This window comes from Cibotium barometz, chromosome 34, assembly GCF_041138505.1.
Source record: "Cibotium barometz isolate CiBa-2024 chromosome 34, ASM4113850v1, whole genome shotgun sequence".
Taxonomy (NCBI): domain Eukaryota; kingdom Viridiplantae; phylum Streptophyta; class Polypodiopsida; order Cyatheales; family Cibotiaceae; genus Cibotium; species Cibotium barometz.
In genome coordinates this window covers 30884323-30956411 of record NC_141079.1, presented here as the reverse complement: position 1 = coordinate 30956411, position 72089 = coordinate 30884323, and the positions used below count along the sequence as shown (strand labels likewise).

Below are 72089 nucleotides of genomic sequence, written 5' to 3'. Positions count from 1 at the left end.
ATGCACCAAGGAGGTCATCAAGAATTTGATATCCAATACATAGACTTATTTATGATGGTTTTGGTCTATGCATTATGCATACATGTCATATGTTATACGTGAGGTTGAGCCCACTTATATGGAAGAAGCCCACTTTGTGTGGAAGAAGCTATGGGTCATAAACACTAGAAAAAGGCACTAGATGATGATATAAATACACTAGATAAGAATGGTACTTATGATCTAGTTGCATTGCCTAAGGATAAGAAAGCCACTGGGTGTAAATACATGTTTAAGATTAAACACAATTCAAATGGTTCCATAAGCACGTACAAAGCAAGGTTGGTTGCAAAAGGCTTTGCACAAACTTAAGGGATTAACTATGATGAAACATTTGATTGTGTTGCAAAGGTGGCAACACTAAGATGTGTGATTGCTTTGGTGACATCTAAAGGATGGACATTACACCAAATGGATGTCAAGAATGTGTTCTTGAGAATGGTGAATCACAAGAAGAAGTGTATATGGTATAACTACAAGGTTATCAGCATCCAAAACACCCAGATTATGTTTGCAGGTTGAAAAAAGGCTTTATATGGGTTAAAGTAGGCACCGTGTGCACATACAAGATTAGTCACTATCTTGTGTCTATTAGGTTTACCATTGCCATTGCGGACCATTCTCTATATGTGAGGAAGACAGATTTTGAACTCATAGTCGTCGTGATTTATGTGGATGATTTGATTGTGACTAGAGGCACTGCTGATGTGGTTGCACATATAAAGCAATAGTTGATTTATGTGGATGATTTGATTGTGACTAGAGACATTGGTTGCACATGTAAAGCAATAGTTGATGGGAACGTTTAAAATGAAAGATTTGGAGGAGTTGGGATATTTTATTGAGATTGAAGTCTAAAAGATTGAGTCAGGTATCATGGTTGATGCAATTATAGTATAGCTTGGATATGTTATCCAATATGACAAGTTGCAAACATATTAGTACTCCCTTGGAACTGAATGTGAAGCTCAAAGTTGTGTGGGAGAGCTTCTTGAGGATCCTACCACGTATAGACAGATATGGTGGGAAGCTTGATTTACATGATATTACTCCCTTGGAATGGAATGTGAAGCTCAAAGTTGATGTGCAAGAGCTTCTTAAGGATCCTACCATGTATAGAAAAATGGTGGGAGAGCTTCTTGAGGATCCTACCAAGTATAGATAGATGGTGGGAGAGCTTCTTAAGGATCCTACCATGTATAGAAAAATGGTGGGAGAGCTTCTTAAGGATCCTACCAAGTATAGATAGATGGTGGGAGAGCTTCTTGAGAGGGATTCTTGAGGATCCTACCATGTAATGATAGATGGTGGGAAGCCTAATTTACTTGATGATTACAAGGCTAGACCTCAGTTATGTCGTGGGGCTCATAAAGGTATAGCACAAACCACACTTGTATGCACAAACTTAGATGCAGTGAGATGCATTATGAGATATATGAAGGGTACTTTGCATTTTATTTTGTTCTATGAAGGTGGCAAGCATGTTGAATGCATGGGTTTACCAATTAGGCTGGTAGTGCATTTGATAGAAGATCTACCAGTGGTCATGTGTTTAGTTTCGAAAGTGCAATAGTTTCATAGAGTTCAAAGAAGCAACCTAGAACTAATTTTCTAGCACTGAGGTAGAGTATAGAGGTGCTACTATGTGAGGTAGCTTGGTTGAGAAAGCTACTTGGTGATTTGGATCAGCCCATGCATGATGTGGTCACTATATAATGATTTATATAATGTGACAATATAGTATATAGCTTGGTGCTACTATGTGAGGTAGCTTATGTGTGACAATATAGTATATAGCTTGGTGCTACTATGTGAGGTACCTTGGTTGAGAAAGCTACTTGGTGATTTGGATCAGCCCATGCATGATGTGGTCACTATATATTGTAACAATATAGTATAAAGCTTGCTAGTAACCCGGTATTTCATGCTAGAACTAAGCACATATCATTACATTAGAGAGAGGTTCATTATCAGAATGCAGGCTTGTAGTCAAGTGTGCTTAGAGAAAAAATAGGATCTAGAAGATAGATGAAAATGTTTTTTTACTATAGAGCTGATTAGAAGAGATATACACACTAATTGAAGTGAAGAAAAGTTTTAGCCCACACCCATTTCTCCATATATTTGATAAGTGTTTGATAAAAAAAAAATAGAGTATAAGTGGATATTTACTAACACTGCTCAAGCTATCATGGAAGTTGCAATTTCCTCTCTCAAGTGCTTTAACTAGCTCCACGGAATAAGCTTTACCAATATGAAGAGAAGATGTGAATGCAATATACAATCATTGCACATAGAGGAGGCACAAACTTAAAGTCCTCAATAAAATTGTTACCAGAAAGGGGAGATATTCTAGCTAGTCACCTTTTATTTGAATATTTATGGTAGATTAGGGCTAACTAGCAAATCCATAACTATACTACTAAATTCATAATAAAGGTTATAACAAAATGCACTCATTATCATGAGTGCAATTATATTATCATGAAAGTATATTTATTTACATCAGAGCTAACCAATAAATTCATAATTAAATTCATGATAATATAACTACACTCAATTATCATGAGAAATTATATTATCATGAAAGTATATTTATTTGGATCAAAGCTAACCCGTCAAATTTATAATAAATACTATAACAAAATATCTAGCCATTTATATAATAGTGATGTGTGGACATAGGCTAATATTGGGTTGGGGCACATTTTCCGTCCTTAGGAGGTTTTTTCCCTCAAGCATGTGTGCACACTCTTATAAGTGTGTGTAAGTAACCTTATCATGTCACTTCACTTGTACTTCACTTGTACTTCATTCATCCTTGTCAATTTACTTTGAGTGTTGTGCTTCTCTCTATCTCTCCTTGCTTGTTAAGTATGTGTGCATATTGCTACCTTGTTCTCCACTTCAATAATTAGTATTAAAGAAGGTTCTCTTGGTCCTCATTCCCTTGTCATCACCTCCTCAATCTTCTCTTTTGATTATCTTAGATTGAGCTATCTCATATTGAGCTATCATCTTAGATGGAGAAGGTGTACCCTATAGTGTATTGTTAACTATATTAACATAAGTTTTTTATGTGTTTCAAGGTGTTTTGGGTGCATTTAGGGACTCATTTTCATGCTATAAGGTTTATGTAGACATCCCGGGGGAGTGTTAATTCAAATTATCTATGCCACATCTGATACACCATCTATCCAAAGGTGGTGGATTTGTTGTTAATGCTTCTAGGTTTTCCTTCATGTTGCATTCAGCCACTCTATGGGCTCCTTGACATCTAAATCAAGTATGAGGGGCTCTCCTCGGTCCATTAATATCCCATGTTTTGTAAGCTCTCAATGTTATTTGCATTAAGGTAGTTAATTGCATATCCCACAGGTGGTCCTGAATGATATTCACTTCTGAGTGGGCTTTGAAGGATTGAGTTTAGATAGTTAATGTAGAATTACGATGTGTTAGGGGTTCCTCTAGAACGTGTTCCATATCTATTAGCCTCATTAGCATGGTTCTTGCTGGTGGCATTGGCTATGGTGGTCACACGAGTACATTTGATGTTCTATATGGGTTTCTTGCCAATGTAGGGTTCATTGGCTATGATGGTAACACCAAAGGAAGTATATCCAATTTCTTGCCAATTTAGGGTTCATTTCTATGGTGGTAACATCGAAGGAAGTACATCCAATGTTTTATATAGGTTTCTTGCCAACATAGGGTTCATTTCTACATGAGTAGCATTCGGTCCAGCTTTGTAGGTGGGGCTGGTAAAGCTAATGCTGATGAGGAACTACCAATAATGTAGGAAATCTAGTCATTCTTTCCATTCGTTGTATGTGGTAGTAGTTAGATGATTTATGTGGTACTAGTGTGGAAAAACAGAAGAGCCCAAGGGCGCAGAAGATAGGCCATCCACATCTAAGAATAATGAGATTAGCCTAGTTTGGCCTGGTTTTAGGCATTTGTTGTTCAAGTTCTTAAGGTAGTTGTTGATACAATCTCTCACCAACTCATATTCAAGTTGCTTGAATTGATACAACCTTGTAACGGAGTTGTGCTTGACACCAGTCTTCGAGAAGCCTATGGATGCTAGCTCAAGATCCTCCATGGTCCCTTTTTGTGAATCTTCTAGCATTTGAAACCATAATAGCATTACCTCCTATCCAAAGACATCGATCCTAGTTTTGGATTAGTTACTCTCTCAGCTATGCGTAAATTTATCTAAATGCAGCTAGGTGGCTGTAGGGATCCCCTCCATTAAACTTTGACACTAGATTGGATATGTATGAGGCTCTAATCCTTGGATGGCCATGATTATATTTATCTTTCATTCCTCTCTGCAGTATGACCACCATGGGAATGGTATATAGCACTCTTCTCATTTCCTCAAGAGCATGAGCTCATGCTCTAAGTTCTATAGGCTCAACTATTGGTTCTGGAGCCATCAAGGCTGCATATCTTGGTTTGGCTTTGGAAGGTACTGGTGCATACAATGGTCCCACGTACCCATAGGCTCGTCTCTAGGTTGATGCTTCTAGTAATGGTTCTAGGAGCACATTGGCCATATGTGTCATAGGGTATCCCACTATTGATATTTCATTAACTAATAGTAGGCTCGTAGCTCTTTGTTTATAACTATATAGTTTCTCAGTTTCCCATGCTCCTTGAGCCGATACTCTGGGTTCTAAGGGAGTGGTTATCCTTACTTTTTTGAGAGGTGCTGCCTCTCTTTGGACAATAATATTTTCCCGCATTCTTTCTTCCCTGATTGGGTCTAATGAGAAAGGAATCTAAATGTTGGCATCTTGTCTATGGCTACAGAATGACAATTCTTGCTCCTCCACCACTGGCTTGCCTCTTCTTAAAGTGATTTTCTCTTGAGAGGTCCTCCCTTCTCTTCCTCCTATTGACCTTTTACCCTAGTAGGCTATGGGAGGTGCAACACTCCTTGCCTAGACCTCTTTATATTCCTTTCCTCCCTGAAAATGAATACATAGTGTATTCCTTACTGAGGAGGAATACAGAGAGGTCTTGGGGTGTGTGTGTTAACTTCGTTTCATCAATAAACACCATTTGATAATTGGCTTGTTGGTAACACTTGCTCACTAGAGGGTGCATTAGGGAATTGAGATTATCATTACATGTCCACATGAATAATTGTGATTGTGTAAAGGTTGTGTGAGGCATCCTCATCTAACATCATTCCTTGATTGTCAACTCAAAGCCTTCTTAAAAAGAATTTGTCAATTACATTAGGGAGTTGAGTCCTTACCGACTTTGTTCAGGATCTAATAGCTTCTTGTAATCTCCTGGGCCTTTTTTCCTTGACGGCCATGGCTATAGGTCTAACCTTCTTTATGTGTCTTATTGGGATATACATCATCCTGTTGGAGTCCAGATAGAACTCTTGGTTTCCACTAGTGAACAATACCACTCGTCTCGCAGGATGTCCGAGAGGTCTGGCTCAATTGTGCATAAGGACGGCATTGGCCATCTCTCCAAGAGTCTTTGCATGAGTATCCTATTTGTGTCAATGAATATTGGGAATTGGTTAGTTATATAGAAGTTGTAGCATTGTAAAACGTACGCTTCACTCATTCTTGTGTTACTAGTCAGGCCTCTAACATGTTCACTCATTCTTGTGTTACTAGTCGGGCCTCTAACATGTTCACTCATGGCCCTTCTCTTACCCCCATTGGTCTTCTGGCTTGGGGCCTTTCGGCTCCTTTCAATGCCTCCCCTATGAACACTCTATAGTCTCGTTCAACCATTTTTGTGTTTAGAACTTGAATTCGGCTAATGCCCCATAATACTACTTTGGTATATTGTTCATTTATCCTTTATTATGAAGGATTCATGGTCTACTCCTGAGCTATAATTGCTTATGATGCAAAGGTCCACATTGTATTGCAGAGTGTCCTCACAAAGACCAAATCCCTCGAGTGTTCCAAGCACTTCGAATCCCATGCCAAACCCCAACATAATTCCTTATGGAGGCACATGTTACAAGTGCAAATTTAACAATGCTTACAAGGATTGTCCCAATAGAGTGAAAATTGCCCTTGCGGTAGAAGCATCTACTACCCATTATTCACACGAGCGTTAGCTTGTTTGAGTAGACAAGGAGGAATTATTCCATAGTCCCCCTTAATGCCATCAATTTTGAAGCAATCAATAAAAGGGCTTGAGACACAAGCCTCAAACGCTATACAATAGCCCTTAAATAGACACAAGCCTCAAAGGCTACACATAAGCCCTTAAATAGGCTAATAGCCCAAAACCAAAGGTCCAAAAGAACAAGACATTAAAGAGCATGCAAAAACATAATACATGAATAGCCATCAAGGACGACGATGTTGCTCATAACCATTGAAAGTTGTTGGATGAGAGCTCCGAGGCTACCTCCTAGTGGAGACAGTATGAGATCTCTCGTATAAACCTACTCTTTCCAAGAAAAGAAACCCATAGATTACAAGAAGCTTCCAAAGAAACTTAACCATATATTGGAGAAAGAGACAATGAAACAAGTCCAAGAGCTTATGAGAAAGGTGTAGGATAATATAGAGCTAGTGCTAGAGCAAGTGTTTGAGCACAAACCACTAACCTCGATTGCGCATAGGATAAACTAGAGCCAGTGCTAGACCAATTTTTCGAGCACGAACCACTAACCTCGCGGTTGCGTGTATCCCATACCCTATTTGCATAGAGCTAATCATAGACCTAGTGAGGGAACATCAAAGTAAGGTCACAAATAGAACCAATTCTAGAGCCTATTCTTCTGAAACTAATCCAACTAGGCCCTACATTGCAAGGAAATCATTTTGAAGAGGCTCTAGAATTGGTTATGTTTGTGACCTCACTAAAAAGGAACTTAAGAGGAGCCCACTTTGAGTTTTGATGATAAGTTTACTTTTGCAAGGAAATTCCCAACTGTGAAGACTTATCTAAGATGAGTGGGAACTTAAGAGCCCACACAATTGAACCTAAACTAAAAAGAAACTTAAAAGGAGCCCACATAGTTGAAACTAAACTAAAAGGAGGAGGATGAGTCATGCCCCATTGAGCACCCCCCCTCCATAGCTAAAACCAAAGGATAGCCCAAGTAGAGAGAGAGGGCAACCAAGAAAATCTGCCTCCACCAAGCTCCCTCAAAAATCACACTCGCGATTGGGAGCACAAGAAGTTGTACTATGCTCTATGGCCCTACCGCATAAGTATACAAGGTGGTTGTTAATCACACAACTTTTAATGCAATCATTCCAATGGAACACTTGGTTCCATTCCTTCAAATTGTAGAAAGAACCTCAAGGGAAACCCTCTCACACACGGAGAGGTTAGTTGCGTTAAAGCAACTTAGCAAGAAAAGATTAGGATCCGCTTATGGGGATTGATGGTTGAAAAACTACAATGCAAGAGTAGTGGTTTGACGGCCAACTCAAGGATAGGTGCATGGATTATCTAAATGTTCTAGATAATCAAATCTTCTAAGCATGAATTATTGAAATTTTATAGATGATCAATTCTTCTAAGCATGAATTATTAAAATCTTCCAGCTCAATTCTTCTAAGCATGAATCATCTAATTTTTCTATCAATGATGCAGTGCAAAAATATGTAAATGTATACTAAAAAAACTAATTTTCTTTCCTTTATGTCTCCCAAGTATACACAAACCAAAACAAAAAATAACTACGCTTTCCTTGTTTTTTACTCCACACACTCTTTCCTTCCTTTTCACTAAACATACCTAACCTTATCTACTTCTCAACCTACCATAATACTGCTCACAAAACAATGGCCAAGGGAAAAGACACTTGCATTAGGGAGAGGAGCTTTAAAAAATAGTGGGAGGAAGAAAGATTGCCTCCCCAAAAGCGATGCCCCAAAAATGATATGGCTTGTTTTGGCTCTCTTTTAGAACTCTCCCTTTCATTCATAGAAAAAACTGAAAACAAGCAACGACTATCATGGGAAACTTACCTTGCCTCCAAGATCGAGTCACTTAAAGCCTTCCAAGCTTGCCTAGTGCTGCGCCCCTCTTTTAAGCTCTCACCTCTAAGCTATCACAAAGGAGCTGCTTCACTTCGTGCAAGGACTCACTCTCCTCTCACTATCTACTCTCTCACACAAAGAGTATTTTGGAACGTTCATGTACTATCTACTCTTTCTCACACAAAACATAGATAGGAACAATCATGTACTTTCTACATTCTCTCACACAAAGCATAGATAGTAACGTTTATCTACTCTATCTCTCACAAAGCATAGGTAGGAATATTCATGTACTAAAATTAACTAACCTCTACTCTCAATTCTCTCTCTCTCTCTCTCTCTCTCTCTCTCTCTCTCTCTCTCTCTCTCTCTCTCTCTCTAACACACACACACACACCCACACACCCACACACAAATAAGAGAAAAGTGAAACTAGATAACTTCGAGAACTTGATTAGCACAAAGAGGGAAATTGTGTCCATTAATTATGAGAGAATGCCTTATATACAACTGGCCCTTATTTGTTGATACTTATTACTACTCTTATGTACGGTGGAGAGTGTCCAGTTAACGCAAAATGGGTTTAACAAAATGGAGGAATCTCTTATTTATGATGGAGAGTGTCCAATTAGCCCAAAAATGGGGTTAACACATTGAAGGAATTTGTCATGTATGGTTGAGAGTATCCAATTAACCCAAAATGGGGTTAACACACTGGAGGAGGAAACTCACATATCACACTAGGATACAAATATACATATCCCATATTATCTCATGCAACTTCTCCAACAATACTACACTTAGCTTGTAAATAGACATTTGAGCAATAGGTTGCTCATTGGGAGGACTAGTGGATCGGATGCTTAGGTAGCTTTTAACATAAATGAAGAAGTTTTCACTTTTAAATGCTTTCCCTTCATTCAAGCTATAAACTCTCACATAATTTCATTTTCATTTTGATGAGTAGTATTACTGAGCTACATTGTTACACTCTATTTTGTGCCACTTTTGAGCTAATCCAACTACACTGTCTGTTGTTCCACTTTGAGCCTTTTGCATTGGTGTATTGTATTTTTCTCCACTTTAAGCAAACTCAACCATAAAGGCCCAACTATAAAGCTTTCTTTTTCAAAGGTAAATTTATCTTCAGCTTTTAGAGATCTATACCATTCAAAGGTAACTTTAAATTTAACTTTTAAGATTTCAAAGGTAACTTTATCTTTAGCTTTTAAGATTTCAAAGGTATCTTTATCTTTAGCTTTATCTTTCATCCAAAGTGAGATTGAATGCTATATCCTTATTCAAATCATCTAGATCATTGAATATATCAAAGACTTGGATCACTAAAATTTATCATTGAATATATTATGAACCTGAGAAAAGATTTCCAAATGCTATCTTGGATCCATATAACCTTGAAATTTTTGCATCAGTTTAACCACTAGTGCACAAATTTCATTTTACATCAATTTAATTGACTTTTTCATAGCTTTGGCATCTTCCCATTTTGTGCAATTGATGGCTATGATGTAGTGCACCTATGGTCCTTTAGGAGCAGGTCTGATAGGACCAATGAAGTCTTTGTCCCATTTCTCAAAAGTTTAGATAGATATGGATGGGGTCAAGGGCATTATGTTCTTTCATTGTACCTTGGACCAAGGAAAACCTTTGGCATTCAAACTCTAAGGCATATCCAAAGAACGTAGGCCACTAAAAGCGAAGATTACCAAAAAGGGAGCAATCAAAATTGATTAAGGCAAAAAAGCGTGCAGCATCCGCTAAAAACCATCTCAAAAAAACAAGCAAACCTAATTATGTGCCCACATTGAAAACCATCTCAAAGAATTCAAGCAAGCCTAATTACATGATTACCTAAACAAAGCTCCTTGGAATTATTTACCCGCATTTATGACTTGGAAAATACTCATGAATAAAAAGTGATATAGGTGAAATGTTGATTAAAAGGGAGCAAACCAAACATTCATATAGTGATTCTAAAGTCTTGCATTCCTTGCATAAAGCCCTTTGTGAACTACTATCTTTTTTGTAAAACACAAACACCATAATGATTATTATAGTCAAAGAAGTCATTCAATGAGGAGGAGGTTAGGTAAATTTTCCTAGTTTAGGTTGGCCTTAGCTACTCATTTTCCTTTGAACCTATGATTGTTTCTTCACATAATAGGAATATTTATAAATTAATTTATGGCTAATGAATTTTCCTAGTTTATGTTGGCCTTAGCTACTCATTTTCCTTTGAACCTAGGATTGTTTCTTCACATAATAAGAATATTCCTTTTGATTGCCAACTTCCAAACCACATCGCTTCCATCATGCAAACCTCGCGTATACATGAGAATCTACACTTCCAACATCCAATAGGTAAAAAATAGAGAGAATCCATGCAACAACATGTAGCTTATCTCCATTCCTTAGTAGTATGAGGTGAAATCTGGCATTGAAATGAAGGGGGTAGTTTAAAGATGTTTATCAATAATTAGATAAAGTAACTCAAAGACTCTTAATATGGTTCTCTACTAAAATAGCATGGCTTGGAAGCTAGAGGGGTACGAATTTTAGGGTCATAAAAGTTCTGAATTTGGATTGAGGACTTTGGTTTAACATATGTAAATCTTTACACCTATTGGATTCACATAAGATAATAAACCTTGGGAGACCAACATGGTACAACATTAGTTCCTTCTACATTAGTATGTGAACATGATAAAGTCTTGTCAAGGGGGGTGCTTCTAAAAGTATTATTGTAGTTGAGGCAACTAGACATTAAAAAGACTAAGAAATTTTACCAAATATTAGAGATGGTAGAAGACCCTCAAGGATAGCATCAAGATGATTTATATAAGTAAGCTCAATCTAGAGAGTTAGGTTACTATCATCTGAAGATATCAAGAATTGAGACTAGTGTAAGGGTGTGGAGTGTTGGCTTGTGCAGTTTTTACAAGGCATAAAGTTTCTTCATGCCATACTCTTCATAGTTATGACTCTAGAGGTTATGACTTTGTACAATATTTATGTATACTATGGCATGTGAGTGAGCTACATGTCTGGTGTAAAAATGGATAGCAAGTAGCTCTTGGGTTTGATGTGGATAGAGAGAGAATCGTTTGCCTTATTTTACTAAGGTTGCATGGACCCAAGGCCCAAAGTAGTTGAAATAGATTCTAGGATAGAGACTTAATAATTATATATCTTGGAAAGCTCTAATATATGCACCCACAACGGTTTTATGGGTGTAATTAATTAATTAATTAATTAGTGTGGTAAAAATTACTTGCGATCTTAGCTTATCTATAAGGTTTTAGTTATTTGATTTTTTTTTGGGGCGATCTTCTGTAAATAGTAAACCTACATTTGCTGCCCTTTTTTGGAACACTTGTCAAATTGCATGTTTTCTCTCTCTTTTTTGGCGTACTGCTTGTTTGCGGGCTTGCCCGCTTTCTCACTCTCTCGCACGACTGTCTCCCTGTCTCTCATGCTGTGGCTGAAGTTTGAGAGGTACTCAACCTACATGTCCTACGTGTCCCAGCCATTGCATGGCCATCTTCTGATGCCAAGGCCCGCCATAGGTGGCGAGCTGGACGGCCTAGGTTAGGGAGGGATGGATGCCTGCGGGGGCGATGGAGAAGAAGCGTAAGGAGAGGGGCGTGCTACAACAAGGCCGTTGAAGGAGCACAGGTGGAGGGCAGCAGAACAGGTGGAGCATAGGTGGAGGGCAGCAGATGGAAGAGAAGGAGAGAGGCGTTGAAGGAGTGTAGGTGAAGTGCGGGTGGAGGGCATGCGGAACATGGGGGCCGGGGGGGAGAGAGGGAGAGAGAACGGTGCGGGAGGAGAGAGAGAGAGAGAGAGGGAAAAATTAGCTACCGTACACTAAGGTTGCAAACCTTAATGAGCAGGGCTAATGTTTTTTTATGAAAAATTAAATATAAGCACCCTCAATAAAATAAATAAATATAAGCACCCTCAATAAAAAAATAATTAATTTGGAAGAGTGAATGAGCACCCTCAATAAAAATAATTCTTAGCATAGTGCCCAGTGCCTTGACTAAAATATATGTGAAAACACGTTCACGCACTGAGAGCAAAAGCGTGAGCTTACATGGTCAAAATGCAAGAAGGGAGAGAGAAGAAGAAATATGTGTTAACTTCACAGTCACTCATCCAAGCTCTACCAAAAGGCTTCTCCACCACGCGCTCTCTCTCTCTCTCTCTCTCTCTCTCCCCCTATATATATATATATATATATATATATATATATATATATATATATATAAGGGTTTGTTTGCTTTCTCGCACACACAATGTCGCAAGGCGTTGGCAGTTTGCCAGCTCCAAACACACCACCACCTACCTCCTCCAAGCTCTTTGGTGTTGGTGGGTTCTTCGTGTGACCCCCGTCTTCTTCTTCTTCTTTCTTGCTTACTGCAATGGTTGGGTGCTATCCTTCCTGAGCTTTTTGCCATTTACAGGGCTGCCCAATCAAGCCCATTTCCAAAACAGGCAATGACCCTTTTGGGAAGGGCCTCTCTCCCCCCTATCTAATGCCTCTCCGCCAACCGCCTACACCCGCGTTGCTATTCCTCCTCAACTTTGGATGATGATGCTCTTGAGCTGTGTCCATGGAGAGTTGCGCTAGGAAGGCTTTTGCTCTTCACTAAGCTCGCCGACATCTCTGACATAAGAAAAGCGTTCTTTTTAGAGATCAATCCATCGAAGGTGAGTCTGCCAAGTACTTTCTTCCAAGGCCATGCCATGCACAACAAGAAGATGATCCAGAAGCCTTCTTACGAAGTGAAGAGGATGGAGTTCCAGCTGGTGATTTGGCTGCAACAATCCAATCCTCATGGAGGACAGCCCACCTGATGTCGACCCTGCAGAGCCATACATAAATTCCTCTGAAGAGAAAGCTGCAGAGTTTCTCATAGCCATCGGTAAGGGAGATGATTTCATCTCAGTACCACCAAAGCTTGACCTCAGTGGTGGAGAAGCCTTTGTCTGAATCTTGCAGTTTACTTTCCTTGAAACATCCGCTGGATATACTGATGTACAGAAATAAAACTTCTAGTGGATCAATAAAATGAAGTTTGTGTTCATGTTCATGATTTTTGTTATTTAATTTTTGTTATTTCTTATAAAGTGTTATGTGCTCATTAATGCCCATGCCAGTGGGCATTAATGGGCACTAGTGGGCATTAATGAGAGCACTAGTGGGCATTAATGAGCACTAGTCACAAAATCTCAATATGCACTAGTCACAAAATCTCAATAGGTGTAGCATAGTATTTGTGTATATTGTAGATTAGTAAGTGGTGTAAAAATGGATGGTGAGTAGCTCCTTGGATTGAGGTTTATATAGAAAGAGAATCCTTTGCCTTGTTGGATGGTCCGAAAAGAGAATTTTTTGCCTTATTCTACTAAGGTCTTAGAGTATTTGTATCTTGGGCATAAAAATTTAAAAGCGTATAGAATATCTATTGAGTTGAAGACACGTGCAGCGCACGTGAAAGCAAAAGCGTGAGCGCGTCCAAATTTACATGGTCAAGAGAGGCTCTGAATATGTGTTAGCTTCACAGTCACTCATCCAAGCTCTGCAAAGAGTCTTCTCCACCACGCTTCCTCTCTCTCTCTCTCTCTCTCTCTCTCTCTCTCTATATATATATATATATATATATATATATATATATATTAATCCATCAGTGGGATTATACATTTTTTAATCCATCAGTGGGATTATACATATCGTCTCATCACATACTAATCATATGGGATTGACTTTGCAATCTCTATAGTACATTTACAAATGCATCTTTCTACAAGAATATTTACAAGTTAGCATGCATGTGAATTATGGTACCCACACTGGAAGGATGAACCATATGTACGTAATTTTTTATAAAGATCAAGGATTTGCTAGCTTGGCACAAAAATGTGAATGTGTAAGACACTTTATCTTCATAAAGGTCATTTTGTTTATACCACATTTTCTCTTCTATCAGTGTTTATATTGAATGCTTGGTTCTTGAACTATATCAAGTCATTGGCAAAGAGCGACTTACAATGAAAAAATTATTCGTATAGGATAGTCCTTTTTGTACTTGTGATTTATTGTACACTACCTTTGAAGACACTAGCCTTGTCAACCATGACTTGTAACATGTTCATGAGAGCAAAATGTTTATTGATGTATTTTGCTTTTTCTACATACCAAATGATTTTTTTTGTGCCAAGATTTGGATGACTAATTCATGTAAGATACTCGTCATTCTAGTCTTGGGCATTCTATTTGCACACAATGAAAGATCATGTGTATCATGAGAGTAAATTGGTATTCCACCACCTCATTACATAAACTTCTATCTGCAAATTCTCAAATTTAACTTAATCTCATTTTTTTAGTTTTCTACATACCGAATTGTTTTTGGGTGCGAAGATTTGGATGAGTCATTCATGTAAGATTTGGATGAACTTATGTCATAAGTCTTGGGTGTTTCTTGGGCATTCATGTAAATTAAAAGTACATGTGTATCAAAAGGGCATCAATAGGTTTTCCACCACCTCATTAAATAAATTTCTATATATGAATTCTCAAATATATTTTTTGTACGACTTAATCCCATGTATAAAATCACATCTCTAGTCTCTACTTCTAGCATGAGGTATACTATTATAAAATATTTTGAAAATTTCAAGAAGGTAACATTAGTCAACTTCAAGAGCCATTATTTTATTTTCACCACTTGTAATTTTTTTGTGAAATTTTTATTATAAACCTGGTTACCATTCCCATTAGGTTTTGCCACCACAAAGACATAACTTTGAGATAGTCTCTTATGCAAAGCCTTTCTTACAGTGGACCTAGTTGCCATGCCTTTACATTTCCTTGTTCTCCTCATTGTTTCTTCTCCTTCCTTTGAAACTCTACAATGTAGTACACTCGCAATTACTTGGTTCTCATTCACTACAAAACATCTTTTTCTCAACCTCTTAATAAGATCTTATCAACAAACCCTCTTTATACATCTACAAAAATCCACTGCCTAATATGATAGATTATCCCCTCATAGTAGTCTCAAGTAGTATAGTTTATGAATGATATGATTAGTTATCCCCTTATAGTACTCTCAAGTAGCAACAATAATAACATTCTCTTAGTAGTAGTGAAATATAGAATGGTAGAACCAATTGTAGAAGCTAACATCTTCTATGTGAATCCATAATTCAGGAGTGAAGAATCATTTCCTAGTATTATCTTTGCTATTGATTACTTAGGTAGAAGCTAACATCTTCTATGTGAATCCATAATTAAGAAGTGAAGAATCAATCCCTAGTATTATCTTTGCTATTGATTACTTAGGTAAAGTTTGATTATAGATAGACTAACTTATAGAGATTACTAAGTGAAGTGCTAGCTATGAGGTGTCAATCTTCTATGTGAATCAATCCCCAATATTATCTTTGTTATTGATTACTTAGGTAAATTTTGATTATAGATAGACTAAATTATAGAGATGACTAAGTGAGGGGCTAGCTATGGAGTGGCATACACTTAATCTCTATTTTATATACATTTTGGTATATGGCTTTTGGTTGTGTTTAGTCTTGTTATTTATTAAGTCAACTTCTCTATGGCTTTTGGTTGTGTTTAGTCTTGTTATTTATTGCTTAGGTAAATATATATTATAGATAGACTAAAGAGATTACTAAGTGAAGATCTAGCTGTGGAGTGTCCCACACTTAAGAGATTCCTAAGTGAAGGGGCTAGCTGTGAAGTCTCCTACACTTAATCCCTCTCCTTTATATACAAGTCATCTTCTCTACATTTTTGTGTGACTTTTGGTTGTATTTTCTCTAAGTTATTGTCTTCTCTCCACACTTTCTTGAAATTATTGCTTTCCCATGTCATATACTCTCTATATTCTTTTCAACTTATGCACAGTGCTAGTCTACTTTTCTATGTGCATGTGTGTAATGTTTTACAAGTCTTCATAATATTAGCACAAGCATATCATAGGGCATACCTTATGTGCGGTATAAAAATTAGCTTCTTAATTCACCAACTATTACCAACCATGAAATGAAGTGACACATAAATCATGGGTCATGCTTTTGAGTATTGTACCTTTTTTAGAGTAATAATTTACATATTACTAAGGAAACTACATAGCATGATGACCCTCTAAAAAACTATAAGATAAGCACTCCATCAAAGTTAGCAGCTCTCGCCACTAAGGTCTTGGGCAATACATACAACCATTTAGGGAGCTACCCCTAAAAAATAGTAACCTAAACAATTAAGGTAGCTACCCCTCCAAAACATAGCCTATACACAATTACTAAGGAAATAATTTACATATTTACTAAGGAAACTACCTACATAGCATGATGACCCTCTAAAAAACTATAAGATAAGCACTCCATCAAAGTTAGCAGCTCTCGCCACTAAGGTCTTGGGCAATACATACAACCATTTAGGGAGCTACCCCTAAAAAATAATAACCTAAACAATTAAGGTAGCTACCCCTCCAAAACATAGCCTATACACAATTAAGGAAGACACCCCCAAAAAGAGGAGTACCCAGATGCATCCTTAGACAACCTCCCTAGACATTAGGACTACCATGAGGCATTAAGCCTCATGTGATAATAGAAGGCCTTCAAAGAAAAATGGGACACAAATTTAGGGTTTAAGGGGGAACAATGTGACTAATGGTAGGACCCCTTATAGATATATCCACTTCCTATTTGGGGTTTAAGAGGGCCATTTCCCACATCAACACCCTCAATCTTGCCTAGTCAATGTCTCTAACATGTGAGCCACACAAAGTAAGATTTTCACAAAAGTACTCATGGCCTACTCAACATAATATTAAAATAATTAGAAGACCAATTATTAACTTAAGCAAGAGATTGAATTGGCCTTATAGAGAGCCTTGAGTTCTACTATCATGATCCCCATACATGAAAGCATTCTTGGACTCCCAAAGTCCCCAAAGACATATAAATATGGTCATGCCAAGAAAATTATTGATCTCCTTAGCATTCTTGGACTCCCAAAGTCCCCAAAGACATCTGAATATGGTCATGCCAAACAAAGTATTGATCTCCTTAGCAAGGGCCAAGGCCTTGCCAAACAAGTAGCCAATGAGACCAAGTTACTTCATCTATGGTCCGTCTATTCATTATAGTCCACATGCTTCTTCTTAAGAGTAGGGAAGCCCCAAAATGAATGCCTAAGACCTTTATTCCTAGTTCTATGTCTAGGACATTGTGGATGACTCCGCCGGTCCTTGCTAGGGAGCTCGAGGACTATCGACCCAAACACTAGGATTGGGGAAAAGGGAGTGTGGATCCTCTCAGGGAAGTATACCCGCCGGTAAGGATGAGTCAACCTCACCAGTTAGACATGCAAGACCTATGCTCTACACTATCTACCATGCTCTCCGACCACCACCTAGAACCGCAGTATCCCTACAAACCTCTCACTCACACCACACCCCACCATTGACCACTCACTCACCGCACTCACACAAAGAGATGGACAAAACACCACAAGAGCACCACACCGTATAAAAAAATTATAGACAAGAATGATACAAGAGAGACTATGCTCCAACACAAAGAATGTCATACACCAGAGAATGTGCTACAATGAATGTCCTACACAAGAGAGTCTCTGTCCGCCGAGAGAGTGTGCTACAATGAAGGTGATACCAGAGAGAGAGTGTGTGTGTGTGTGTGTGTGTGTGTGTGTGTGTGTCTGAGAGATTTCTCCCCTTATCTCCTCCTTGGGTGTCCTCCTCCTCGGGCGTCCTCCTCCTCGAAGTCCCAACCCTCATCATGTAGTGTAGAGGGAAGATCTAGAGAGAAGATCTTCTGTCAGGAAAAGGAAGATGGTGCTCAAGAGGATCTCGCCATCCCTCAGGAAAGGAAGATGGGTGTTGCCTCCATGAGTGCCATCGAGGTTGGCCATACATGTCAGAGATGTTGGAGGGCACCGACAGTGATGACGGTTGGAGCAGTCGGAGAGGGCAGTGGTGGTCAGAGATGTCGAAGGGCACCGGCGGTGATGGCGGTCGGAGGCATCGGCGGTGACGGCGGTCCGAGCGGAAGACATCGACGATGACAGTCGGAATGCACTGGCAATGGCAGTCGGGGGCACTGACGGTGATGACGGTCGGAGCCGTCGGAGGACACAGGCGGTTGAAGCGATCGGAGCACACCAGCGTCGAAGTGGTCGGAGATGCCGAAGGTGATGGTGGGAAGCTCTTGGTGGAGGGTGGAGGACCTAGCTTCCCGTCCACAAACATCTTTGAGATACAATCCCTCTCTCTAATATTTTGAAGCCTAGAGGGAGGGCAATGCCCATAAGCACCCTCCAAAAAATGCATAAGCACCCTCCAAAGAAATGCATAATCTTATAAGGAAGAGAAGTTCCAACAAGGACTTGAACCTACTTTTCCAAACTTTCTCAAACCACTTAAGCTTCCACACCCTATTCAAATAATTCACATTGACACCCACTTTAACAAGTTTCATATACAATACTTAGCTTGGGGTTTGGCTAAAGAAGAACCATTCGACCAATGTCAATCCTTGTACTAACATACCCCTCTAAAGGAAGTATCGACAATCATTAATTGAATCTTCTCCAACCAAGAAATCTCATATCAAACCTAGAAACAATAAAAAACATAACCTTATGTTGCTAAGCATCATCAAGATGAGATAATAAGCTATTGTTGCACGACTCAACGATGATTAGATTAATGATGTTGTTAATCCTTCACCAAGTACAATGTTTTTTTAGGTCTTAAAACCTTATCTTATGACTCAATCACACAGTATTAATTAGTCTCATGATGATTATCTTGACATCTTCCAAGAGAGAACATTTGGGACCACCACCAAACATCTTGACTCATCAAAGAATTATCACGACCCTCTGGGAGCCACAACATTCAATTTAGATGTAGGACTCCTTTCTTTTGATCAAGAATATTTATAGAAGGGTAGTTAAGAGGAGCTAGAGTGAATACTTTGTCAATCTAAGATAATCCCTTTCATGTCACCTTTCAAGATAATCCCTTTAAGAACCACATCATAGAGCTCAACCATTTACTTCAGCATTAAATCCCAAGGTTGCCACAAACTTCCCCACTTGAGTAGCAATATCCTTGCCTTAGCATGAACTTGGATGTCTATAGAATTCAAAGCCCACCACCCTCCTTCTTTAGTGAAAAAAACTTTTCTCCACCCAAGCTAGTGAGAGGCCCTTGCATGACCTTTGTTCTTCCACATAAAACATTTAACATGAGTTAGCAATTTAAGGCAATGACTCTTCTTAAAAATTGATTATGGTCTAAATACCACAAATGATTTACAAGCTGTATGGACAATGACTTTGGTCAGTAGAGTTATGGCATAGTTATAGCATCAACTCATGCTGTCTGGTTCACACTATAGACCTGTATGTTTTAGTAGTAGAGAGTACTTTCCCTTATATTATGTACTCTTACCTTTATATTATGGTTGTAGATAAGTAAAAAAGGAAGAACAAAATTCAACCATCCATCTCTCTCGTGTACTTGCCTACTCTCGTGTGTGTGCATGTGTAAAGAAGCTTGCTTACAAAAAAGGAGCTCAAGCTCACCCTTTCCCATGCATTATTCTCATGGTATCAAAGCGCCAATTTACATAAGGATCTCAAGGAGCAAGAAAAGTAAGTGGTTCATAGGTAAGGGTAACTCTGTCTCTTTCCCTTTGATTCAGAAGAAAATCTCTATTGTTAGTTACTAGTCAAGGACTGTAGTAGTAGTAGGCACAACAAGAGGGGGCATTGTCATATCTTGGAGAGCCCTCTTCAATGAAGCAAAAGCACACAAAAAAGCACAGTGTATACTTTTTTTAAGCCAAGGGGGGTTTCTATTGTTATTTTGGCCATCCAAAGATCATTTTGTACCTCGTTTTAGCCCTGTAGACACTCTTCAAAAGTGTCAACAGTGATAGTTTTTAGTTGTGTATTGTTTCTATGCATGTTTCGCATAAATTATTACGCACATTGGTTTATTTGAAGTGCCAACATAGATTTTAAGATTTTCATATGTATAGATGTATGTTGATGTGGTTGGTTTACATAAAGTGGGCACATAACATGTTTATAGTACCACTGAAGTACCTACATAATTTTCGACATTCTCACATATGTATGGCAGATGTATGTTGATGTGATTGGTTTACATAAAGTGGCCACATATAGCATGTTTATAGTACCGTTGTTTAAGTGCCTACATAGATTTTGAGATTTTACATGTATGGCAGATGTATGTTGATGTGATTGGTTTATATACAATGGCAACATAACAAGTTTATAGTACTATTGGTAATAATGTATGTATCTGTTAGATAAATTATTGGGGATTACAAGATTGTTATGAGTGCAAAAGTTATTGCAAGTTTTTTTTGGCCTATAGAATACCATATTTGGTGCAATTAAAAGTTATTTCAAGTTCTCTTTAGCCTACACAATATCATATTTGGTGCAGATAAAATTTACTACAAGTTCTATTTGGCCTACATAAAACCATATTTGGTGCATGTGACAATTACTACAAGTTTTGTTTGGCCTACATAATACCATATTTGGTGCAATTGAAAGTTACTACATGTTCTCTTTGGCCTACATAATATCATGTTTGGTGTAGATGAAATTTAATGTAAGTTCTATTTGGCCTACATAATATCGTATTTGGTGTAGGTGACAGTTTCTATAAGTTCTGCTTAGCCTACATAATACCATATTTGGTGCAAGTGAAAGTTACTACAAGTAACAATGTCTGACAGTCTATCCCACTGTGAGCAAGAAGCTAAATGAGAATAAATTCCAAGCATGGAAGTTCATGATGATGATAAACTTCCTCGTGGTTGGGAAAAGGATATGAGGAGTATATAGCAGGTGACAAAAGGGAGGAGCTCGAGCTTTCAGAACTATACAACAAGTTTAAGGCATGGCATGAGAGCATCAGCAAGGTTATGTATTATCTTTCTTATTTTGGACATGTATCCAAACTCGAGAAATTTCCCAAACTTTTAAGACCTTGTATCCCTTTTGATCAGTTAATGAGGAGATGAACGTTAGGAATTAATCATCCTCTATAAATATTGATGAGCAAGAGGTAGAGGAAAATCTTTATAGAGAGGCCAAGGTGTAGGCCAATATGGAAACATGAATCAGGACAATAACAATAGGATTCCAATTCACAAACAAGTGGAAGAGGCCACTCTAGGGCCAGGGAGAGCCAGAGAGGCTGAGGTGGATGGAAAAGAAATCAGAGTTAAAATAGCATATAGTGCTATTACTAAGGAAAGCCAGGGATAAAAAGTAGGACATAAAAAAGTGGGAAGTTGTAATAGAGCTACAAGGGATAAAAAGTAGGACATAAAAAAGTGGGAAGTTGTAATAGAGCTACAAGGGAATCAGGCATTGTTAAAGCAAGCACCTGAAGATAGAAGTGATTAAATTTTTGTGATGTAGCATATGCTCAGTTCCATGATGACTACAAATGCAGCAAATTCAAGTGATGTATGGGATATTGATTTGGGATGTGCTATCATACAATTAAATTATATCGTACGATAGAATTTGGGTAAAATTATATGAGGAATAATTTTATAAAATGTCAAATTTTAACCTTAAATTCATTTTTTGCACTCAAATTAATGCAAGCTAGATAGAGGCTAAGTACACGAGTGCTACTATGGTGAGATGTGAGGTAGCTTGGTTTGCAAAAGCTACTTAGAAGTAGCAGCAATTGTTTTGTTCAGTATAGAGGCTAAGTGCAAGGGCACTTCTGGGGGGGGGGAGATGTGAGGTAGCTTGGTTGTAGAAGATACTTACAGATATGGGTGAGCCCATGCATATGGTAGTTGTTATTTATTGGGATAGTATAAGCAGCATATAGTAGGGGTTACTATGGAACTCGTATATTTTAGTAGTAGAGTACTTTCCCTTAAAGTATATATAATCTTATCTTTATGATATAGTTGTAAAGAAGTAAAGAAGAAAGAAGAAAATTCCATCCATCTCTCTCTTGTGCTTGTCTACTCGTGTGTGTGTGTGTGTGTGTGTGTGTGTGTGTGTGTGTGAAGAAGTTTGTTTGTAAAGAGCTTAAGCTCACCCTCTCCCCTACATTCTTCTCAAAAGGAAGGCCGCAAGTGCCTCCAATGGGTCAACACACACTATTTTCTACGAGGTAATTTGTGAGAAAATTTATTTCTTTCCCTTTAGAGGAAAATGCCTTCTCGGGAAGTTCACATTACCTATACAATTGCAGGTCCTAGGCAAGAAATAGTTCCTAGGAAAGAAACAATCCCTAGGGAAGAGCCAGGTCACATAACTATATAATTGTAGGTCCTAGCCACCTCCGAGTGAGTGCAAATACCACCCCTGACATAGCAGGCCTTATAATCCTCTTATCCTTGAAATATGAATCCTAATAAGATCTCTTTTACAAGGAAATTTTCAACTTGGAGAGATCTTTCCAATTAGATGAATGGGAATCTAAGAGCCATGCCACATTTAGTGCACGTCTTCTACTAAGACAAAAACAAAGCAAGGAGAAGCCATGCCACATTGAGTGCACTCCTTTTAAGCCAAAAACAAATCAAGGACTGCCTAGAGTACCCATGAACAAACTGGGTCACAATTTTAAAATGAATATCATGTTGTTTCTTGTCATTTACAAAGGGAAGTAGGTCATTGTATTTTTGGATGGTGGTGCTAGTGTCAACATATAATCACCAAGGTCTTTCTAGGAGGCCTAAGGAATCCCATCGCTTGTAGACACTAGTCTCATGGTCAAGCTTGCCAGTGAGAACACAACAAAACCTTTGGGCATCCATCAAGGTGAAAAATTCAAGACCTTTGGGTCCACCACTCATTCGTGTGGTGGTGATGGGTTTCCACAAAAGAGGATCTTACACCATGATCCTTGGAAGGCCATACATGAGAGATGCAAGGTTGGTTCGTGATTGGGAAACCATTTACATACACAAATGTGAACAGTCCTTAAAGATAGACTTAAAATTAGTAAAGACTTACCCAATGGGTCAAGGTATTCTCGTAAACCAATCTCACACAATCATTGAGACCGCTTTTCAATAGATATTTGTAGGAGCATGCAACATAGTAGCTTCAACTACTTTGATTGATATCTGTATAGCTTGTAACAAGCTATTGGATGGTGAAGATGAGGACCAGGAATATGAGCCCCTCTTGGAGCATGGTGACAATGATATATTATGTCAAGCATATCTTCTTTTTATATTATATATTAATAATATTATAATAAATATTATATAATTTTTAATAAACTATATCTTGATATTTTCCACTATAATTGCATGGCCCTTTTTTAACAAATATGATACTTCAAAGATCCTTTTCTCCTAGTTTTCCTTTAAACCTACGATTCTCCCTTCCAAAAATGAGAATATTTCTTTCACCTACCAACTCCCAAGCCACATAATTTCCATCATGTCTACATCTAATTAGAAAAAAATGGTGGGAATCCACATAATGGCATGTGGCTTCTCTCCATTGTCTTAGTTCTATGAGCTAAAGTCTAGCATTGGAATGAAGGGGATATAGTTTAAAGATATTTACCAATAATCATGATAACTACTAAGGAAATGGCTTATCTCCATTTTCTTAGTTGTATGAGATGAAGTCTAGTATTGGAATGAAGGGGGTGTAGTTTATGTAGTTTAGAGATGTTTCAATAATCGTGTGATTATTAAGATAAAGTAGCTAGAGAATATCATCCTCTACTAATGTATGGATTGGGGTCCAAATAGGTTATGGATAACGATTTTAGGGTCATAAAATTTTTAATGTTTTGGATTGATGACTTTGGTTTAGCATATGTTAAGCTTTACACCTGTTGGATTCACATATGAGAGTGACCCTTGGGAGAGTAACATGGCAATGTTAGTTGTTTCTACATTAATGGTTGAACATGATTAAGTCTTGTCAAGGGGGTGATTCTCAAATTATTATTGTAGTTGAGATAGGTAGACTTTGAATGTGATTCAAAACTTTTACCAAAGATTAGAAATGTAAGCTCCTCATTCATATGTCAAGGTGACTATTACTTTGAATTTTTTTTTCTACGTGCGAGGGTCCTTCAAATGATTGAATTTGAACTTAGGATATGTCTTTGTTCCAATAAAGGAAGGCATTTATAATAACTTAAATCAAAGAAGTTGAGAGTTATGTTCCAATCATATATAATCCTGAATAAGTATATAATTCTTATGGCTAGGCAAAGATGGAAAATAATTGATTTGGTATTTGAATCCAATGCACAAGGTAGAGGATAACAAACATCACTAGCCATGGATTCCTATGCAAACCAAGGAAGATGCTCAAATGGGAGTTACTTGCATGGTGAGAGTGTACAAATTACATGGGCAAGTAAACCCCTTTGTAAGGGTACAAAGGGGTTTACTTGCCCCCATGGTGAACACACTGCCTCCATGGCTATTGATGTTTGTTATCCTTGACCTTGTGCAATGGATTCAAATACCAAGGACTATGCTCAACTGCCTCCATGGCTAGTGATGTTTGTTATCTTGGACCTTGTGCAATGGATTCAAATACATGCATGGTGAGAGTGTACAAATTACACGGGGAAGAGGGAAGAAGGTCATGCGTCATACACATGTAAACCAAGGACTATGCTCAAATGGGAGTTACTTAATGGTGAGGGTGTAATTTGATTATTACATGGGGAAGAGAGAAGAAGCCCATGAGTCATGCATATGTAACGCTCTCCCTCCAAACCCCTTTATAAGGGTTTTTACTTGCCCACATGGGGAACACAGCACTCCAACAATTGAAGCCATTGTGTTGGTGGGTTCTGTGCGTCCCATTGTAGACCTTCTGATGGTCCCTTCTTCTTTCTTGCAATTGTTGGGTCTTCCTGAGCTTTTTGCCATATACAGGGCTGCCCAAACAAGCCCATTTCCAAAACAAGCACCCACCAATGACTATTTTCTGAAGATCTTCCCATTTCATGCCTCTCCCCCAACCGTCTCCCACCGTGGTCGCTCTTCCTCCTGAGCTTTGGTGGATGCTCTTGCAGTTTAGCTTCTGATTCTATATACCAATGGAAAAGGAGTCCTCACAAGTGACAAGCTTCCACCCACGCAGAAATATACATATGCTAAGAAGGCTTTTGTCCTTCAATGCAATGTCCATTTGGCAATTGAATGTCTCCTGCTTCGTGTAATTAATGGGAGCTATGGTAAGATGATTTTACATATAAAAAAAGATGTGCTAGTAACTTCAGATATGATTATTATTATTGACCACCCTTTGTTATTTGATTTGATTAAAATTAGATCAATATCAAACATGGATATTCTAAGGGCAAACAATGGAAAAGACTCAAATTAGTATGGATTGCACTTGTCATTATATGCTAGTCCCATGGGGGATTGATCCTCAGCAATCTATAGTACATTGACAAATGCATCAATCATGCATGTCAAATGCATATTTAGAAGGATTATAAATATGAAGGGTTTTTCAATAAAGAACATGGATTCACAAACGCATCAATTATGCATGTCAAATGCATATTTAGAAGGATTATAAATGTAAAGGGTTTTTCAATAAAGAACATGGATTTACACTCTTGTTTTAGTGCATGGAGAATGTAAGAGCATCTCATTGACACAATTATATTAAAAATATAACCCTGTTTACTATCCAATCATGCTTAGACTTGACCTATATAATGCAAAAATGAATTGTACAGGACAACTCTTGTGGTCCAGCATGCATGTTTTAGCCATGGACATTCATAAAAAAGCAGACCTTTATTTAAAATAATGCATTAGCCTTGTCAGGTATGACTTGTAACCCGTTTGTGAGAAAATGCTTAGTGATGTATTTTTCTTTTTCTACATAGTGACTACCTTTCCTTGTGTTGAGATTTGGATGTACACATGTCATCATTTTTTAAAAATTCATGTAAGCATGTTTGCACACAATGAAAGTCTATGCTAGTGTATCATGAGGGTAACAATAGGTGCCCCACCACCATATTAAATAAACTTCTAGATATAAATTCTCAAATTTGTTTGTATCACTTATTGCACAATGTGAATCCATAACCAAGGAGTAATAAAAATCTATATGTAAATTCTGGAATACGTTTGTATGCACACTAACTGCACAAGGTGAATCCATAACCAAGGAGTAATGAACCGATATGGAGGAACAAGAAAGACAATGGCTTAGATAAAACACAACCAAAAGTCACACCAAAATGTAGAGAACTTGATTTATATATACAAGAGAGACTTAGTGTAGGACACTTCACACCTAGCCCTTCACTTAGATAATATAATCTATCTACAATCTAGCCTTACCTCAGTGATTAATACATCATAATAGTGATTTAGGCACATTTTAGGGCATACATTGTGATATTAAAATTGGCTCCTATATTGATTTACCAACCTTGATGGGTCATACATGCATCAGCACACTTTCGAGTGTTTTGCCTTTATGCCATTTTTTGCTCCCTTTATTTTCCATGATGCAGGCACCTCAAGGAACTGTGACTCTTGAAGCAAACGAACTATTTGTTATTTCTAGATTGGTGTGTTTTCCATGTATATCTTGCCTTATATTGATGGGTGTTTCCATTTTATTAGTAATTATGAATTGTGGAATCAAGTGCTATTAGAGGAATGAAGTGTAGTGTTGATGAGGCTTATAACATTGAATTGTTTGACTTGAATAGCTTGTAGCGTTGTGGCAAGGATATTAAGGAGTGTAATAAGTCCAGTGTTTGGACCTCACTGATGGCACCCCATCGGTGCCTCATGACAGGTGGGAAAAAATTACTTACACAGGCCTTTTTTTGAGGGAATGAAAATTGGACAGCTTGCCATGATGATGTCTCCAATGCAGTAACTCCATATCCATGCTTGCTAGAGTGTTTCTCAAGTATCCAAGATTCTTTCTAGGTCATAATATGTGAAATCTCATCAAGTTTATGGTCCTAAGGTGCTTCCCATCACCACACCAAGTGTTATGGTTGCCATATTTACAATGTTAAAGGTTTTGAGCAAAGTGAAAGATAAGGAGGAGGTGGGAATGAGCAATGACTTCACTAGCTAGAGTAGAAACACCCATGTCTATTAATTGATGGCAGTGGAGGTCTTATAGTTATGCTTTCAAGATTCCAAAAATGCTGAGCTCTACATTAAAAATCATTATGTCAGTATTTTGCATTTGCACACTATTCTTAGCCATGATTCTTGTGTGTAGAGTTTGTTATGGCAAGAACAATGCCTATGCTTGTCATCGTATGGCCTCGTGGTTAGTCTAGTGTGGCATTGCCTGCTTTCATACTTATAAGAAAAATATATGCATTGGGAGGTTATAAGTCCTTGATAGAAATGATCGGACTGTTAAGACCACTGCCAACTATGTTAAGCATTTACCTCATCATGAATCAAATTAATAGCATTCGAAGCATGATGTGGTTTTTATTTCAAGTCAACTCTTACTCATATTAAATGCTTTTTAACGAGGAATCAAGCAGTCCCATCATCTTCCCAAGACATTTTTTTTGGAAGAAAACTTTTGAATTTGCTTTTCATAATGTATATGTCAATATGTTATACCGACCTAGAAAAGCTTACAAAAATGACATGCAGGTTCACAAATTCTGCTCACAGATTGAGGGAACAGACCTGAATCAAACATTTGTTAGTTCATGCATTGGATATACATTTGCAGGTGATTTAACTTCAAACTTAAGTACTTTCCATCGTACATAAATATTGCTTTTCTTAAATGTCCAAAAATCATATCAACAGCCAGAAAAAAAAACAGGCAATGTAAACAAGTAAAATATATCACTTAAGAGACCAAATAGGGACATCACCTTGACAAAACATGCACATTTTCTCCAAGCCCAACTCAACTACATCGCTCTGCTCAAACACCAGAAATGGCTAATAATAAACCCTTGCTGTACCTACCATAAGCCATTTTTGAGACCCTAAATAGTGGCTAGCAAAGAATCTTATGACTTGCAGCTATGAAGGTCCAGGATGAAAATCTGTGAGGAACTCAGATCCATAAAGAAAACATAGAAATTCATTCAAGCATTTTATGAAAAACTTGTTTCTCAAGTCACGGAGTACATTCGTATACTTGATGAAATTATTGTGGTCTCACAAAGGCTTTGGACAAGATAACAAGAGGATAGAGGCATCACACAACACTCGGATTTTGGCTCAGACACTTTCTGAAGCACATTCATAGAGAGAAGCATCTTAGGAGCTAGACTCCTTGTTAGGAGAAGATACCTGCCCGCTCCCTTCATCACCGATTGATGCAGACTCTTGCACGACTTTCATAGTTTGTTGAGCAATGCAAAGCTCTTCATCTGTTGGCACTATGATCACCTTAATCCTGGAATTCTCCGCCTGTATCTCCCGCAGGCTTCTCCCTTCAGCTTGGTTCTTGCTCTGGTCAACACTCAAACCCAGCATTTCAAGATCAGAACAGACCATTTCTCGCACGCTCGAGGACTTTTCCCCGATGCCAGCACTGAATATCACAACATCAACTTTGCCACCAAGATTCAGATAATAGGCTCCAAGGTACTTGCGAATACGGTGCACATAAACCTGCAGTGCTAGTTTGTGCTTTTCACTACCGGCCTCTGACAGTTCTATCACAGTCCTCATGTCTTTTTCTCCACAAAGTCCATATAATCCACTTTCTTTGTTTAGAATGTTGCTTATCTGACTTAATGTCAGACTCTTGGAGGCCTCCAAAATCTCATAGATGGCTGGGTCAATGTCACCAGATCTTGTTGCCATCACCAAACCCTCCAAAGGGGTGACACCCATTGTAGTGTCAATACACTTCCCATTTCTTATTGCTGCCATGCTGGCCCCAGCCCCAAGATGGCAAGCAATGATATTCAGCTCCTCCTTTGGCTTCCCAAGGTGTTCAGCTACTTGAACAACAAGATACTCATAACTTGTTCCATGGAATCCATATCTCCGTAAGCCAAGTTCTTCATAGTAGCTGTATGGAAGTGCATACAAGTAAGCATGAGGAGGGATTGTTGAATGGAATGCTGTATCAAACACAGCCACTTGAGGACATGCAAACAGCTGCTCTGCAACTCGAATACCCTGCATGAAAACCATGCTTCACAGCGTAAGGGAGCATGCATTACCACATGTATACAAAGTGCACCTTTACTTTCTATGCAATATAAAACAAGTAAATGAAAGGGCTCAAGTAAATCAGAAACTCCCATGTACCTCAAGGTTTGGAGGATTATGAAGAGGGGCAAGGGGAATAGCCCTTTCAATTGCTCTCTTAACATCATTCGTGACCAGAACAGGCTTTGTCAGCTGCTCTCCTCCATGTACAACCCTGTGACCAACAGCACATACACTGTCTGCATGGCTCTTGTCCAGATGAAGTAATTCCAGCACTCTCTTCAGACCAGTTGAATGATCAACAACAGCACTTCCCTGCAGTGTTTCTCACCCTTTACCCTGAGTAACATTAGTCTTTTTATGGTTAGAAGATAATACATTCTAGATTGTTCTTTCGCACAATCTAGAATGGTAAAACTTTAATTCTTTTAAGGTCAGCAAATCATATTAAAAACCGTAAACTACTCCCAGCAATGTCTCACCCCACACCTAACTAGCATCAATCTATTTGCATATCATTCTAGATTGTTCTCCAATATGATAGCTATTAGTAAGAAAGCTTCTAATTAGTTTATGAAATAAAAGCAATACATCAAGGTTTTTAAGATGTAACATGTGAACAATGAATTGATTATTCAAAAGTAATACGTGATAAACCACACGAGGTAAGGAATAAACAAATGGTGAAGGAAGGTGGGAGGTTATCAAAAATTGTATTTGGAGACCACAGCTAATTGTAATGTGACCTGACCAAGTTATTAAAGTGCTTTTGGACCGGGTTCAAGTTTTATTCATATGAATACCCTTTTTGCTAGGCGCTTGTTGGAAGAGTAGCCGATTGCTCTGCTTTGTCGTCAGAAGAGTTTGCTGTGCATCTTTCTTCTTCTCTTTTGCAATCCGCTTTCTACATTCCTTGATGTAGTGGCCAGGCTTATGGCAGTAGTAACATTTGCCCTTCTTTTAGGCTTATTTGCATCCCCTTTGTCAAATTTTTCACCACCAGAAGAGGGCTGTCCATGACCAACCTTACTAGACTTGTGTCCCCCATGCTTAAAGCTCTTTGCTTTATCCTTATCCTTGGCTAAATGCCTTGTCTCCACCATGGTTGCTAGATAGGTTTTCTCTTGTTTGCTCTTCCTACAAGAGTAAACCCACCAGCTCTTTAAAAGTGACGGGATTAGCACCTCCTCTCATAGAGAGGTTAAGAGAGGTGTGAAAGCCCAAATAGGAGGGTGGTAAAGAATTTAGAGCGTTGGTGAGACCAGCTGTCTGTCTAGGATAACCTCATCAATGTTCAGCAATTGTTCCTGCAAATCTTTCACTTTGGTGAGGTGATCTGACATGGAATCACCCTCATCCATAGAAAAAAGATCCAATTGCCTCTTTAAGTAGGCAACTCTTGCCTCGTTGCGTACTTGATACATTGCTTCCAAAGTGTCCCATGCAAGCTTCGATGTCTTGCAGGACCGAATGTATGGAATAATAGACCTTTTCACTGAAAGGGCTATCAAGAATATGGTATGTGCATCCCTGGAGTCCCATCTCTTCTGCTCTTGTGTGGGAGCAGGTTCTGCTTCAGGAGCTTTTTGAGCACCTCCCCTTTGAGGCGTTGCTGGTTGTATGGTAAGTGGGCACATCTCGTCACCACACACGATGCCCCAAAGCCCTTTGGCTACCAACAAGTTACAGATCATGAAACTCCATAGGGAGTAGTTTGATCCATCCAACTTGTCCTCCTGGGTGAGCACACCAAATACATCCGTTGCATTTTGAGCCATGTAGACAAAATACACCTGCAAGCAAACCAAGCACCAATGTGCACTGCTAGGCAACCAAATGTCATGTGCAAACTTTTGCCTGCAACCTCAAGCAAGTATAAACCTGCACCAAACTGTCCAAGTACACTTAATGTGTATACATATGTGACAAATCACTGCTATAATCTCCTATTACATGCTCCAACCTGAAAAGCCCCAATTTTTATGCACTGCAATTACTTAAATGTCCAGTTAATTGCCCAATTTTCACAAAAGCCCAAATTTCTGCAACTGAAGAGGCTCAATTGACTAATTTTGACCTCAATTTGAAAAACCCCCAAATTCCAAGCAACGCAACATGTTCGAATTTGCCAATTTTGCATCAAATTGGAAAATCCCCAAATTCTTCACACAACATTTCTCTTAATGTGCATCGAATTGCTCTAATATCAAAAAAGCCCAAAATTTATGTACCTACAAATTGAGCAAACTGTAACTTGTATGTTTTATAACTTTATACTTGCATTTCACTCTCGTTGAGAGGGAGTGGGAGCCATCGAGTGCAGGGGGTACACAGAACAAGTGAGGAAGCCAACTTCACATTTGGGAGATCTGCTATTGTTCACAGCAACAAGGTATTGCCGGGGGGCCACTGACGGGATTGCAGAGTAGCAGGGTATTGCCCGGGGCCATTGACGGGACTGCAGACGGTTTGGTCGGCTGGTGACATTGACGTTGACAACGAGATGCAAGTGAACAAACGACGACGGTAGTATGGCTGGATACGCCAATGGCCGCCAATGGCAACGAGTTGCAGGCTAGGTGACGTTAGTGGAGGCTGGAGACGGCATCGCTGGAGAGCAGCAGTTGACTGGAGATGGTGACGGCGGGGTGTAGGAGATGTGGCGTTGAGGTCGGAGCTGGCATGAACGGCCAACAGACGGTAGCGAGGGCGACCAGCAGTCAGATCGGAGCTAAACGGCCGACAAACAAAAGGGTCGACGACGGCAACGGCAAGCAGCTATTGGAACAAGGGACCCCCAAAAATGGCAAATTCCATCAGATGCCACATAAGCCATAGGTGTGGCGGAGTGCGGGGGCCACTCGCTGTGGTGATAGCACCGGCGGTTGGCCAAGCGGAGCACTTTGCACTAGTGCCGCCACATGCGGTGGTGCAAATGGATGGAGCCTGGCCGACAGGGCGGTGCACAGAAGGCAAGCAGAGTGTCGGAACACTGCGGACGAACGGAGTTGAACAGCAACGGACATAACGAGTCCCATATCGACGAATGGACGCACAAAAGGGCCGGAAGGGCACTATAGCTCTGATACCAAATGTTGGGACTCACACACAGTAGGGTTTCTTGCACATTAGTAGGGTTTCCTGCAAATTAGGGTTAGTTACAAAAACAGGAAGCTCACACAAAGTGAGAGGGGGAGAGAGAAAGAGACAAGTGTATGGTGATCACAAATGCAAGTCAACCCTTGCATGTGAGTCACATCCATATAATATCCAAGTACAAAAGTTATCTGGATAGAGTGTCATATCCAAGGGGAAAAACCACATGGGAAAAAGTGCCCTTGGTTAAGCCCTGTTCACATGTAGCACCTCCCTCAGGTTGGGTGTTTCCGGTGAGTTTTGGTGGACTGTTTTGCTGCTGTCCAGCATCTTTCTCTCTCAAATTTGAGAGGTCATGGTGCCTCACTTTGTTGGAAAGTATTTGAGAGGAGTCTTGGAGTGCTGAGATTTGTGTACTTTGTTGCTGTGGATATGGCTCCCTCCTGTACAAACAAGGATGACAAGTTGGACGGAACCAACTATACCCATTGGAAGCTGAATATGCGGATCTAGTTCATCCATAAGGGTTTATGGGGAGATTGTTCAGGGCAATGAGAAGAAGCTCGAGCGTCCTAAGAACTCGAGGAGGTGGACCCAAAATCAAGAGGATGAATTCCTTGCGGAATTACAAGACTGGGAGAATCATGATTCAAAGGCGCATTCAATGCTTGTGCGGACCATTACAAAGCAGGTCTCACCGGCCGTTCAAACTCTTACCAGTGCTCATCAAGTATGTCCAAGTTGGGGATCTCTTTGCTCAAGATTCGTTGATGAGGGCAGTTACTTTGCAAGGGCAACTCTATGGTTTGTTATTTCCAGCTGGCAGTTCTATGCAATCATTTCTCATGAAGGCCAAAGTTATCCATTACCAGTTAATTACTGGCAACAGGTGTTGCTTTGTCCTCTGCTCAGTTGGCTACACTTATCCTCACCAAGCTTCCCTCGGAGTATGATGTGGTTTCTCAAGCTTTGAGGTGCCAGGTCACAACCACATAGTTGGATTTTGATAACCTTAACTTTCTCTTGGAAGAAGAGTCCGTCCTCGTTTCTCAAGGTAAGATCAAGGTGTCTCTTAACAGTTCAAATTAGGCACACACTTCAGCTCAGAAGAAAGGTCGTAATCATTGCTTCTCATGTGGGAAGAGAGGACATCTGTCTAAGGATAGCTTGTCCAAGAAGAAGGACAAGACCAAGGGCAAGTCCTTATCTCAAAAAAAGGGTAAAGACACGGCACAGGACAGTGATACAGATACTTCTAACAATTCATTTAGGGCTCCCAGGGCGCTTCTGTCTTGGGAAGACCAAGATGGTGTACTTCTCTAGTATACATGCACTTTCTCCCATGTGCTTCCAACTAGAGAAGGCTTGTGGGCAAAAGAGGGAGCTAGTAGCAACTCCATTTGTTGGTGCATGGGAACCGTGAGTCAGAGTTCCAAGCATTAAAAATCTGGTAGGACATGGTCATCTTTGGTGTAGCAGAGATTATGGACTGGATCTATTCCGAGTTCATTGTTCGAGGCTTTTGGGACGTGATGTGTTCCCAATCTATTGTTGGGGATTATGGGCGCGGTGTGTCCAGCAGCTCATCATGTTATTCTTGGAGTTCACTGCACACTTGTGTGGGAATTCGGAGCCAAGCAAAGTTCCTTGCAGTTCATGGTGGCATTTTGTTTCAAGAAAACAGGTTGGCAAGTGCTCTCTCCGAGGTGATTCCGGTATCTACAGTACTCAAGGTCCATGGTTGCATCTTCATCAGCTTATCTTCTTCAGACTCTTACACACTATGAGCTACAAGGGGGGAGGGAGGGAGGGGGGGGAGGGGGGGGGGTTGTTTAGAATTATGCATCTCAGTGTATTTATGGGGTTTGTCTATTTTATGGGCTTTTATCATTTTCTCCTATTTTTAGTAGGTCGTGGGCAGTAGGCTTGTTTCTAGAGGCAACGGCCAATTCACATATGCACTATAAAAGGAGTCTTCTCATATTCACTTGATGTAGTTCATTCCAAGCACAGTTCAACACTACTTGTTGACTATTGCCATTGTAAACCTTCTTGCTATTATAAAAGGTGATCTTGTCCACAAGCTCTCTCTCCTTTGCTCCCTCTTCTCTCTCTTGTGTTGTCTACGCTTCCACCTGTGCATACTCCAACAGTTTGCCACGGACAATCACATCAGACAGGAATCCGAAATTCACCTCCCATTTTTGGAGAGCATTGTTTGACAACTTTGGAACTAAGTTACAACAGTCCAATGCATTCCATCCTCAAACAGATGGCCAAGCAGAAATATATAATCAATTGGCCTTCAACGTTCGCAAATCATACTGCCATGCAACAAATCCAAGAGAGATGTCAACTTTAAGGAAGGGAATTGGGTATATCTCCGGATCATGAAACAACAGCTAAAGCAAGTGGGCAAGCGTTGTCTTTGGAGCTTACATTGTAAGGTCCCCCGCTTCCTAAATAGGGGAAACCTTTAAGATAGTCTACTAAGTCTAACTTGGGGTAGTTTCCTACTCATCGACGCCTTAACCATGTAAGATACAAGGATATGATTAGTAGATATGACCTAGTTCTATCTCGCAAGGAAAGCATGGTCTTTTTAAAGGATTTCTAAAATCAAACCACTCATAGAGTGATCGACTTTAACTCACGCAACCTCTATTCTTGACTTCTAAAAAACAATGCTTTTTTCCTTATCTATGATGCAAAGCACAATCGCTGACCTAGTCCTCTAGAGTAGGGTTGCCCACGGATTTATTTATCTAACATAGCGCTTTATTTAATTTATTGAAAAGTTACCCGACTAATCAGGTCCACCCATCCATAGGATGTTGCCGTCAGAGCATTCCATCCTCCCACTTTCCACCCAACTCATGCGTCAATTTATTTTCTAATTAATCCTACCACACTGTTTGACATAAATAAGCAAATTCCTTAATTAAAAGCCTTACACATGGTTCGTTTAAACAGTCTTTATCAATGATACACAATGTTTACAAACAAAGTATTTAAAAAAAATACATACAATGTTCAAAATTATTCATAGCCAAATCCAAACTCTTTACTTTATTCTACCGATGATCTAGAGTTCGGTCTTCCAGCCTCTAAAGACAGAGCAATCCCTACGGAACCATACACCTCATCATCGGCAACTCACGAGGACTCAAGCCGACTTGTCACCCTCTCAAGCTCCATCGCTTGATCCTCTCGCTCCTCAGAGGGATGTCTACGCGCTAAGGAGGGCTTATTTCCCGCACTAGCCTGGGCCCGCAGAACGAGGTAGCATTACAATATTCGCCTCCATTGGCGAAATCTTATCCTCCCAATGGTATGACGGATAACCTGGGTCGACTCTGAGCCTCACTAACGTCGCCACCTAGCTACGCAAGCACGAAAACGGGATTAGTGTTGAGACCTGAAGAAGATATATATGTACTTCTTAACTCAATCAAGATAACACTTTACAAACTGAATTTTAGAGTATGACAGATTTCATCACTTTCCTTGAGATAACAATAATTTCACAAGGAATTTTGGTATAAAGAAAAATAGCACCTCTTTCTTAATGTCTTTAAAGTTAACATTAAAGATTAATAAATAAATAAATAACTTCTTTTAAACGATAACCAAACTAACCTGGTCATTATTTCTTTGTGGAACTCCCAAGGGGAGAGATGGAGCAACATCTAGAGCAACCTCTCGAGACTCGATGTGCGCATCTCTCGGGGCGATATTTTGCGCTTTCGTGAAGGAGCCATTCTGCCCGCCTTCTTGTAGTCCGCGGCATCACGAATCGAACGCTTCAATCGGATCTCAATTTAAAGCTCGATTACTCAAGTTATGAGCAGAAAACCTCTAGGTGTGAATCATCTCTAACAAGCTAAAATCCCTTACTAAAGTCACTGCTAATGGAGAGAGGGAGGAAAAAGATGTCCTTAAACTGGATTAGGAAGGAGAAGATTGCAGCTAGAGGAAGAGGAGAGTGAGTCCTCTCTTAAGTCTATTCACACGAGGGGGGGGGGGAGGGGGGAGAGGAGAGCAGCTAAGGACACTCTACCCTCAAGGGTGAGAGGAGGCAATAAATATTCTGTAGAGGGCTTCCTTGGAGATAGGCAAAAATGGCTTGCTGGAAGGTTGTCGGGTACAGTACGGTACAATACCGCACAGACTACCAGGTACGGGCGCTAGCAGAATGACAAGTACGGGTAGAGTAGGGTGTTGGGGTGTCTCGACCACAAGGTGCTCGGGAGTTTATATAGATGCTGGTACGAGTATGGGTTCAAGGAAAGGGAGAGCAAAGGATAGTGTACGGTGAAAGTACACCGACCTGTGGCTTGCATGGGCCTGGGGAAAGGAATGGTGCCTATGCATGGACAAAAGCTATGGTACGCATGTACTTTCCGGATCAGAGGCAGCATGGGCGTCCACGTGGCGGTCTGTGTGGACCATACACTAGGGCGATCGTCCTTTGGTCCTTGCGCGGACCTTGTACGAACACCCAAGTGTGTGTATAACATCTTTTTGGAACGGGACTCCTAATTTGGGACGTCGCCCTCAATATGCATGGCGGAGTAATTTGGTAACTCATCAGCAAAACAATCATTGTGCTCTTGCAAAAATTTCAGCCTTACATGTACATTATTTTCCTCAACATGATCTCGTACAAAAATCAAGTACGCAAAAACACTCTTTTTCATTACTTTCTTAATTTGTACATGAGATACAAGGGAAATGGTATCGCCCTCTTCACCGGCATCAATTACATGCTCTCGGCCTTTATGCATGAAGGTGATCCTGTTGGTCTTGTAAGCCTTGCACGGATCAATACATGTATGCCAAGGCTTTCCAAGCAATACATCACAGCCATTCAAAGGCGCCACAAGAAAATCCTCATGATCTACATAGCCTTCAATGTGTATGCACAACTTGCCAAAAATAGGCATGACCTGCACTTCTCTACCAACAAAGGCAGTCCTTGCTTCAATTTGAGGACCCATGTTCTCCAATTCAATACCCAAAGTAGTTGCCATCTGTGTGGATATGAAATTTTCAGATACACAATCATCAAACATGAACAAAGCGGGCTGATCCTTGAGCTGTCCCCAAGCTTTACATACAATCCTGTCTTTGCTATCATGTGAAGTGTTGTCCTACACATCCGGAACCACATGCACATTAGGCTTTGATGCATTTGCATTATCACGCTTCTTCTTGTTTGGGCATGCCTTTGCAATATGCTCGGTGCTACCACAAGTAAAGCATTTCCCCTCGCTCATATATTGCTTTTTCTGCTCCGGAGTGAGACCATAGTCTCTCAGTTTGAAGGGACGCTTCTTAGTAGTGTTATTTTCAGCCTTTGGACCATTTTTATCTTGGTTTTAGTCCTTTTAGGTGGCTATCCATCATTTTGCAGATTTTGGACAGCCCTCTCTTTGCCTTGAAATGAGGGTTTAGCCTTATTGGATCGACTCAATTTGAGTTTCAATTGCTCGGTGGCGGTGGCGGTGGCGGCTGCGATTAATTGGTGTAAGGTATGACCAGGATACATTTGTAGTCCCGCTTTGTACACAGGTTGCAATCCCGATTGAAACCTTCGCTTCCTTTCTGCCTCGGTGACATGCATAAATGGAGACACCTCCAAAAGCACTTTCCAAAACTTTTGTACATATGCATTTATCGATTCCCCCTCATTTTGCTACACCCAATCCCACTTCATTGTTATCTCATTCAATGCATTGGGAGGCAAGAATTGAGCATAGAACCTCTCCTTGAACCCTTCCCATGATCTAACAGGATTCAGTGAGAGCTTCTCCGTGAGCCACCAATGGGCAGCAGTGCCTTTCATGAACATGCTTACATCCCGGATCATGGATTTCTGAGTGAAATTCTCATCACTGAAAGTAATATCAAATTGGGCAATAAAAGCAAGTGTCTTTGATGCATCATCTTCCCCATGATATGTGTCAAACTTCACAGATTTGTCTCCGACTTTAAAGTCACGAGACTTCGATGCATGTGCCTACATCTCAACATGTTTTCCCCCATGTTTGCCAATTGGGACAGCCCCTGACTGGCATCATTTTAGGACCAAAAGATGATGCATAAAGCATAGATACATGTGCCCTGTAAGCATGAGGCATGGCTGGCACCTCAACATGCATTGATACATTTTCAGCCATAGCTTCTCCCTCACGAGCACACTCGAGAGCATGAGTGGCATGAGAGATACGCAGAATACCTACACCAACAGAAAATTGCAGCCCATGTTGCATGTGTTGTGCATGCACATTTTCAACCGGCAATGGCATTTGACATAAATTTTGACCACTGCCATAAACATTGTATCCTTCACGGGCTACATAAGGTATTCCTGCATGGCATGAAGTCACTAATTGTTCCTCTCCCATAGCATGGAGATCCATCCTCTTAGACATAAGTTCTTGTTCGGGCACCTGTGGGGATTCCAAGACATGTGGGATGGTTGCCTTTTCTGCATAGGCATCCTCGGTACGAGCCAAGTATGCACGTGCTGCATCCCTCGGTTGCATGTGCAACTCTTGAGCAATCATTGCCATTGCATGATCCATATAAGATTCAGCTTTCTTGGCCTTCAAACGGTTATGTACCAATGGATCCTCGTGGCGGTAGAAGTTTAATTCTTCTTGTTGTGCATGGAGAAGAGCCTGCATACGAGTAAGTTCAGCCCTCAAGACTATGGACTCTTCTTCCTACATCTTCTCTTTGCCACAAACGGCTGTCCCACATATTCATGTTCCCTATTGTGCACCACATGAGTTTACTCATCCTATAAAGCATTGGAAGCATGCATTTCATTGTCCCTGCCTCTTGTGTTAGCATCTCCAACATTCATTGTATAGCTATCCATAATGTTCTAAGTGTAGAGATAGCTAGTGTTCACAGTGATCGTCTCTTACGATAGAAGTGAAAGAGAACCGTATGCTCTGATACCAATGAAACTTGGTTGAACACAATGCTAATCAATACACTTAAATATACTAAGATTTTATGGACACTTGCTCAAATACAAGAAGTAAATTGCTGGATTGACAAGAGACACACAATGAGCCGGAACGGTCGGCCCCTCCCTAAAATAAAGTATATTGATCTTGGGAGAATCAAGTACATAGTGTCATAGGCATTTCTGACCAGATTTCCATACCAATGCATATGAATACAGTATTGCAAACAAGTGGTTGTCGTTAAAGACTTGCAATCCACATTACCCTCTCAAGCGCCCATGTTCCCTACCATCTGCTCTCTATTGTTCCACCAACACATGGTAGCAACAATCTCCAAGAGAGCACGTAGGACAAGAGAACACTACACAGGGTATATGATCTTGTAATTCGGTTCCTCCCTCCTGCTACTTGCTCCCATATTTAAGCATAAAAGCTTACCAATAGCAAGTAGAGTCGATGACAACGGAAGTCTTCGCGATGGAAGTCCTTGGAGTGTTGAGATCTTCGATTTGTCACCTTTCTTCTCGACAAAAGTCTTCAAGAGGATGAAGGGAACCTTGGGAAAGCTTCCCCTATGGTTCAACTTCAGAAAGGAGGACTGAAATTAGGGTTTTCAGCAAAAAAACCAAAAATTACAGCAATAAAGAGAACTATTTTGCTGAATTTCAATCATTGGGAGTGTGTAGGAGAGTGATTAGCATCCGGAAACACTCTTGGAAGCTTGAGAAACACCTTAGTAAACTTGGAAATGGAGTTGGGAAGGAGAAAAAGTGCAGAAAATCCAGCCCAACAGCCCTCATGAAGGAGGCGCCCCTCTCAAGAGAGAGAAGGAAGAGTGAGGTGGTGAGTTGTCCAGTGTTTTGTGGAGCAAGCTAGAGTGGACACATGGCTGATTACTCCCTTTGTACAAAGGGGATAAGGTCTGAGCAGTGGACATTGGATTATGTCCACCTCAGGACAGCAATGTGTGTGAACACCGGGCTGGTCATAATTTACAAGTGAGTTTTGGTCACCCAAAACTTAATGAAGTGTGTACACACTCACTTATAAATTAGTGCTAACTCCTAAGGCTAGGTTTATGACCAATACTTACCACCTGTCACATGCCACATAACCATGTCAGCAAATAGTTTCACACGCACGGTTCGCGGGCGGGAGTCCGAAACTACACATTGGTCAAGCAAGCATAAAAACAACATGCAATTTCAATTGCAAGCAAGCACCATTGAGAGACAAATACATGAGTGACAAATACATAGGTGACATATCAATGGCATGATACAATCACATAGATTCCACAATTTCATCATCAAGTAGATCCTCAATACATGCTTCTAAAGCATCCTCCTCCAATACATTCCACTGTTGGCATGGCCCTGATGTCGGAATATGCAACGCAATATGAGACACAGAAGTGAGAGCAAACACGTGCAGGACTCCACGCTGAACAGAGGCCCACGTAGAAGACAAACGCCAGCCTGCAACAAACTGAACTGGGAGCAGAAGGAGAAAAAAATGCAGACAAGAGAGTGGCTGTGTATGAACTCTGTATATACACAAGAATCCCGAAAATAAAGATACAAAAGGCATGGGGCAATGGGGCCATTTTATATGGCCCCAAGAAGGCAGTCGGCCTGCATGAAGGATAGCCGACAAGAGACCAAAAGAGCCCACGACTACACACAGCAGTCGGCCTGCATAAAAAAAGGTCCACGACCTGTCCAAAACAGGCGGCCACCTCTAGAATGTACACTGATGCAATCGGCCAACAACAAGGTCCTCCTGCCACCACAGGGCAACCACCCAAGCCATAGAAAAATAGAGAAAAATGGAAAAAAAATATGGAAAGTGGAAAAAAATGAGAAAACACCTAATAAGGGCGGGCACACCCACAACAGAGGCCCTGGTGTATATGTATAGACAGGAGATGACTTTTAACACCCCCTCTCAGCTCCTGGCTGTGAAACTAACTCCAAGGAGCTGGAGTGCTGCCGGAGCAACGCCTGAGATAGCGACTTCGTGAAGAGATCCACCGCACTGTCCTCCGTCAAACAGAACTCTAGCAAGATGTCATCAGCAACGATCTTTTCACGAACAAAGTGCCTCTGGATGACCAAGGATTCCACCAATGGAAACCCAATCTTGCCAAGTAACCTCTGCAACCTCACCACCTCGCAAGCAGCACCACAAGCAGCCCGGTACTTTGCCTCTGTTGACAAGGCAAGAGATAGCTATCTCTTACTGCTCCTGAGCCGAGGGTAAAACTGTCACCTGAAGTAGATCTCCTCATGTCTGGATCTCCTCCCCAATCTGAGTCACTCCAACCTTGGAGTCGGACTCCATCCATCAATCCCCCCTCCTATGTAAAAGAGTCCAAGATCCTTCGCACGTTGCAGAAGCCACAAGATACGCAATCCTGCCTCCCAAAGAGTCATCTGCAACCATGAGCTCAACAGCCTCATCAGGAAGCTCCCGTCCAATCTGGTATACATCAATCAAATCAATGAACCATTCTGCTTTCCGAGTCAGAGAGGCATCATACTGCTCACAAGGATCAACACCTGTTACGGTGGGATGCCAAGTCCTGGAAACCTGCTGAAGACCACTCAAGGCCTTCGGAAACCTGTAACCAACCCCCTCTGAATCCGAAACCACAAAGCCTAGGTGAGGAAAACATTGTTGGAGTCACCTAAATGCAAGGGCTCTTCTTGTTTGAGGTGGGTTTTTTCGCTTAGACTCAAGAGTCTTGGTGCAGTGCAACCAGCACAAGCTCAATGCATTTGCAATTTAGGGCTCTTTTTCGAATAGCATCAGGTAGTGAGAGAGTTTTTGAGGTCAAGGGGTCACCTGCAAGATGAGAAAAGCACAGTTCTCGGGGCACAATGCAAGCACAAGCACAAGAGAGGTTTGGTTAGGTTTGTTGAACCAATCTTCTCTTCCTGCATGAACCTATAGGCGTGCAGGTGCGCACGGGAGAGTGCACGAGTGCAGGTGCGCTACAAAGCAAAAAAACATAGCTGAGTCCCCCCCCCCCCCAAAAAAAAAAATCGCTGCCACATGGTCAATTTTTGGCTGTTTTTTTAAGGTAAGGTAGGATTTTTTAAGGGGGGGCGGACCTTCGAAAAAAACACCGTTTCCCTCACATTTACAAGGTGGGAAGCGTGCACACCCGCCAAGAAACAGGGAAATGCCTCCAACCCACGTTTCCTGCAACCAAGGTATGCTCCTCAACAAGCTTCTATTCATTTTACTGATATTGAATAGCCTGCTTGCTCTCAGCCTCTGCTCACAGATCTTCAAGCTAGATCTACTACACGAAGCCCACCTGTTGAGTTGAAAATAGCTAAAGACAGATTGTTGTCTATTGATGACTTGCTTTTTGTAGTTGAGCACTTGACAAATCTCACTCCATCTTCCTTTAGCAAGCAATGGGGGCAATGTGGAGGAGAGGAAAAGTAGTTCCCATGCCTAGATCTACCTAATCTAGGAACACGAGGGGAAAAGATGTTGAACACTAATCCTACCCCAAATTCTCTAGCTTAGAGCTACCCCTAGGGGCTCTACTACCATGTTAAAAGCATGGGAGCTAGGGAGGATCAAAACAAGTGCTAGAATCCATTGTAAATGATCAACTAATTAATAAGTGCATTATGCAAGGAAGGCAAGACAATGAACTTTAAAGACACCAAATCTAGTCATGAGAATCTCACAGTTAAGTGACACCAAGTACAACATATGTAGCCACAAAGGCTCAACTCCAAATCATTGCTTACATCACACATTGACCTCATCCCTTTCATCACTCAACCTTATCTATCCTAGTCACACTCATTACTAAAGGTATTATTTATATGCTAGCCCCCACTCTCCAGGCTTCTAGTTCTAACAAATCCAATGATCGGCGGAGGCTGTCAGAGCTTGGACAGGGAGTACTCCCCAATCCATCAACCTCACTGTGCATTCATCATTTAGTGGTGTTTAAACACCGTAAGTCCACCCAACAGCTACAAAAAAAGTAACTGCAGTCACTTACAGGTGTCAAACACAAACACTCTCGGTGAAAACTCAGTAAAATAGTACCACCAAAAGTCTGTAACAAGGTATGGCTTTCATACAAGAACATCCAAGATTTTCTTTCATATCAACCATTAATTATAATCACAACTGTTCTCTCTTAACTAAGTAGGATTTAAACTGGAGAAAACCCACCTGCATCTTGACATTCTGCCCAACTTGGAAGTTTTTATGGGAGATAGAGCATTTTGGTGTGCCAATGCCTTCAATAACCCCCTTGGATATGCAAATAGCCGTTTGTTTGATATTGTAAAGAGCATATCTGTACCACAAAAATTCAAGCCATCAGCAGCGACAGGACATACACAATTCATCAGGCCTAGCAATTGAAACTTTACACACGGGTTACCATATTAAATTCCATCGCTTCCTTGGAAGTATAAAGCAGACTCGGCTATGCTAAGGGTTAGCACTAAAGGGCAAAGCAATCAAGTTATATACATATATACCTAGATGAATCCAAGAACATGCCCAAATTCACCTTTTAGGAACGTGCATGTTATATACTCATGGTAGTCAACCCACAAGACTATATAACTATCAACTCCATTATGCATAGTATGGACTAGATACTACGACATCCCCACTAACGTCATCAGTGCCCAATAGTGGGTGTAGAACTCTGTATCATATACATTTGAGACACATTTTTTGTGATTTTTTTAATAAAAAATGCACCTGTACTTACTCTGCACCTACATGTGCCTAGCATACTGCATGAGCTGCTGCATGCTGCTCCCGGCTCCTGCTCACTTCCCAATACCAAAATAGTGACCAAGTGTGCTAATCAAGGTGTGAATCGCTGAAAGCGTGCTGAGTTTTTCTGTATGGCATAATCTAGGCTTGAAACCCTATGAAGCCTGTAAGAGATTTCCATATTTTTACGAACAAATGAAGCGCTTATGAAACACATTTTCTTGCAGCATTTCTGAATGTCTGGCAACTATGAATGTGATCTCGTATAACATGTATTGATAGAAATTACCCACTTTCTGTACCCTGCCATGTAGCCAGTAGGTAAGGGGTTTGAATCTCCAGGCAAGTTACCAAATTCAAACCTCACTAGTTGCAGCAGCTGGATGCAATGTTGCCTATCACTAAAATAAATATACTACTCTCTCCAAAGAAAAAGTATGCACAATCTCTTTATATTTGCATGCTGCATGCTGATGGCCATGGGGGAAAAACATTCTCTTCCTAAAAAATCCGTATTGGAAATGAAAGAAAGGTGTGTCTGCACAATGTACCCGTTGCTCCATATGAGAGCTGTTTTGTGGTTTGCTTTTGCAGATGTTCTCTTTTATGCTAATGAAGGACCTTTTCTTGGAAAAAACCGAAATGAGACCTCACTAAGGTGGCGGAAAACCCTAAACTCAGGACTCCCTGGCCTCAAACTGGAGAAGCCAGTTGCACTAAAAACCTAAAGAAAAATGTATAATTCATGCTTTCTTGCACTGAATACCCTAAAGAGGGCCTGCAGCGGTTTTTTCCATTTTTTTCGTAGGGTTAGAGTTTTTCTATCTTTTTGAGCTTAATCGGCTAGTTGCAATTGAAACCCTAGAAAAGGAATGGTCGGTTCATACAAAGTGAAAAATCCTATTTACAGAAAAATAAGAGACAAATCCATGGCCAAACGAAACAGACAAGCCAATTTCCCTCGAACCCTAGGAAAAACTTGCACGACGCAAAAAAGCTCCCTTGCACGCAGATCAGAAACCCTAAAACAGCTTCCACATACAACGGAAAACCCTAGAAAACTCTTAGCCTCCATACAGAACCAAAAAAACCCTAGCAAAAGACTTCCACTGAATGACAGGTAAGGTAAAGAAGGTGGATTTACTTGAGAGAGGAGCTTCCAGAGTTGAGAACAAGCACAGATCGAGTCATAACTGCCCTTGTTTGATGTCTGATCCAATCAATGCAGCAAAATTTTTCTAACAGTTATAGAATAGGGACACGATGCTTGACTTTAGAGCTCAGCATTCGGTTTATCAGTTTACACTCGTTCTTATCATTTGGGGAGTCAGTGTCTACAAAACTACTTCAGTACAATTTTGAATTGTCCGACGTAAAAAACCTGCCTTTTGGAAAAGAAGGCATTGAGTGTTTCAAGAAGGCATTGGGTGTGGGACAATAGCTAGGTGGTTAAGGTGGCATCCGAGGGTGGTTCTAGTGAAGGTCGCGTCGGAGGGTGGTTCCGGTGCCACCCTTTTCCTCCCAGGGTGGTTACGGCAGCGTCCTTCTCATCCGAGGATGTGGGTCTAATTCCGCCCCACCCCACTCCAAGTGAAAGAGAGCGTGTGCTCCTCCTCCGACACAAAAAAAAAAGGCATTATACAGATGCGTCCATCCGCACCTTCCTCTGGTCCGAAGGCCTCTTCGCCTTTATATCACATGAGGAAGGTGATAGTGCATGGATGATGTAGAGAGTTCAAAACCCGTTATCCCCTCATTTGTTATATTCAGCACATGTCTTCTATGCGTAGTCCGGCTTGGATGTGCTCGAAGAATTTCCCAAGTGTGAAAGTCTATCTCGATGGCCGTGTCCACGCAACATAGTGGAAAGTGGGTCCTAACTTGCCACACTTTTTGCCTAAATGGCATACCACCATGTTAGTTTGAGACATCGCATGTCACACGCATCCACTAAAGCCACCCTTAGTGGCAAACACCAATAATAGTGCTTGTAATCTAAAGCAAGTTCTAGAACATTAATCTAGACAAGATAGGGTACATCGTTAATACTTCATATACAAAACAATGTTTGTTAATTCCTTCTTTTCTAAGTGCACTAATTTTGTATGGTTTTTCAAATGTCAATCTAGAAGCACCATCTTATTTTTAGATTGTAGCACTAGTCATGACACGCATAGTCCTATATTATTGATAACTATCGATTGAACATAAAGGAGTATATCATGGTATAGTCTTGACACATAATCTTATATTATTGATAACTATTGATTGAACATAAAGGAGAATATCATGGTAATAATAAAGTTCATACAAACATGATGTACTCACATAATTAAGCATAAAATGGAAACATCATGGCACCCACGAATGGGCGCACACACCTCAATGGATCAACGTGACCCATTAGGAAAATTGCATAGATTAACAATTATATCACAAGTCAAAAGAAGAACAAGTGCAAATGATATTGATCTCATGTATTCTCGTCTATCTTTTACATGCTTTGCATTGCTATAAAATATATGTAGATCTAAACTTTCCAAAGGTTTATCTTTTTTCCATGAACATACTATTTATGATAATTACACTACTCGCCAGATGTAGCATATACTTGTAAAAGAGCATCCATCAACTTCTGTTGTAAACTTCTAGGACCAATATAAAGTATCAACACAACTTTAAAAACTCCCACCGCCCCTTGGCAACCGCACCTATTATGCCTCTGTTGTGCAACACTTTCCTCGTATGAAGAATTAAATTCATTGTGACTCATCTTGAAGCTTTACTCTAATACATAGCATAAAGTGAGAAACTTGGAGGCATAATATCTCACTAAATGGCCGATTACGTGGAGATGAGATTTTAAGGGTAGGAGCCCCTTATTTTAGGCTAAAACTTTGTGGAAGAAAGTATCTCGAATTCCTCATGTTTGAGTGTAGCAACCTCATCTTTAGGAGCCAATCATAAAATTGGCACAGTAATGTCTTTTGTATCATAAGAAGTGTTATCCTTTCTTGATAACTAGCATGCGAGGATTATTTAACACAAGTTGCTTATTACCACATCACATAACTAGTCATCCACATGAGCATGTTGGTCATTTGGTGTTGGCTTTCAACATGCCCTCTCAAGATTGAAATAACCTACAAAATGAAAAATATAAAAATTGAGTGAGAGTCATTATGTTTTGTTCAAATCAAATTTTTCAAGTGTTGAAGAGAGAAATCTCTGATTTTCTTGCTCTTGTGTATGGTTGCTCTTGCATTAGGCAAGTAAATTGCTTTGTTAGTGTGAATACAAGTGTTTAGCACTTGAAAAACATTATTTTGAAACTCAAAAACTTGGGTTTTAGGTTCAATTCTTGTTTTTTTAGCATAAAATACACTACTTCCTTCATAAAATACACTACTTCCTTCCTTCTTGTTTTTTTAGCATAAAATACACTACTTCCTTCATTAGGCATGAAAATCACCAAAATTTTCAAAAAATCAATCAAATCAGGCATTTACTTTCAAAAAATTTTACAAATTCGAGTTTATAATGGTTTTAAACCATCATGTTTAAAGTTTAAATCTATCTCTTACATTGCTCACATCTTTGTTAGAACCTATTATACAATAGATCGACACTCTAGCTTTAAACTATAAATTTGTAAAGCCTTGAATCCACCTCTATGGCCATCATGTATGATAAACACCACTAGGTCTAAACTTTTATGTTGAGAGATGTAATCTTTGGTGTATGCGTGTGTGGGAAAGCACCCTAGAAGTGCAAGATATTGTGGTGAGATAGGAATGCCACATGTAATATTGTATGGTGTGTGAGTGTTGACCAAAAGAAGTGGAAAAGGGAGTGCCACATGGATGATGACATGTAAAGTGGGATAAGGCTATTGCTCAGAAACCTTCTACTTGGCCAACCATTTCTATTGTTTCTTCATCGCACATGAGCTGATTTCTTCTGATGCTTCTCATATCACCTCCCTTACTACTCTATACGTTTCTCTCTTCATCGCCATTACTGTAGTTCATAGAGAGCTCTTTACTGCTGTCACCATATGCACACAAGGTTGTGATGCTACTGATGCTGCCCGCTTTCTCTCTATGCTTTGTTCCAATGAGTCCGTGTCTAGGTGGCATGTTTTGCTTGGCTGAAGTAAAATATGGAGCTTATGTGTGAGCTCAACATGGCCATGTAAATGGCTATGATGAAACCTTATGAAAGAGGTTGAAGAGGCAAAGATTTGTGTATCAAGAAGGATGCATTTGTGAAGCATGCTATGGCAAAAGACATGCAATTTGGAGCTCAAGGATATCACAATAGCCATATTTATGGCCACACTTGAAAACTTCAACTTGGAGGTGTGAAGAGGAAAATGAATGGCAGCAGGAGCAAGCAAGCTCATAGCAGATTGAACAAAAAGTGAGCAAGAGAGGAGTTTATGAGGAGAGCAGAAGAGGTAGTGGAGAAGATGTTCGCGATATGGAAATCTAGCTTGATGAAGATTTGACTGCATTAGCTATTGCACATGGTTGCCATCTAGATTGCGAAGTATGGCGCATAGTGAAGAAAGCAATAGGTTCGGCAAGGTGTACAAGGGGGTTTGGGGGGATGGAACTACTGTTGCACTCAAGAGAGAAAACTTGACTTTGGAGCAGGGTGGTGTAACAGAGTTTCACTGAAATGATCTTGGTGAATGGCTACATGGCTACTGGTCCTTTGTGTGGGCTTCACTATTTACATACAGTGAGAAGATTCAAAGCTTCAGCTATGGCAGTAGAGCAGCAGCGCATAGCAATATAGGGAATGTAGGAGAATCCTACACGAGCAACATTAAAGCGAACAGTCAGCTATAGCAATTAGCTTTGGCAATGGAAAACTCGATATCAAGAGTGCCAGGAAGATGACGATCACGTGCGCGGGTCCCAGCTAGTTGGCAAAGTTTGGCAAGCAACTGATCAAACCAAAGAGTAGGTGTGTAGTGGAGTCCAGGCTCCAACTCATAGGCAATTGGCAATCCTTGCATGTAGCAATAAAAAGCTACAAATTCGTAGCATATTTTGCAAAATAAAATTGCGCTAAAGAAAAAAAAAGGCCACCTAGTATGGAAACAATGGAAGTAAATTAAAGTGAACTTATGATTAATGTTTTCTTTAACCCTTAATGTTGACAAGGGTTCATTCACACACACTTGAATTTCATAAACTTGCTCACATTATTAGTTGAAGATGTGAAAAGAAGCATTGAATTTAGTTCACATGCACCCAAAATTTTTCTACTCGGCTTCGGCCAAAATGGAGTTGTAACATTTTCTTACCCATGATTATGAGGGTAACAGTGCCCGAGCCTGCATGCTCAAAATGAGATGTGTATTCACCCATGGTATGAGGGTCGCCCTGCCCGAGCTCACCTAGAAGCTCGAAATGGTTGTTGCGTGCTGTGTACATAAGTGATGCACGTGTGAGGTGCATACGCATGGGTTGGTTCCCACCCAAACTTCTACGTTTCAAATTGGACTCAGTGGTTCCGCTGTGAGCGAGTCAGCTCAAAATGGACTTGGTGTCTAAGATGGCAGACACGTGCACACATGATTGGTTGATGGACACTCCAATGTATCATTGAGGGGGAGTGTTGAGAGGTAGCGATTGCATTTGTGCAATGCTACATTGATATGGGTGATGGGTGAGTTGTGGAACACCTCGATTTAGAGGGGGTGTTAAAAGATGTAATCATGGTGTCGTGTGTATGTGGGAAAGCACCCTAAAGGTGCAAGATATTGTGGCAAGATAAGAACGCCACATGTAATATTGAATGGTGTGTAAGTGTTGACCAAAAGAGTGAGTTGCCACATGGATGATGATGTGTAAAGTGGAATAAGGCTAGAAAGCCTATATCATTGTATGGTTCATTTGAGATATGCAATAGAATTGAGTGTTGAGTAGTGTGCAATCTCCCTCTCTCTCTTATGGAGTTTTTAGTGTGGTTTAATCCACCTTAATTATGTTGCTTTATCTATGTTCTTCACCATGACCAATCCCATTTTTGCATTGTTAACATGGTATTAGAGCTTGGGTGGGCTCTTGGTCATGGTGAATATTTATGTATAGTTTTTCTTGGTTATGAGTTCTTTGATTAAGCATTATTTTCAGTTATATGAAAAAAAATGCACTCATATTATAATTTGGATTTGCATTTGTGAGGATTTGAGTTGCCATTCTCAAGTTTGAGAGGAGATTTGCAACAAGGAGGTTGCATAGAAGCTGCCCAAGAGTTGTAAATGGGATTTTTGCAACATGGGAAACCTGCTCATCATCATGGAAGCTGAAAATGGAGATTTCAGCAAATATGAAGGCTATGGAGTGTTCGGTGTCAACAAGGAAGCTGCCAAGGAGACAAAGGTGTCTCAAGAAGGTTGGTTTTGTGAAGTTTTGCCTCAAAGTTTTGGTTTTGAGCATGAAAAAATGCTCAATGTTGAAGGGTTATTGGTTGTTGGGATATGTGGATCCCATGGCTCTTGCAAGTTGGCAAAGAGCATGTGTAGAGGTGCATGCTTGTCTATGTGACAGAAAAGCAATAATGGGCTGATTTGTAGCTCATGTTGGATCATGTTGAAAGGGCATGGCTCACAGAGTTTCTCATGGAAGATGGGCAACAATGGTGGAAGCACTTATAGCTTTCACATGTTTGGCACCTAGAGATTTCTTGTGAGAAATCTAGTTGAAGGCACCCTTGGAGTGGTTTCCTTGTGAGAGAAGCCACATGGAAAGCTTGCTTGTCAAAGATGGAAGAGGCAAGCAGTTATGGAGCTCATGTGTGAGCTCAACATGGCCATGTAAATGGCTATGATGAAACCTTATGAAAGAGGTTGAAGAGGCAAAGATTTGTGCATCAAGAAGGATGCATTTGTGAAGCATGCTATGGCAAAAGACATGCAATTTGGAGCTCAAGGAGCTCACAATAGCCATATTTATGGCCACACTTGGAAACTTCAACTTGGAGGTGTGAAGAGGAAAATGAATGGCAGCAAGAGCAAGCAAGCTCATATAGCAGATTGAACAAAAAGTGAGCAAGAGAGAAGTTCGTGAGGAGAGCAGCAGAGGTAGTGGAGAAGATGTCCGTGATATGGAAATCTAGCTTGATGAAGATTTGACTGCATTAGCTATTGCACATGGTTGCCATCTAGATTGCGAAGCGTGGCCCATGGTGAAGAAAGCAGTAGGTTCGGCAAGGTGTACAAGGGGGGTTTTGGGGGATGGAACTACTGTTGCACTCAAGAGAGAAAACTTGACTTTGGAGCAGGGTGGTGTAACAGAGTTTCACTGAAATGATCTTGGGTGTATGGCTACATGGCTAATGGTCCTTTGTGTGGGCTTCACTATTTACATACAGTGAGAAGATTCAAAGCTTCAGCTATGGCAGTAGAGCAGCAGCGCATAGCAATACAGGGAATGTAGGAGAATCCTACACGAGCAACATTAAAGCGAACAGTCAGCTATAGCAATCAGCTTTGGCAATGGAAAACTCAATATCAGTAGTGCCAGGAAGATGACAATCACGTGCGCGGGCCCAGCCAGCTGCAAAGTCTGACAAGCAATTGATCAAACCAAAGAGTAGGTGTGTAGTGGAGTCCAGGCTCCAACTCATAGGCAACTGGCAATCCTTGCATGTAGCAATAAAAAGCTACGAATTCGCAGCATATTTTGCAGAATAAAATTGCGCTAAAGAAAAAAAAAGGCCACCTAGTATGGAAACAATGGAAGTAAATTAAAGTGAACTTATGATTAATGTTTTCTTTAACCCTTAATGTTGACAAGGGTTCATTCACACACACTTGAATTTCATAAACTTGCTCACATTATTAGTTGAAGATGTGAAAAGAAGCATTGAATTTAGTTCACATGCACCCAAAATTTTTCTACTCGGCTTCGGCCAAAATGGAGTTGTAACATTTTCTTACCCATGATTATGAGGGTAACAGTGCCCGAGCCTGCATGCTCAAAATGAGATGTGTATTCACCCATGGTATGAGGGTCGCCCTGCCCGAGCTCACCTAGAAGCTCGAAATGGTTGTTGCGTGATGTGTGCATGAGCGATGCACGTGTGAGGTGCATGCGCATGGGTTGGTTCCCATCCGAACTTCTACGTTCAAATTGGACTTAGTGGTTCCGCTGTGAGTGAGTCGGCTCAAAATGGACTTGGTGTCTAAGATGGTAGACACACGCACACATGATTGGTTGATGGACACTCCAATGTATCATCATTGAGGGGGAGTGTTGAGAGGTAGCAATTGCATTTGTGCAATGCTACATTAATATGGGTGATGGGTGAGTTGTGGAACACCTCGATTAAGAGGGGGTGTTGAAAGATGTAATCGCAGTGTTGTGTGTATGTGGGAAAGCACCCTAAAGGTGCAAGATATTGTGGCAAGATAAGAATCCCATATGTAATATTGAATGGTGTAAGTGTTGACCAAAAGAGTGAGTTGCCACATGGATGATGATGTGTAAAGTGGGATAAGGCTAGAAAGCCTATATCATTGTATGGTTCATTTGAGATATGCGCAATAGAATTGAGTGTTGAGTGTGCAATCTCCCTCTCTCTCTTATGGAGTTTTTAGTGTGGTTTAATCCACCTTAATTATGTTGCTTAATCTATGTCCTTCACCATGACCAATCCCATTTTTGCATTGTTAACATTTTAACCCACCCGAGGTTGAATTTGTTGTACCACTCAACCCACCATGTTCAACCTTTGAATTTGCCTACCTTAAAACCCATATGTGTGTGATAGAACTCGTGTATAAGCAAAGTTTTCTTTCACCATGAGAACTAATGGTGGAACCTGCTCGTCTAGAGTTCCCCCGGAAATTCACAAAACTGTGGGCCAACCTTACTGGATAAATTGACCTTAGAAGGGCATGAAAAAGACCAAACTTAAGAGGGACATGGCATCACATGTGACCATGACCTATGATTCTTTAACCCCACTAATATGTAAAAGACAGGTTAAGGATGTCAAGGGAAATGGGAAGGGGATTGGCCATGCAAATTGCACGAGCAATAATAGCAAAGTAGGAGTCCTAGACTGGGATCGAGTAACACCCATTCATATTTTAAAGCTAATGACCAAATTTTGCACTAATAAAGACCTAGTTCAATACTTAAAAATATTTAATCAAATTTTTAAGGGTTTTAGAAGACTTGAAAGATTATTGTCTTTATGGGGTGACAAGGCCTACCAATGGTCCAAATTAATCAACCCTATGAAAAAACCAATTTTCATATTTTAAGATCCACCTTCATAGTTGGATTTTCCCTGAATGATGTGAGATGGAGCCCAATCCCCCACGGATCTATAACCTCAAGTAAGAGGAAGGAGAGTCCATCAGAAATTAATAAGTATCTCCACATGAGATATAATGTTGAGTCCCTCATTTCAAATTTCCTTACTAGATTGAAGAGCAAAAAGCTCCATGAGATATAGTGTCGAGTCCCTCGTTTCAAATTTCCTTACTAGATTGAAGAGACAAAAGCTCCATGATCACCTTTACTAGTCCAATCATTACTCTTTTGATTAATGTTATCCTTGAGGTGATCAATCTTGTAGATAACATATAAGGCATTACTCTTTTGATTTCAAATTTCCTTACTGGATTGAAGAGACAAAAGCTCCATGCTCACCTTTACTAGTCTACTCATTACTCTTTTGATTAATGTTATCCTTGAGGTGATTAATCTTATAGATAATATATAAGGCTGCAAGACATAGACATGGAAGTCACCTATCCAAACCAAGAACCTCTTCAAAACCATCCACCTTGAGGTGATCAATCTTGTAGGTGATATATAATGCTACAAGACATAGACATGGAAGTCACTCATCCAAACCAAAAACCTCTTCAAAAGCATCCACCTCAAAAGGGGTGCAACCAAAGAATGAAGGCACCCTAATTGATGAGTAGGCAACCTATTGTTAATAAAACCACACCAACTCAAAATGTCCACAATTGTCAATTCAACCACATCAACATAGAGAATGCCCACAATTGAGACCCTAGTTACAACCTAATTGCACACACCACCAATGTTGTTGGGATCATGACACACCCTAGTGCTTTAGCCAAACAAAACCCCAAAAATTTAAAATCAAGGATAGATTCTTAGCTACTAGCAAGGCCACTAGTACTATAGCAAGGATCTAGTGCTATACCTATGTGCACATAATTTATTACCAAGAGGCATGTACGGACCTCAAAAATATGCTTATAATACCAATAATGCTGCCACCCCATGACTATTGCCAACACATTAGTACTCAATTATGGAACCTCCCAACAACAAATCCACAGTAGTAGGAGCCTAGAAGTAGTACTCAATAATGGAATCTCCCAAATCCACAACTATAGGAGCCTAGAAGCTATCACCCTTGTGATTGTCAAAATAAATTCACATATAAGGAGATCATGGAGAGCCCATAGGGTAATATTATGCCTTATATGAGGAAGTCGAGACATGAATAACTTATTGGCACAAAGGCCTTATCCTTTGTAGGGTGGTGCTGAAACATATAAAGCGGCCTTAACTTATGCTTAATGTCATATAGGGAAAGTCTAAGGACTTCATGCATATACTTGCTTAAGACTAGACATAGAGGCTGGACATAGAGGTTGGACCATTTTTAGGGTTAGCCGACCCTTAATGTGAAAACTAGTCACTTGTATATAAGTCATTATTTGATAATAAGAAATACGCAATCGTTCCCCTAATGTGAAAACTAGTCACTTGTATATGTCATTTTTTTATAATAAGAAATATGCAATCATTCCCTTGTTATGGGATACTTATGAGATCTTCTCTTCTCTATTCTTACTTGCTTGCTTGTATGCTATTGAATCTTGCTTCCTTGATGAATGCATGCTAGATAGGTTTGTTTGTAGGTTCCCCTCTTGCATTGACTTCTTCTTTTTCCCCCACCTTTTTCTAGAGAGAACCATCACAAAGGCTATCTCTTTGCCTTCATCTAGGCATAGAGATATTTACCTTCACTCCATTGGTAAAGGAGCATTTTGCATTTTGGTGTGACAATAACAGAGCGATGGATGATCTAGCGCACCCACATTCGAAAGTTACATTTGTGGCTCAAAGGCAAAGACCAAACAAGACATGGTACAGCAATCTTAACTTGAACAATGCAGCACATGAGCATTTCTTCATAAATTAGTTCTCTTGTGGAGTCATTGGATCTTGTCAGACTTTGGGTTCAATCTCAAGTTCCTAGGCTGGCTTTAGAACTAGGTCTAGGATACACTTGGATTTTCTTTTTATGAAATCATTACACCTTGTAAGACTTTGGGTTCAATATAAGGTTTCTAGATTGGCTTTGAAATTGGGTCTAGGATACACTTATATGGTGTTAGTTGTTTACTTAACCACTTTCTCAAGGACCACCTCTAACTCAATCGGTACCTTTTGAACCAGCTCTTCTGTCTATTTCACTCGAGGTTTCCCCAATAGAAGGCTGGTTTACTCTCTCAAGCCCTTGGGGACTTGAGGTGGTTCTATTTTCATTTTGTTTTGCATAATCTTGAGTGGGATTTCCTTAGAAAAATCTCCCTATGAGGATGCTTTAGGACTCTCCTAGAAGCCACTTTCAACTATGAGAATGTTACCATCCCTTAAGGTTCTCTTTTTTTGGGGTTGGGAATTTGATGCCTTATCCAATTTGAGGTGTTTCTTTTGCTTTTGAGGCTTGAACCTCAAGTTTTGGTGTGGACCTTGCATTGAAGTCAAAGCTTGTCCTTCTTACTTAGGAGAAGCTTTTGTTGCTTCTCATGCTGGTGCTTGACCCTTGTGAAGGAGTCTACCACCTTACACACTTAACAAGTTCAGGCTTGTGGTTGGTGACATGAAAGAAATGGTCACTTTACACTTGCATGCATGCTCAAAACCACAATTATAGCATGATCCTCCATGTGGGACCATGTATTGTGTTAGGATCGGCATGGGCACTATGGTGCTTTAAGTTAGGGGTTTATGTACTATGTTAGGATCAGCATGGGCACTATGGTGCTTTAAGTTAGGGGTTTATGTACTATGTTAGGATCAATGTGGGCACTCTGGTGCTTTGAGTTAGGGGTTTACAAGGACATTAACTAATTTGGTGCGATTGAAGCATTAAAACTACCTATTCAAGTGTGTAGGATAGCAAATCGTCTCCTTTAGGTAGGTGAAACCATGTTAACCTATAGAGTGGCTAACATATCCTTCTCCCTAATGGTGATTACGGCCTCATGCCATCAAAGTCGGCAATGAAGTTGTTTTTGAGGTGAAAAGGTGTGGTCTAGGAGACACCACGAAGTTGCAAGGTTAAGTGGTATGGTTTGGGATCGATCCACGCTCAAATGTAGGGCATAGTGGTGATAAGAGTTGGGTAGCCCTGGTGGTAGTAGGTAGCTTGTCGGTGGCATAAAAGTTATAGGAAATGTAGAAGTTCTTCAGATGAGGCCTCCTTTTATTATTGGAAATGGCTAGGATATCTTCAAAATTAGGTAGTTAGTAAAAGCAGATTGCACCCTGTGTGTGATTGGTGAATTGAGCGCTTGGACCACCATGGAATGAATTGCATGGGCAGATGGTGGCTCAGATCTTCTTGGGTGAAACATGATATTTTACCCCGAGTTCATAGCGTGACGCTTAGAGATTGGGATTCTTCATGGCAAATAAGCTAGCTAGGGTGAGGTTGTGTTGATTTTGAATTGAAGTCGAAGCAAAGGTTGCATGCATTGAAACTCTTTGGATGTACTTGCAAGGTTGATGATTCTCTAGGTGGTGATGGAGATCGTTGAAGCCATCTAGAAGTGATCTTCTATTTGTCTTTAAGAGCCATCCACACTTGATTATAACCGTTGAAGCCATCTAGAAGCAAATATATTTTATGGCCACCAATTGCATCCAGGAGGGAAGAATCTATGAAAGGTAATGGAAATGGATCTGTAATTATGGTTATATTTAATTTTCTATAATCCACACACACTCTCAACTTTCCATTCTTTTTGGGGACTATCACAATTGGTGAGACCCAATTAGCTTTGTCTAGATGAAACCCAATTAGCTTTGTCCAGATGAAACCCACTTTTAATAGTATGTCAATCTCTTCTTTGACTTTTCGAGCATAATTTAGATTCATTCGATACATTTGTTGCCAGATTGGTACTGCATCTTCCTTGTGATTGATCTTGTATTGATAAAAACTGGGGTCATGCCCTTTATATCTGTATATTCTGTATAGCTCCAGTCAAATACATCCTTATATGTGGATAGAAATTCTTGCAATTTTTGCCTCCATTCATTTGTAAGTTTACCACTTATTCGGACCATCCAAGGATTCTATTCATCTCCCAAGTTTATTTTGGAAAGTTCATCCTCTTGAATCTAACCACTTTTTTGCATGTCCCTCTCATGGATTTCTTCCGTAGCAATCATCTTCCAGATTCATTTTGGAAAGTTCATCCTCTTGAACTTGACCAGTTTTTTGCATGTCCCTTTGATGCACTTCTTTCGGAGCAAATAATGTTTTAATCTCTGTTGGAACAACATCAACTTCCTCTTTTTATTAAAGAGCTTGCTTGGTCGTGTTCCCTTGGAGTTGTTAATGCTTGATCTACAATTGGTACTACAATGATTGGTCACACTGACATAAAATCTCGATCATATTGGAACACTATCCAGTAAACATCCAGATCATATTGGAACACTATCCAGTAAACATCCACATCAAATAGGGAAACTAGATCCGGATTCTCCCTTATGATTTTTTCTTTCTCGTCATCCTCCACTCTTCTAGCCAATTGAACCTCAACTTCCTCTTTTTTTTTTAAGAGCATGGTTAACTGTGTTCCCTAGATTTGCCAATGCATGATCTATGATTGGTACTACAATGATTGGCTGCACTGACATAACATTCGAATCATATTATTGGGACACTATCCGATCAACATCCACATCAAACATGGAAACTAGATCCGGAGTCTTCCTTAGTATTGTTTCTTTCTCATTGTCCTCCATTCCTTCTAGCCAATTGAGTCCTTTTGCATGGAGAGGATAGATGGATGGATCTACTTTTCCTTTGGAGAGTATGTAGACTTTGACCTTTTTCTTTCCTCTATACATCCAGTTTGTTTTCCATTTTTGGTGAATCTTTCCATGTCAGCCATATTCGGCCCAAAAAACATCGAGATGGAGTTTTCCTTCATCCATAGGATCACCAAAGCTACTAGAAATTTGCAATCAGCTACACTAGTCTCTTGGCCATAAATAACATTAGCAGGGCAAGCATAACTCTTCGTCTTGTTGATTTGCCATCTTGACTGCAATTGGTGCTGTGACCTAAACTTTGGACCATTTCTTCTGAAAGTACATTGACACAAGAGTCTCTATCCACAAGGAATTGTTGTTTTATCAAAGTCTAGCATTGCTTCTATTGATCCGCATTATACTAAATTACTTGGATTACTGCTCTTCCACCAATTTCTCCACTAGCATAATCCTTCTCAAAAGTTGTTCACTAAATGCAAGAATTGATCTAATGAGATGTTTAATTTTAATAGATCCTCCCATATATCATATTTTGATGCTACTTTCAGCTAGTTCTCCCTTGCTTCTAGATATTTGAGGTGGAATATCTACCCCTTTCTTGACAGAGCACTACTGCTGGATTATTCCACTATCTTTTCTCAGGATTACCTTTTAGCTTCCCTTTTGGCTTTTGTCGTCCTTCTAGACATCAACAGTTTGCGTTGTTGAGTCAGACAGCTCCTCTATAAATTTACCAACTCTCCGACTTGATTTAGGTGTTTCTAACACTTTATGGTAGTGCTCTGTACCTTGGATATTTTCTTCCTCTAGTGTGTTACTAGCTTTTTTGCTTGATCCAGGTGCTTTTGGCACTTTCTAGCACGACACTATGCCTTGGGTCTTTTCTGGTTCCTTCAAACACTTAGAATGGGAGATGTACACACTGTACTAGTTTTCTTATTTGGTCTAATGGTCTCTGGACTAAATTCTACCACTTTCCTTGGCTAAGGATACTGAGCATTCTGGATTGTGCCCTATGCTTCATGCAAATTTTGGCTGCTTGGTCTCGGACATGCTACCTACTTCCAATTCTGGGTTTTTTTCTTCATCCTTCTTGGTCCATTCTGATTCTCAGGGTGAACTACTAGGCCTTGCACCCTTGTAATTCCATAACCACACCTTTGGTGGCTCTAACACCACCCGATATGGCTCACTTTTAACTAGATCAATTACTAGATGTTTGATCAAATTTTTCACCTCTAATTGTGTTGTTTGGAGTTCCTGCTGCTCTACTGATGACATTGCCATATTAGGTGGCTCTCATGCCACCTGATATGGCCCAATTTTTACTAGATCAATTACTAGAGGCTTGATCAAATTTGCCACCTCTATTTGTGTTGTCTAGAGTTCCTGCTCTATTGAAGACATTGCCACACCAGACACTCTGTCTTATGAGCAATTGCTTTGCAATGGTAACACTAAAAGCGTACACCTACCGCACCATCACGACCTCGACCATAAGAGCAAGCCTATGGTATGCTTGGTTTATGTGGCTGATTGGTGCCATCTACTAAACTAGGACTATAGATTGGGTTTCCTCTACTTGTCGCTAACACACATTGAACTTTGCCATTGTTAGTGAAGCCTCTGGTAACATGAGTGGTAGTTTGACATATGGCATAGTAGGGAGGGAGCTTATATCCCACCTTGATTCAAACACTTTGTGCACTAGAGATCCGGTCACAATCCACATCCAGCTCCTCTTGTACTTCCACTTAAAGTGTAGCCCATGGTGCCCAATCATTTAGCCTAGTCATTCTTTGACTGTCTTCAACTTTTGGCTTTTCTTCTTTTGGTTCTTATGCTTAGATTCTGAATTTGACTTTGCATCTGAGTGATCATCCAAAGTGCCTTCCTCTTGCTCATCCTCTGAGGAATCTTCATCTCGCTTATTCTTCCCCTTCTTGGAAGTTGAAGTTTCCCCTAAATCGCACTCCAATATTTTAGTAGCTTCCACCAACCCACCATTAATGCATTGATTGTGAGATCAATAGATGTTATTGTAGGCTTCAATTTCTTCCACACTCATAGACAAACCATTCTCCCGTGAATGCCTCAGTTGTGGTTGATCTATAGGAGGATCCACACAGCTCCGTAAGGTATGGAAATTAACTACATAATCTTCTATTGATAAGCTTTTTTGCTCTAGGTGGTGTAATTTTTCTAGCACTCGTGAGGATGTCTTATCCTTTCAGAATTGGTGCAAAAATGCATTATGTAGGGTTGCATAAGTGGGGAATGATTAGGGCCATATTGTGCATGCCAATTGGTTGCTAGCCCATGAAAAGTGCCATTGAATGATCTTGCACTTTTGAACTATCAAAACCATAGGCTACAAGCCATTAGTTAACTAAATGTTCTCAAAATTTACCAGGTCTATTGGAATCCTCCTCCTTATTACCATGAAAATTTACGTATTTAAGGGATACACGTGTTGAGGTGATGACGCTCTAGCAAGGCCAAATGGACCTAAACTAACCAAAGATAATGGAGCCCGAGCCGAAAGACCAACTGAGCCCAAAAACGTCAGATTATGATGTGTCAAAGGAAGATATTCTACAAGTAGAAGTCCAAAAATCAAAATATTCTTAGCGAGATGGTCTCGGTAATGATTGTATCTTCCACAGCATTGTCTTTTGATGGCTCATCCTCCTCTTCTACTAGCTCATAGTTCTCTTCGGTAGTCATATATTCCTCTTCCATTAGCGTATCCTCCTGGATATTCTTCGGATCCAGCCCTTGACGTGAATTATTTGCTGTAGTGGAATAAGGCTATAATGCTCTTGGTGACTTTTATAATGTCGTTCCTAGTCTATCATAGAGGAACTATGAAACAATGAGAACGACGGCCTAATAAGAATAATTTCTTACTTTGCCTTTAGAAAAAGCAAGTTCTCCACACCAAATTGATTGAAAAAGCCACCGGATATAAGAGTAAGATAAAAGGTTTAAATTTAGAAAATGAAATTCATTCCAAAAAACCCAAAGAGAAACACCCATGAAACATGCATCAACCAGACACCATAAAGAGGCTAACAAAATAGATATGTGCAAAATGGGAAAAACCTCATCATACAAGGAAAACACATCTATATGTAAGAAAAAATGATGCATTCCATCATGGTCTAATTGGGAACAAAGATGTACAAAAGGATGACCTAATTGAAGATGATAAAACTGAGGGTAATTTCCTAAGTTAACAAGGAGGGGTTTTGTGAAGTTGATTGTATAAAATCCATCTCTTGCATTTAACTATAATTGTATTCATTATGTTCACATGAGAACATTGTTATCAAGGCAACAACACATGTGGTGACCTTGCTAGCCTTATTTAGAGGAGCTCATAAAGAGGATAGTCATTTTAATGTAATCATATGCATTATGTTGACACGAGCATAGTGTTATCAAGGCAACAACACATTTGGTGATCTTGCTAGCCTTATTCAGAGGAGCTCATAAGAGCATAGTCATTCATCTATGGTTTCTTTCTTGCTCCCACATACCCAAGTAGCATATATTTTGATGACTTTATAGCCTTTCTCTCCTTGCTGAGTGGAATGCCTATATACTTTGACATAGAGGCCAAAGAAGAACTTGATAACCTACAAACTTTGTGGGGTGAAAGGGGATATGGCTAGTGCATGGTAGAATCTTAGCCATAACCATTGCCTTTTTGCAATGCTAGCCTAAGGGAACATGACAATAATAATCACTCCACAAAGGAACAAGCAATTGAAGTTGCATGGAATTTCTAGGCAACAATGCATCATGTGGAACCATTGCAACCATTAGAAATAGGCTCTACCATGTCCTCCAACCATTGCTCTCCATCATCTACCACTACCTCCTCTGCCACACAACATGGCACAACAACAGAACTTTACATGAAAAACCCCAAATTAAATGGGAAGTAAGGGGAAGCTCTAGACACACATGTGACCTAATTTAAAGACATATGGTTAGACATAATGGAATGAGGCCCACAGTTCTCGATGAATAACAAAATCATAGTTTTGTGGATCCTTAAGATAAAAATACCACTGAATGACTGTAATAAATGACTATCATGAATGACTGTAATGAATGACTGTAATGAATGACTCTCATAATATGATCAGAATAATTTCCTCACATATGTTGCCCTCAAAGAGGCTTTTTTGCCTAGTTTTCAAATGGATAAAACATCTTCTCAAGTATTAATAAGTTGCACAATCTATAACAAAAGTGTCTACTTATAGAAGAATATACCATGAAGTTTTACACCCTCAACGCTTGCTCTAGGCTAGCAAAAACAACCTTGGGAGAATGGTTCATTTAGAGGCATGTAAAAACAACTTAAGCTGGCTATTACCTTAGTGGATGTAGCTTTGATAGATTGGTGGAAGCAGCAAAAAGAGTGGAAAAGAACCTTGCACAACCAAAGAAGTCTAAGAAAAAGAAGTAGGAGTGAAGACTCAAAAGAATATGAGTTAGACTTATACCAAGAATATAGTTCTTTTCGACTCAAAAGAAAAGGAAAAGCATAAGTCCAAGTAGAAAGGTGGAGGAAAATACATACGAATGATTGTAAGCCATGTTAGCTAAGATTACCAATGGTATAAGTGCAACCACCTCTACCTTCAAAGCCAAGATGTCTAGTGCACAAAATGTCACAATTAAGAACATCGCAAAAGGAGGATTACAAGATGATTTGGCATTGTGCCATTTTCTAAACCAACACATATGCCACAGAAATTTACTTGTCATTCCTATGCACCCTTCTCTATTGATTTGCCTTTGTCTATTGATTTCCCTTTGTCTACTTTTTCCTCGCACATTTAGGGTCTTGGTGGACCTTGCCCTTGTTTTTACACCTGCATCTTTATCATTTTCCTTGTCCTTTTCTTCCTTTTCATCCACTTCCTCTTCATTCCCCCCTTCCTTATCTTCGTCATCTAGTCAAGCCAGCATGATCCCTTGAGGATTTATAGAGGTACCTGCCTCTTTATCTAATGTAATTATCTAAGCTTTCCTCTTTGCATCATGCTGCTTGACTAGGTGTTTTTAATTTTCTGCACACAAGAAACATATGAAACACACAAGAAATACGGTTCAAAGCAATCCAAGCATTACACTAATTAGATGAATATGCAAGAAGGGTGGAGCAGGCAAGTGCCATCATGTGGCACCAGCTATCTATAAATACTTATACATTTTCATTAGGTATGGTTCCAATATCAGTTTCATTTCGAGTGATTTGGTGGTTTCGATTGTTGGATTATTTAATCTTAAATCCAAGTGATTATTCATGAGCAAACCATTAAAGAATCTTTGTGATTCTCCACAAACTACTCTAATACAAATCACATCTTCATTCTCTCTATGCTTTTCATATTTTAAAGAAGTTATCATTAAGAGTGCTAAAGTGCTGAGTGAGAAACACTTATATAAGTGAGAGCAAGAATATAGGGAGCGAGAGTAATAATGAATAGTCTGGGCTTGGTAATCTAGGTAGTGATGACGATCGCAAGTCATAAACCCTAAGTCCCTTTCTCTCACCCAAATTCTCGAGTAAGAGTAGGAAGGTGGATAGCTCACGTTCAATGTGAGCTTGACTTTGTCAAGCTTTGAGTAGTCTTAACAATCTCGTAAGCCAAAGTCAAGACAGATTGAGATGCCTAGGGAGTATTTGAGGAGCGTGATAATTTCTAGCATCCATGTTTCCCTCGTTAAATCCTTTATTTACTCTCAATACTTGTCTTGAAGCTCGGTTTTTCCTTTGCTCTTATGATGTGTTGTGGAAACGTAAAGCCTTGATATACTTAAACCATCTTGCCTTTGCCTTTTTCCTATGCCTTCTTGGCTTTAGCTTGTCTTTTCTCTCCTCATCTTGCTTCTCTTGCTCCTTCTTGTTTACTTTGGCTTTTTCTTCTGCCTCTTTTTTTCTTCTACTTCTTTTTTTCTTCTACCTTAAGCTTCTCTTCCTTCACCTTTTTTAAAGGCTTTTTCTTATGTTTGGTCCTTTTGGTTTCCAGATTAGGTTCCCTTTCATATTTTTCTATTCTTTCTTCTTATTTTATAAAAAAGCTTACTTGGATTTCTTGCACAATTTTGCTAAATACCCTAACCCCTCTCACCAATAATTCATTAACTCTAGGTGGCAAGTTCCTCTATGACCCACAAGTGAACGGCCAGGCCAAAAGAAAAAACAAGACTTTGTGCACTATTCTCACCAAGATGTAGAAGCATCGAGGAGCGATTGGGAGCACAAGTAACAACAGAGAGAGAGAGAGAATGAAAGAAAGAAAGGAAGAAAGAAAGTTATATTAAACATCTTCAAAAGACCTAATGGGTCTATGAGACCAAAACCTATTCTTTACCATAATCTTTTTTAAGGCTCTACAGTCTATACACATTTCATAAGTGGGTACCTATTCTTTACCATAATCTTATTTAGGGCTCTATAGTCTATGCACATTTGGTAAGTGGGTATACGAATTCTTTACCATAATCTTATTTATGGCTCTATACTCTACACATTTAGTAAGTGCCATTCTTTTTCTTGACCAAAAGCTCATACCTCTCTCAAGGTGGTCTAACCAAACCTCTCTCTAAAATCCACGAGGTACTTCCTCTAAGGAAAATCCATGGACTTAGAGAGGAATGCTTGTTTGCGAGGGATTAGTAGGTGTAGTTTGAGGCTCTGTAACCTTGTTAAAACCAACACTATATAAGTTTTCTCCCTTTTACGCAAAACTCTCTTGGCATGGGTGAGGCTAAGAAAAGGGCTAATCTCTTCTTTCATTTGATCCCCTAGACACAAACCCTTACCATCTTTGGTAATTTACATAGTATGTGTATTGTAATCATTCTAAGAGCTATGTTGATGTCTCCAAGGCACACCTAATATGATGTCTAGCCCTTTCAAAGGTGCTACTAGGAAATCCCTTTTACACAAAAATCTCTTAGAATGAATGCGGCTAAGTAAAGGGCTAATCTCTTCTTTCATTTATCCCCCTATACACAAACCCTTACCATCTTTGGTAATTCACATAGTATGTGTATTCTAATAAATTTGAGAGCTATATTAATATCTCTAAATTTGAGAGCTATATTAATATCTCTAAAGCATACCTAATATGATGTCTACCCCCTACAAAGGTACTACTAGGAAATCTGTTTTCTCTTCATAATCTTTGATGCACATAGACCTACATCTTTCACTACCTTAGTGTAATTATACTTTGTGTTGTGAAAGTAGCTTTAACCTTATAATGTGAGGGAATAGACTCTAGGTAAAGTAATCTAAGAAGTTCTTTTGGCAATAAAATCATGTGTGCTACCATCATCATGCTAAATACTAACATCTTTACCATTACTAGTTCCTTTCATTCTCAAAAGACAATAAGATCTCCCTTGAATAGTAATCACCAAGCTGGATAAGCTAAGAATGTACAATGCGTACATCTTCCTTGCCATCACAATTTTGATGGCAAGGAAGATTGTTAACCAATCCGACGATTAACATTACCTTTTGCGTGGCTACACTCTTTGTAATCTATCTTTTGTAACCGCGCAATGCATTTATTGTATATGAGACATGGGATGACCGAGCTCATAGATTGTGTAATGCTGGTCATGTGAGGAATAGTTATACATGGAGCTAGATAAACTAGGAAGACTAGTTTTGGGCCCCCAATTATAAATGGGTGGCCGGCCATTGTAATTAGGAGCTCTTGTATATAAATCATTTTATGGAATATGAAAAGGGACAATCCCATTTATCTCATTTGAGCTTGCCTCTTCTCTCTCTCTCTCTCTCTCTCTCTCTCTCTCTCTCTCTCTCTCTCATTTGAGCTTGTGGATGCATGTTAGCTTGTGTTCTTGGTTGCTTGCATGTTTGATTGTTGGTGTATGTAATTAGGGATGGTAATGTTCTCCTTTCTCTTCTCCTCTACTCACTCTTTGCTATTTACCAAGTCCCTTTTGTGTGCTAGTTGCATGAGGTGAAGGTTGAGCTCTCCATAGCTTCCTTCTTGCTCTCTACCTAGCCATTGGATCTCTTCTTGGGTGACACAAGAAGAGGTGGAGTGAGCCCCTAGTGTCTTCAGATCGAGGAGTTAATCTCTTAAAGGGTAACTCTCTGGACTCAAACCTTGCATGCATTTATCTCCTCTCCTATTTTCGTCTTGTGTGCAAGTTTTTTAACATCTTTGGTGCCATGGGTCCTCCACTCTATTCAATTGTTGCTAATGTCTTTGATTAGCCCAGTTGGAGTGCAAATCCACCAGCTGGTTGTTTGATTTTGTGTTTGTTTTGTTGTTTTGATGGTGATTACCCAGAGCATTGGAGGTTAATCAAGCATTGGAGCATTTAAGTCTTCACCAAGTAGTACGGGAGGTGCAAGTAGGTGCTCTCACATTGCCCTTAACATTCATGTAAAACTTTGATTTTCTATTCTTTTTTCTTTAAGTTTGCATCTTAGTTTAATCAACAAATTAATCTTAAATTGTTAGTTTTAATTATGCATTGTAGGCACCAATAGATAGCTAGAGATTAGCTCTAGCTCTCTATTAGGGCAAAAACACAAAAAACCAGTGGGAGAATATCTCAATCACTAGGAGATTGAGAAAAAAACTAGTCGAAACTACATTCTATTGGGGCTAATTCTGAGAAGTGAACGTTCGTTCGCTTTACAGGCCACGCCCGTTCGATCTTTGCCACATCCGTTCGCTTCCTCAGCTGACCAAATCTAGTAAGATTTTCTGGCTAAATGTGGCAGCTACATTAAAATGGGAATATTTGAATTAAATTAAGCATTAAGTGCATTTAATCAAGTGGGTGTGATTGAACTGTCAGACCTTCAGCCTTAAATTTCCAGATAAATCTTAAAAAATTCCTAGATTTGACAATGCCACGGCCGTTCTGAACGTGCCACGGTTGTTCCCTTCTCATTAAAAAGCGTACACCCATTCTAGAGCTCAATTGCAAGTGCCATGGCCGTTTTGAAAGTACCACGGCTGTGCCACTCCCTTTGTCTCCTGATTCCAAAAGCGAATGCCCGTTCCTTTCTTTCTTTGAGAGCGATCATCTGTTCCATTTTGCCTTTGGAAGCGAACGCCTGTTCCTTCCCTCATTTCAAAAGCGCAAGCCTGTGCCCTTCCGGAAGCAAACATCCGTGCCATTCAACCTTTGAAAGCAAACGTCCATTCCATTCTCATTCACAATCGAACGTCCGTTCCTTTCAGCCTTCAAGAAGCAAACGTCTGAGGCATATTCGCCATGCTCATTCCATTCTAGGATTGTGAAGCGTCCGCTCGTTTCTTCTTTCATTTTACGAGCGAATGTCCGTTTGCAGTTGTCCCTGGAAAGCAAACGTGCATTCCCTTTTCATTTGCAAAGCGCATGCCCGTTCCTTCCCCTTCAAAAAGCGAATGTATGTTCCCTTTTCAAAGCATACGGCTGTTCCACTTCAAAGCGTACAGCTGTATCACATCAAAAAAAAAATCTTTGTAGAGGGGTTTTGCACAAAAGTTCCATATTTCCATGCACCTATGATCGGGTAGATTGGTGCGAAATAACCCTCTTTTCGATGAAGTAAACTCTCTTGAATCTCCCTCGCTTATAAGGTCGAACCCATCGATCAATACCGCGTGGAGTCAAACGATGCTTGTCTTTGATAGTACCAACGAAAGCTAAGCCCACCCTAGCACAGGACAAGGAAGTCTTGATCTTGAGACAGGAGAGCGTGAACTTCAGTGCATGGACAAACCATCTGTCTAAGAGTAAGCTCTTACCTCTACCACACATTCGCAGAGAATCCTAGCTTCGAGGCTCAGCAGTTTTATCCTAAGAAACACACAGTCGAAAGAACCACAACCCAGGGTGAGAGGCATGGACCAACCACAAGAAAACGATCCCACTTTGTATCTAGATCCTAGAGCAAAAGTAGGGCAAAGTGAAAGCCAACAAACCCAGACTGAACCACCAGCCTGGAGAGCTGTGTCTGTCTCAGGTGTGGCTGATCCTTATAGGGCCCAACGTCCGATACAAAACCTAGGGCCAGGTCCATCATCCCAAGGACCAAAAATGCCTCATTAAAGGGAAAGGGTCTACCCATGCCCTTCACATCAACCCGGTCCACCTGTATATCAGCACTATCCACCACAAGGAGTTGACCTTAGGTACATAAGGGGTACATGCTAACCCACCTATCAGATAAGGACCTCCAATGGTATATTATTCTCCTAGCCCTGCTCCTCCCACCAACCCTTCCTCAAACTATTCCTGCTCCCCAGCCATGGCAGGGCGGACACCAAAAATGTTGAGATTGACCATGGAAATAGGGAGGGAGGTGGCTGTAGGTATCACACATCCAGCTCCAGTACAACCTTCACCTGCACCAAGATTAGAGCAGAATAAACCTGCTAACAACTCAAAACTTATCATGAAATTTGATGGGACTGGGGATCCGATCCCACATTTGGAGATGTTTAATCAAATTTGTGAAGCCTTCAGCCATGTAGAGGATCAAGTCAAGGTGAGTAACTTAAGCCTCACCCTTGATGGCAAAGCTAGCCAATGGTTTAGGTCCTTGAAAACGGAGGATAAGACACCTTTAAGGCATTGCAAGAAGCCTTCATGGTAGGCTATTCTCTCCAAGGTACCAGATGGAGTCCAGTTGAGCAGCTGCATAATGATGTAAGACAAAAGGAAGGAGAAACCATCAGAGGCTACATCAATAGAGTTAGAGATCTACACTCATGTTGCGCAGTGACAAGTTCTTTGACGAAAGATTAATAGGGAGATTTGTTGAGGGTCTTGATGACGTGCCCTTACACAACTCATTGTATGTCTTGGACATACCTCCTTTGAGCAATGCTATAGGAGTGCTATGGATTTTGAGGATATCTTCAAGGGAACATGTTCCTGAGAACTTCATGAGGGCACATTATAAGCTTCTTTTAAGACCACTAGCATAAAGCCTGATGGAAAAAGCAGGGAGTCCACATCAGGACAACATGTAGAGTAATTGGCCACTGCATTGATGTAGCAAATGACCCAACAATGGATAACCCGCCAAGGTCAGGAGGAACGAGGAGGTCAACCCCATCTCTATCCAAAGAGGGAGCTTGTATGGTGCTCGGTCTATCGAGCTAACCATACCGGCGCGAAGTGTCCACATTTGAGATCCCGTCCTAGCCTCTACTATACATATTGCATAAAATGGGACAAACATGAAGTCTCCAATTGCTATCATCAGAAAGTTACTCTAGCTCGAGCTCTACCTCAAGCCTTTCTAGCTAACTCCAAGCAACCACTGATTTTGCTAGCACCAGTGCTCCATAACGCACCTTAATGCACCTCAACCAGGCCAAGAAGTGGCAAACAGGAATCCTCAAGATGGCCAAAATGCCCTTACCACCCCCGGTTCTTCCACCTCAACCCCCATTGCCAAGAGTTGCACTAGTTCATCAGCTAACCCTGACTGAAATCTTTGAAGATGGGAACGAGGGGGTAATTCCAGGACTTCCCACTTATGAAATCCTAGAGCTAACAAGCTCACCCTCTCAAACCTTAAGTCACTATGTTATGGAGGGAGACCAAATGTACCTGGTGTACTTAGCAGCCCCCATGCCGCGGGCCAGAGACATGAATAGGATGGTTAAACGACCACCTATACAGTGTTATGATTGTGTGGGACCTTATTGAGTGGTTGAGTGTCCCAATAGGAAAGGGATGGCGAGTACCTCTGCAGAGGTGCTCCCACCCTGACTCCCATGAGTGTTGGGTGTGGTATTGATCACATGTATAAGGATTGTCCGCTAAGACCCGGAATGATAAAAAGGGCTCACAAAGCAAATCCGAGCACTAGCCTTAACTTGCTGAGCACGTTAGAGACTGTTTCATCAGAGCACTCCCACTTAATGCAACTAGACTACTGCAGAATAGGCAGAGGGCCGTAGCTCAGGGTGCAATGGAGGCATCAACCTCACGAGACCAAGGGCCAAGCTAGTGCCCCTAAATAAGCACGAGCAACTAGGCATTCAAGAAAGAAAACCACAAAGATCGGTAAGGGTGAGAGTCGGGTGGTTATCAGAAGTGGTTCAGAAGATAGCATGACAACTCATGTGTCAACTTCTCATCTGAATAAGAAGACTTCCTATAATCTGTCACCCAAGCCAAGGAACCTATCGACATTCACTGACTACCAAAAAAGCTCACTGAATATCCTAACCTTATAGAGGAAAAAGAGATACTCTTGACAACCCAAGAGTTGGTTAGGGAACAATGCCACCCCCTTCAGTTTAACTTATGGCATTGAAGTTATCATGCCCATAGAGTTCTTGGTCCCCAGTTTTTGCGTGTCGTAGTACAAGAAAAGCTCACTGGAAATGTCTTAGGCTGTCGCCTATATGAGCTTAAAAAGCTCGATGAAACATGTCTCTTAGCAGTATACAGTATGATTGTTGAGAAGCTAAGGCGCAAACAATGGTTTGACGAGACCAGCTTAAGGACAAACAAATGAACGAGGGCGATACGGTCCTCTTATTCAGTATTAAGACACATAAAAAAGAAGCTCAAAATTAGAGGCTTAGGACCTTTCCTACTCACTGAGATAACACCACAAGGTGCAGTGCGCATTGAAATGCTTGATGGTGTAGAAATGACTAGTTATTTCAATGGTAGTAAACTTAAACACTACTATGGCCCTCTCATTGAGGCTACCTTAAGAGCCATCCACGATTAAAAACTACGCAAGACAGACCATGAGGATATGAAAAAATTTGTGCAACAAGAGGCCAAAGCAAGGCAAGCCAGGCTTCGGTAGAGACACATCATGGTCAATATGGCCCAAGTGGTCGACCTTGAAGAAGAAGAATGGGAGGTAAAGCTGGGTCGATTGTAGTTAGGAATGACCACCCCAACGATCTTTGCCCAAAAACTAGCTCTTGTCGATACAAGGGCTAGTTACAATTTGATGTCCCATGAAACATGCTACCATCATTACCACTATAATGTCACAACATGTTCTTTGTTTAGGCACAGTCACACTTTTATTCCACATTGGAAATAATCCCTAGGAAGGGAAGTTCTATGTGATTCCTTCAGGAACCATGCGTGAAGAAATACTCCTTGGAAGGGGTTGGATGGGACATAATAGGTGCAACATGGGATGCACAAATGGCAAACTTACAGCTAGCATTCGGCCAAGTTATTGTCCTCATGATAGATGAAGAGCTTGTCCCCACTACTCCCCTATGCCAAGAACCTCCTTTACCACCCACCATCATTATGCCACCACACCCCCACAAATCCACCCCCTAAAAAAGAGGCCGCTCATCATTCCGACCACATCAATGCCTCTCACACCCTCCCCACCACCACGCTCGGTAGCAACTCACTCTTACATTTCCACCTCACAAGCTGCTGCCCCACCAACCCAAGCTAACCAAACTAACATTGCTAACATAACTAACCAAACTCAACCGGGTTTGCCATCTCGCCATTGGGTACCTAAAAAGCTTCTCGTAGCACAAGGTTATTATGAGCACGAATCTATATTGTGGATCCCCCAATGATCCACCCCCCCTCACAAATACCCAGACCTCCTCGTCCCCCACATCGGCAACAAATTCGACAACCACAAGCCTACAGGGTATAGGACAAATGTAGGCCTACATGCTCTCCAGGAACTCCAACCCTCAATCAAACCCTTAACCGTGCCCAAAGCCAACCCACCGGTGGATCCCCAAACCTCTCCTATGAGCCTAACACTTCTACGAGGGCAATCATCATATTTGGATCCCCATATCTTCTAA

At 40.3% G+C, this 72089-nt stretch overlaps 1 protein-coding gene across 1 annotated transcript; it reads right to left on the bottom strand.

Moving 5' to 3' along the window:
• Positions 1 to 28205: 28205 nt before the first annotated feature.
• LOC147618905 (uncharacterized) lies at positions 28206 to 45479 on the bottom strand. Its single transcript, XM_086774007.1, has 4 exons — positions 45300 to 45479; positions 43595 to 43721; positions 29406 to 29621; positions 28206 to 29273 (listed from the first exon to the last, which is right to left on the bottom strand). The coding sequence occupies exons 1-4, from the start codon at positions 45344 to 45346 to the stop codon at positions 28401 to 28403; spliced, it is 1263 nt and encodes a 420-aa protein (XP_086630133.1). The 5' UTR covers positions 45347 to 45479; the 3' UTR covers positions 28206 to 28400.
• Between the last annotated feature and the right edge of the window lie 26610 nt (positions 45480 to 72089).

Coding starts and splice junctions, on each gene's coding strand:
- LOC147618905 (XM_086774007.1), bottom strand. CDS start 45,346: ATGACTCGATCTGTGCTTGTTCTCAACTCTGGAAGCTCCTCTCTCAA. Junction 43,722..45,299: donor TCTGGAAGCTCCTCTCTCAA/GTAAATCCACCT, acceptor TTTGTGGTACAG/ATATGCTCTTTACAATATCA. Junction 29,274..29,405: donor ATAATCCTCCAAACCTTGAG/GTACATGGGAGT, acceptor GTTTTCATGCAG/GGTATTCGAGTTGCAGAGCA.